Source organism: Erpetoichthys calabaricus, chromosome 11 (genome assembly GCF_900747795.2).
Source record: "Erpetoichthys calabaricus chromosome 11, fErpCal1.3, whole genome shotgun sequence".
Lineage (NCBI taxonomy): Eukaryota > Metazoa > Chordata > Cladistia > Polypteriformes > Polypteridae > Erpetoichthys > Erpetoichthys calabaricus.
The window spans coordinates 64,502,219-64,574,307 of record NC_041404.2 but is presented as its reverse complement, the minus strand read 5'-3'; the positions used below and the strand labels follow the sequence as shown (position 1 = coordinate 64,574,307).

At 40.4% G+C, this 72,089-nt stretch overlaps 1 protein-coding gene across 1 annotated transcript; it reads right to left on the bottom strand.

Annotated features, from left to right (window-relative positions):
• Nucleotides 1-19,678: 19,678 nt before the first annotated feature.
• LOC114661318 (ganglioside GM2 activator-like) lies at nt 19,679-61,992 on the bottom strand. The gene is made up of 4 exons (XM_051933622.1): nt 61,890-61,992; nt 60,785-60,937; nt 24,230-24,367; nt 19,679-19,902 (listed from the first exon to the last, which is right to left on the bottom strand). The coding sequence occupies exons 1-4, from the start codon at nt 61,980-61,982 to the stop codon at nt 19,753-19,755; spliced, it is 534 nt and encodes a 177-aa protein (XP_051789582.1). The 5' UTR covers nt 61,983-61,992; the 3' UTR covers nt 19,679-19,752.
• Between the last annotated feature and the right edge of the window lie 10,097 nt (nt 61,993-72,089).

Here is a 72,089-nt window from a genome sequence, read left to right as displayed (position 1 = left end):
AGAGAGGGAGACCAAAACAAATAAATAAAATTCTCATTTTTGCAAATAGCTCCTGTAGAAGAAAAAGGAGACTTGGGGTCACCTAGAGGTAATACAGTTATTGTGTTTGTGTATGAAGTATTTTGGTATGCTTTCCATAATGAAATGTAGCATTCATCTTAAGAAATAGCATAAAGGGTTAAGCAAGCATATTAGGAAAACCCCTGAAGGGTGTGTGAGCAACAAGGAAACAAGAATGTTCTAGGAGAAGGTTGATGTTATACACAGAATGTTCTAGTAGGATTCCGAAGTCAGCAGATGTCCTGCAGCCAACAAAGACTGGACAGTTGTCACACATACAGAAATTTCAAGGGTAAGGACTGAACCTGGCAGATGTAAGAAGAACAAGAATGTAGCATAACAAGACTTTTATTTTGGGGGTATTCAAGCTAGCTCTATGCCCAAACATCTCATGTCTTTTAATCAAGCAGAGCAAATGTGAGGATTAATTCAGCATTGTTATATAAATTCAGCTGTCTATATATTTGAACACTGCCTTTGCTACTTTGATCATTCTGTAAGAGATGACTGTGATGAATGCTCCCACTGCATCATTTGCTGTAGAGTAAGTAAAACACACATGGAACAGACTTCCTCCTACCTGGTTCCTGACTTAAAGAGATCCTAATTGCAAAATGCAAAAGTTCGCTGATGACACTGCTATCGTGGGCTGCATCAGGAATGGGCTGGAGGAGGAGTATAGGGACCTAATCAATGACTTTGTTAAATGGTGCGACTCAAACCACCTACACCTGAACACCAGCAAAACCAAGGAGCTGGTGGTGGATTTTAGGAGGCCCAGACCCCTCATAGACCCAGTGATCATCAAAGGTGACTGTGTGCAGATGGTGCAGACCTATAAATATCTGGGAGTGCAGCTGGATGATAAATTAGACTGGACTGCCAATACTGATGCGCTGTGCAAGAAAGGACAGAGCCGGTTATACTACCTTAGAAGGCTGGCGTCCTTCAACATCTGCAATAAGATGCTGCAGATGTTCTATCAGACAGTTGTGGCAAGCGCCCTCTTCTACGCAGTGGTGTGCTGGGGAGGCAGCATTAAGAGGAAAGACGCCTCACGCCTGGACAAACTGGTGAGGAAGTCAGGCTCTATTGTTGGCATGGAGCTGGACAGTTTTAACATCTGTGGCAGAGCGAAGGGCGCTCAGCAGGCTCCTATCGATTATCAAGAATCCACTGCATCCACTAAATAGTATCATCTCCAGATAGAAGAGCAGCTTCAGCGACAGACTGCTGTCAATGTCCTGCTCCACTGACAGATTGAGGAGATCATTCCTCCCCCAAACTATGCGACTCTTCAATTCCACCCGGGGGGTGGGGGGGGTAAACGTTAACATTTAACATTATACAAAGTTATTGTCTGTTTTTCACCTGCATTATTATCATTCTTTAATTTAATATTATTTATTGTATCAGTATGCTGCTGCTGAAGAATGTGAATTTCCCATTGGGATTAATAAAGTATCTATCTATCTATCTATCTATCTATCTATCTATCTATCTATCTATCTATCTATCTATCTATCTATCTATCTATCTATCTATCTATCTATCTATCTATCTATCTATCTATCTAATTGAGAACAAGATTTCTTTCTTTAATTAAATTTCCAATTTAATTTCTACCACACACCCATTTTAGTTAACGGAAGACCCCACAACTGATCAACTGGATGAAGGAGATGGCAAGGAAGGAAATGGTGAAAGGGATGTTTGATGAAGTGCCTGATTTGTAGGTATTCTGTTATAGTAAAACTCTGACTAAAAGAACAAAAGGAGGCATGATTAAACAGATCCCCCAAAGCCAACGACACTTTAAATGACCATTTTGCCTTGGGGTAAGTCAGATTTGTCAATTGCAGTCATTAATCATGTGGTGGCACCAATTACACAAGTGAAAATCACAGCCCATGTCACATTTACTGACTGAGAGTTGATCTTTCAGTACAGTTGTGCTCACCCATTTTTTTCTAAAAGGTAATTGCATGCTGCTTGACGGAGTTGGCGCTGTACCAAAGATTAACAGCTTCAGCAAGTTCAGCAGAAATCTCTGCCCTTTATTCACTTTTATCTCTCTGTTTCAGCATAGAAAACATGAAACTTCAGAAAGACAAACTATTTGTGCATTTCAAAATGAGTGTGTTCCTTGTTCCTTGTCACTACATTCTATACATTGCACTTCCATCTGTACACTCATTGGTTCTTACGCAAAGAGCCCCTCTGACTATCGAGAAAATCCAACCTGTTTAATTTTAGCCTAGCCAGTCACAGACTAATTGACCTCAGTTGTTCAACATGTCACATTCAGAAAATCATCTTCACAGGAGCACACTACAGACTCCATCCGACTGGCTAAGATTATGAAAATGAAGGCAACAACTTCAAATTGCTAGAAAAGTCATCTAATGTGACGTTGCCTTAAGACTTCTCAGAGCACTAACACTCTACATACGAAAAGCTGAGCCATAGTGTTAGGGCAGGAGAGTACAATTGTGAGTTGTAAGGTCACATATAGACATGGATTATGGCCAAATGTTTTTCTGCCTTGGTTCCATATTATTAAAGAGTTCTGCCTTACTTGAGTAGAAGTGAGCTTGAGATACTTGAGGTCCCAAAAGCAACTTGTTTAAACCACCACTAAATGACTAAGAATGAAGTTGTTTGTATCTCATAGCTAACTCAGTCCTCCAGTGGCAGAAGTTATGCGCTTCCAGAAAGAAAATTTCCCTGAGGTCCACCACCATCTACTTGGTTCTAACACTGAGCTACAGATTCTAAACTCCACTTGATCTTTATATTCCACCTGCTGTTCTCCACTTATAATTGCAGAGTTAATTAAAAACTTCTACAGGTTGCACTTCTCAGACAGAAAGTTTATTGATATAGTTATAAATAATAATAACAATGCAGAAAACAATCTTTTGACATTTTGTCAACACAAATATTTCAATGATTTTTATGGTTAGTATTGAGAATATTACACTCTTTATGTTGTGTGGCTCAGGGCTTAGTTTTGGAATAGTTTGAGACACCATTTTAGATATTCATTACAACTAATTTCCAAATCAGAAGCCAAATTTCAGCTATCTTAAAAATCTTAACCTATTTGAATATATATTCAGGTGCTTTCAGTCTGTCCTGTTGGAAACTGCCCAGTCTTGGCATTGTGATCATGAAAGGTTATCATATTGATTCCTCCTTGTTGTAGTACAGCCTGGACATACACACTTTGTAGTAAGTGAGCAAAACTTTGTATCTCTTGATGTTAGTTGCATCTCATCATATCGGGAGTTCAATCAATCAACCACTAAATGTTTGTATAGCACCATTAATAGCACACACCATCACAAGATGTTTCACAGAACAAACAAGATTTTAAAATAACCTGAGCAGTATGATGGAGGAAATACAAAAAATGAAGCACTGACAGGCTCAAGAAAGACTCACTTATAAACTGCAAGTGACAAAAGGTGGCAGTGCTACACATATTTACAGTATGCAAAACAAAGCAGTGTATTAACGAACATCTTTATAGATATTACGCTACCGTGGCTGCCCATTTGTCTGTCCAGGATTTTAAATCACCTGTAGCTTGCAAACCATGTGGCCTATTGACCTGAAATTTGGTACACATATACTATGTGACGCCTACTATCCACTTTCAGGGTGATGATTGACCCCCAAGGTTATTCCTCTTTTTATTTTTATTTTATTGTAGAATCAACTCTCGGCAGCGGCCAGCAGGGCAGTGGTGCGGCATATGCGTATGGGCACCATTCTCATCCCTACCACCTTCACTATCACATCCCCTACCTCTTCATATCTTAAATCATTTTTGAGGCAGATTGAAGACTTAAGTGACAGCTTAAATGAAAAATTAAGGAAACTGTACTAAGTAATTGCAACACAAACATTGACTTAATCAGTTTTAACGCAAAAAGACGCAGACGAAAGAAGAGAAGAAGTGGGCTGCTAGGGTAGAGAAAAGAAGAGCTGCTCAGGAAGCAGCAAGTGCATCAACCTCTGAGCAAACAAATGCTAAACGTATAGAGAAACAGTATGAAAACTATGAATGCTCAAGTCAAGTGTATTCGCCATTACTGGTATCAGGATAAACTAACAAGTTATAAACAAAGCCGACAAGAGCAATAGTGGACTCTTTTAATACACATGAATAAACAGTGGTGTATCTGCATTAAGGGCCAATAGGCACAGCCCCACCAAATATTGTGCAAAATGAGTAAAAAGCTTCCTGCAACAATTTAACTTATTATTGAAATGTTTATAACACTCTTCAGGTGTTTTTTTTTCATTTTTCTATCATGGTTTCAAAGGAATGACTTAACTAGAAGAATATTGCTTCTTGCAGTATTTGAAACTGTAGTGCTGTTGGGTGTTTCAAGCCTCTTTCTAGCTGAGGGCCTGGACCAGTTGGCTCTGCAGTGTTCTTTTTACTTCTGGTTGTGTGTACACACATGTGCAATCTAAACCTTCCAGTTTAGTGATGGAGCTTATACCCCTATAGGTGATAAGTTAATGATAGGTTGTTGCCCCTATTAAAATGTGGACTATCTGTTGTTGTTGTTGGTTTTTTAAAATCATGCATTTGCACCTCCAGTTCAAAATGTCCCAGGCCATGAAGCACATGCCAGTGAAAATGTATGAAAGGTCCAGTACCATTTCCTTCATTAAAAGAAGCCACAATATTAAAAAAAGAAAGAAAATCAATGTCATGAACCTGTCATTCACAAAACATTGATTTTTTGCCTACTGCTGAAGAGGACTGTGCTAAATTTAAAAATTTCACCAACGATACCTACATATGCTCCTTGTACTTTTGGAAAAGAAGTCAGCAGTACAAAGCTCCTTCTGTTTCACAAAACCGTAGAATCCTGGTGTGAATGAGCAAATACTGTATGAACGTGGAAAATTGTTTTTTCAATTGTTTGCTGGCCTTGTGCTGACCAGCAAACACCTGGCCACACAGTAGTTAGAGAGCTGCTATTGGACGTACAGTGTGTTATTTATGTCATGCAGTAGGTGTAGTCTGCATATTCTTTCCATGTTATAACTACTTGTCTTTTTCACCTCAAAGCCAATCAGTTCTAAACGTGTGGTGCAATTTCAATTTAGGTACACCATAGCCAATAGATTTTCTCTCTCTCTTTGCATAGCATGTATGTGTGCCCTTATGCCACCAGAATTTTCATGCCAAAGACACCACTGCAAATGAAAGGACAGCAAATAAATGGCCAGAGATAACAGATGAGTCTTCAGCCTGAATTTGAACATTGAGACAGGGTGACCTATGTGAACAGGCATAGAAAGAGTTTTCCAAGGGGCAGGTAAGCACCACAAAGTGAAATGAGTGTTTGCAGATATCTCAACTATCTAATTGATTTTTAGGATGTATAAAGTGTAGTCATCTATTCTGCTTTGCTGGGTACTGATGTGTTTTGACAATTAAAAATATCTGCCTTTAAAACAGCATGTAAGAATCTATATACAGTATATAATTCACTAAGCCGACAAAACAAGCAAGACAACCATGGGATACGCACGGCATAGCCACGCCCGGCAACTCACAGAGACCCGCCCACCAATGCTAAGACCATGGGATACGATGACAACTCACAGAACCACGCCCACCAACAATTCACTAAGCAGCCGACCATGGCACACGCCCGACAACAATTCGAGCAAGAGCGAAAGCATTTGCCAAGAATGTTTTCATTAATCAAGAACGAAAGTCGGAGGTTCGAAGACGGTCACATACTGTCGTACTTTCGACCATAAACGATGCCGACAGGCAATCTGGCGGCGTCATTCCCATGGCCAACCAGGTAACCAAAGTCTTTGGTTTCCGGGGGGGAGTATGGTTGCAAAGCTGAAACTTAAAGGAATAGACGGAAGGGCACCACCAGGTGTGGAGCCTTTCGCTTAATTTGACTCAACACGGGAAACCTCACCCAGCCCGGACACGGAGAGGATTGACAGATTGATAGCTCTTTCTCGATTCTCTGGGTGGTGGTGTATGGGCGTTCTTAATTGGTGGAGTGATTTGTCTGGTTAATTCAGAAAACGAATGAGACTCCCGCCTGCTAAATAGTTTCGCGACCCAAGAGCGGTCAGCGTCCAACTTCTTAGAGGGACAAGTGGCTTTCAGCCATGTGAGATTGAGCATTAACAGGTCTGTGATGCCCTTGGATGTCCGGTACTGTACGCACGCTACACTGAATGGATCAACGTGTGTCTACCCGGCGCCGAGAGACGTGGGTAAGCCGTTGAACCCCATTCATGCTGGAGACCGGGTCATACGCTCGCACTGATTACGTCCCTGCCCTTTGTACACACACACCCCCCACCGCGCTACTACTATGGTCGGGTGACTTGGTGGATTATATACAGAAAAGCAGCCGGAACCGCAAAGAACAATGAAAAGACAACGTGGCTCAGAGGTGCATGTGGACTGCAGCAGAGACAAAAGGGACTGAGGCGGTGTTTGGAAAATGAACAGTCAACGTGACTCACAGGTGCATGTGGACTGTACACAGACAAAACCGACTCAGGTGAGGAGTTGGGGGCAGGCACATGAGCAGGCAGTGTGTACTGAACGATGATTATATGTTGGTTCGTAGCGTGCATTGTTGCAATGTTACTTTTCTTGGTGGTTTATTAAATTACAGATTTTTCAAATGTTCATTTTTTTCCCTGTGATTAAAAATCATTAAAAAAGCGCCGTGATTATGCGGCGTCCGCGGGTTGGCTAGTAGACTATATTAAGGTTTGATTAGTTACCAGCAGATCAGGCATGTGATAATGAAAGTGACTGTTTCATTAACTTATACTCATAACATGTGATTTCAGGAAATGGTGTAAAAGTCCAGCCTTCACAGTATGAGTGGCAGCTAACTGGGAGGCAAAAAGTGTGAGTGAAGCGCAAAAGTACTTCTGGTTTGTCCAGACTCACACATTCTATGTGGTTGCCTTTGTTACTTTGCATTGCAACATGCTCTCCTATTGAAACCTCTCATCTCTCTCTATATAAAATCCAATGTTTGTCTGTCTGTCTGTGAGTATGTCTGTCCGCTTTTCACGAGAGGACTACTTAAAGGATTTAAATCAAGTTTTTTTCTATAATTTGCTTGAACATTCCAGTTGATTTTGTGACTTCTCTCATCGCACTAGGTATTATAGTTAGGTTGTGGCACCGATTTATTCGAACAAGCAAATCCAAGAGACAGGCTGCAGGCCGAGGGGAGGGGAAGGCAGAACTTCAGGAATAGGGAGATGGGTTTGGCCATCCTCACTCACACGCCAGCCTCCATTCAAGTTGCTCTACCTCTCGCCACATGTTGCAGCATACCTTGCCTCCACTTAGCTAGTGATACCTGTTAAAGAGCAACGTTTCATGTTGTTGAGAGAGAGATCACAACAATGTGTGTTTTAGAAGGTGACTGCTCACTGGCAGAGATATCACAGCCATGTGCTCTTCTCCCCATGCTGGGAATGCTCTCCCATCAGAGCTGAACATGTTCAGATACAGTGGCAGCATTTGATGTTGGAGCGTACCTACCTTCTGCTTGGCTAGAGATACCTTGCCAACTTTTTACATTTTTGGCAAAGAGATCACAGCTACCTGTGGTGGGTTGGCACCCTGCCCAGGATTGTTTCCTGCCTTGTGCCCTGTGTTGGCTGGGATTGGCTCCAGCAGACCCCCGTGACCCTGTGTTTGGATTCAGCGGGTTGGAAAATGGATGGATGGATGGATCACAGCTACATTCTCGCCCCGACAGCAAAACCAAAACATATGGTATATTAAGAGGCCCTAAGATACGAAAGCTATCAATATAAATTCTTCTCAATACAAATTATTACATTTTTTTATTCTTTTTATATGAATTAATAAGCCAAGTTTGAATAAACAACTGACTTATTTCACACATTTATTCATTTTTTAACTGTAAAGGCCATCCATCCTGTCTTTTTCTGAACTGGACAAATTAATGAATTCAGGGAACAGCATATATTTAAAGAATGAAACACTCAACATAGCTATAAAGAAATGTAGCAAAATACTGTAGATGTTACAATGTTCCTAAAACTGCAATAATACAATGCTTTGCCTATCCACCCAGAAGACTTATGGTATGCACTTTCTTTGTCTCTCAGCTAATTTAAAAAGAGGCAAGGCAGCTCATAAAATCTAGCAGCATTTTTCACAGACATGGCGGAGCCATTGCTTAGAGTCTTGCTTATTGGGGGGGTGTTGGTGGGGGGTATATTTCTGGCTACTATCTCTTCTGACATTTGATGTGTGTGTTAGAGTGAAACACACTGTGCATGACAGCCTTTCCCTACTTTTGACTGCATACTTATCTCTTCTTAGTCTTCTTCAGTGCCTTTTGCTCAATTTTGCATTTAAAATTACCACTCATACTTTTAACACTTCCAGAAACGACGGTGATGATTTTAAAGAGGTTGGGAGCCTGCGCTGATGCAGCACTCACCAACATCTGGGTGCAAGCCTGAGCGATAATCTCAACATGGTGTGATCAAGAATACAGATTTACCCAAAAATGACAGATGTACTTCTTGTTTGATTTGTAAAATGTCTCTGAGATTTGGTATTCTATAAAAGGTGCTGTATAAAATAATACCTGACTGACAATGGTGCATCTCTATTGTAAGGACAATTTAATGCTCATCTGCAAAACCTTTTGTCACACATGCGCATATGGGAGGCAGCTAAAGGGCTCAAAAGAGGGTAATTCCATGCTGGACCAGTGGATGGCAGAATGCACTTGATCCTTTCTCTTTTTTCAAGGCAGACCAACCGCGGGAAAATCTGCCTGGGCCTGATGACGTCAATTCCAGTTCCAGAGTCAATTACATCACTTCTGGTACCAGGCCCGACAACACCACTGCTGATTCCTTTTCTGGTGACATCACTTCCACTGCCAGGCTTTAAAAATATAATGTTTTGACTACTGAGTCAGTTCTGTCTTAACTAAACCTATAAAGACCTGTTTTGCCATTTTTGCTTTTTTTCCAGCCAATTTTCAAGTATACAGGGTGGCTGCCCCAAATCGTTTTGTGGTGTCATTGCATATCTTTTCACAACTTTCAGTAAGACGTGTTAGACATTGTAGTTGGCATGGCTATCAAAGAACGTGTGGTCAAAAAGAAGGTCATCTCTTCACTGTGCCTGTTATGTAATCTTTCTGTTATAAGTAACAACCTTTACATTCCCATGTTCTAGTATTAACTCAACCTGATCTCTCTATCATCTGCAGCTGCTCTGTGCTTTTAAACTGGAGGGCCAAAAAGTTACTTAAGACATCTCACACTAACTTCCTCTACCAGCAAAATACAAACTGAAGTTCTACATATCCAGCAGAGTAAAGGCAGCAAGCCTTTTCGTCAACTGAGCTAACAACATACTCACATAGTTCAAGTTTTTCTTTAAGCTACTGTGACATTACATTACAGTTAGTTTGTCACAAACACACATGATCCTTGTTACAATTGTAAAACCTCCATGCTATCTATTTTTGACTAAGGACACTGTGCAGTAACTGATACAGTCTGAGACCATATTAGCACCCTATGCAAGATTCTAAGCAACTGTATGTCCACAGCTCTATTTTTTGCTGGAACAAATCAGAAGAAAAAGGAACTGAAGTCTCATGTGTGCCTTAATATAAAATTACAGTATTCACATGTTACTTTAAAATACATTCACAATGTGTTGATTGGAATGGATTTTGTATGCTTTGTTCATAATATATTTTATCTTCCTGAACTCAAATGTCTAGTATTAAAATTTGGGTGAATTAATTTTATGCAAGTTTTTAGGGCCAAACACACATTGTCAATGGAAATGTGTCCAGATATTACAACCCCATTTCTGAAAAAGTTGAGACTCAGTGTAAAATGTAAATAAAAACAGAATGCAATGATTTGAAAATCCCATAAGCCCATATTTTATTTGCAATAGAACACAGAAAACATATCACACTAGCCAATCCTACGCCGCATAATTATGAATTGATGGGTGAACACTTCCTGAAAGACACAGTTGTCCAAATGGGGTGGGTTTGAGGATACGACTGTAAGTGAATGAAAAGATGGAACTCTGGAGAGAGCAACATTCAATTGTCCGTGACTGAAAACTGGAGGACCGCCGCCGCGCCTCCACCTCCCAGAGCGAGGGCCGAAGCTGGATGGTGGTTGGGCACGGAGGGCAGAATGGGGGGAGAGGGGAAGGACGCCCAGGGAGGACACCCTTCCCGCCCCCTCCACCTCTCCAGAGACAGGGCAGGGAAGTGGGCCCGAGAGGTTTCGGGTCCTAACTGTCCGATGATGGGTCGGCACAAACGGTAATGATCCTTCCGCAGGTTCACCTACAGAATTACGACTTTTACTTCCTCTAGATAGTCAAGTTCGATCGTCTTCTCGGCTCTCCGCCAGAGGCCGCGAGCGACTGCGGCAGGGCCGATCCGAGGACCTCACTAAACCATCCAATCGGTCCCATGGTCTTAGAGTTGGTGGGCATGGCTCTGTGAGTTGTCGTTGTATCCCATGGTCTTACAGTTGGTGGGCGGGGCTCTGTGAGTTGGCAGGTGTGGCTATGTCGTGCGTATCCCATGGTTGTCTTGCGTGCCTTGGTCGGCTGTTTAGTGAATTATATATATAGATGTTGAAAGTGAGACATTTTACTATATCATGAAAAATATTAGCTTATTTTGAATTTGATGGCAGCAACACATCTCAAAAAAGTTGGGACGGGGCAACAAGAGGCTGCAAAGCTAAGTGGTACTAAAAAGAAACAGCTGAAGGGACATTTTGTAGCTAATTAGGTTAAATGGCAACAGGTCAGCATTATATATACTTATATAAAACAGGTCAGTATAAAAAGAGCATCTTAGAGCGTAAAGTAAAGATGGGCAGAGGTTCACTTATCTGCAAAAAAATACATCTACAAATTCTGGAACAATTTCAGAAAAATGTTCAAATTAAAATTGTGAAGACTTTGAATATCTCATCATCTACAGTACATAATATTCTCAAAAGATTCCAAGAATCTGGAGAAATGTCTGCGCAAAGGACAAAGCTGAAAATCAACACTGGATTTCCATGATCTTTGGGTCCTCAGGCGGCACTGCATTAAAACCAGGCCTGATTCTGTCATGGAAATCACTGCATGGGCTCAGGAACACTTCTAGAAATCTTTGCCTGTTGAACACAGTTCACTGTGCCATCCACAAATGCAGGTTAAAACTCTTATCATGCAAAGAAGAAGCCATATGTGAGCATGATCCAGAAATGCTGCCATCTTCTCTGGGCCAAAACTCATTTAAAATGGACTGAGGTAAAGTGGAAAATTGTTCTGTGGTCACGCAAATTATAATTTTAATTTTTTTTTGGAAAATCTGGCCACCACGTTCACCAGACTAAAAAGGAGAGGGACCATCGGGCTTATTATAAGCCCTCAGTTCAAATGCCTGCATCTCTGATGGTTTGGGGATGCCTTAGTGCCCATGGAATTGGCATCTTGCACATCTGGAAAGGCACCATCAATGCTGAATGGTATATACAGGTTTTAGAGCAACATAATCTCCCATCCAGACACATCTTTTTCAGGGAAGGCCTTGCAAATTTCAGCGAGACAATGCTAAACTGTATACTGCATCGATTACAACAGTATGGCTTCGTAGTAGAAGAGTCCAGGTGCTGAATTGGCTTGCCTGCAGTCTAGAACTTTCACCAACTGAAAACATTTGGCGCATAATGAAATGAGAAATACAACAAAGAACAACCAGGACTGTTGAGCAGCTAGAATCCTATATTAGACCAAAATAGGACAACATTCCTCTCCCAAAAGTCCAGCAACTGGTCTCCTCAGTTCCAAGATATTTGCGGAGTGCTGTTAAAAGAAGGGGGGATGCTACACAGTGGTAAACATGGCCCTGTCCCAACTTTTTTGAGATGTGATGCTGCCATCAAATTTAAAATAACCTTATTCTTTTCTTGAAATGGTATGTTTTCTCATTTTAAACATTTGATAGATTTTCTGTTTTATAGTGAATAAAATATGGGTTTATGAGATTTGCAAATCATTGCATTCTGTTTTTATTTACATTTTACAGTGTCCCACCTTTTTTGGAATTGGTATTAAATTACCTGGAGAGTCTGCACATACTAGGCTAACCATATTAACAACAGTCAGTTTGCTCAGTTTCTCAAAACTGAGGAATACATAGTATCAGCTAGACTCTCCACATGTCTCAATGATATTGCAATCTGGATGAAGGATGGCCTTCTCCAGCTCAACCTGGGTAAGAACGGGCCTCTTTGTTATCCCAGTGTGTTTGCCTATTCAGAATTCTATCCTTGTTCAGCTTGGCTCATTACCACTAACACTCACCAAGACTGTTCACAACCTTGAGGTGGTGATTGATGACTGGCTGTCCTTTACCGACCATGTTCCAAAGGTCTCTTGGTCTTGCAGATTCACTCTATTCAATATCTGACATAGTATGCATCATTTGTTATGTCTGGACTATTGCAATTCTTTGTTGGAAGGAGTACTGGCATTCTGTCACAAAGCCATTGTAGATGCCAAGGCCGTCACATATCACTCCTTTTTTCAATTAGTACATAGGGGCTCCTGTAGTGGCATGTATTAAGTTAAAAGTTTTGATTCTTGCCTATAGAATAGTCAGTGGGTCAGCACCTATACTGTATTGTACACTGACTTACATGTTCAATAAACGCTCATAAACCAACAGAATGGTTTCATACATATGAAATTATATTAGTCTGTATGTGTCTATATTGGTTAATTTTCATGTGTTCTTGGTTTGTGATACTGGTTTGAGTGCATTGTATTCATACTGTATGATGTTGACATTCATTTAAATGTTAGGACTTTGTGCACCCAAGTAGACAACAGCAAAATGTCCAGCCCTACCTTTATAACTCAAGGCTCCTCACTCTTTCTGGAATGGTGAAGCCTTGAGTTGTACCACAGTAGGAACTCTATTGTCTAAGGTGTGGCCTACAATATGAGGCTTGAGTGACATTTCCAAGATGTAATCTAGTGCTGGATTATAATAACAGATGGTAGTTCACAGAGAAGTTAGACGTGTGCCACATTTAAGTCTAGCCTCACTAAAGGAAAGAGTGGTGCGCAAGCAGGATTGACCATACATATATACAAAAACTTGACTGATCACAATCTCTCGGCAGACATATTTTGTGCTACCAAAAGAGGAGCACTGTGTGAAACCTCAATATGTGAAAAGCAAAGTGAGAAAGACCAAGGAAAATACAAAACACATTCAGCAATTTGTCCTTTCACTTGTGCCAATGAATGGTTTCTTCATGGTGCCTGAAGAGTAGAGACCTGAGAAGAAAGCGATATCTCCATCCCTGGAGACAGTTAGTACCGTATAGACTTGAGTATCACTGCTTTATATTTTTGCTTCTCTGGTTAATATAGCCTGACACTTCATAGTCAGGTAAATCAAGTGAACACATTAGTTTGTGTATTTCTGGTTATTTGTGTTACCTGAATTGAAAGTAACTGTTGTGAAAGGCACTATATAGCGCCTGACCCGGCACAGACTGACGCAGAGGCACGTACTTAAACAAACAGACTTTTATTTTCTCTTCAGCCGTGGGGCACGCCTTCCCCTTGTCCCACATGCCCAACACAGTCCCAAAACACTCACAGTAATCACAACAACCCATCTTCTGGCACCACCACTCCTCCTCAGGCTTAGTCCTCCTCCTCCCGACTCTGGCTCTCGAGTGGTGGTGGCTGGCCCTTTTTATAACCCACCCAGAAGCGTACCAGGTGCTTGACCACCTGGTCCTAATTGCACTTCTGGTTGGGGCTGTAGATCCATCCAGCCAGGCTGTTGGAAGGAGACAGCCCCCCTAGCGGCCACCCCGGTCCCCAACCAAGCTGTGGAGGACTCCATCTCCCATGGAGCCCTGCGGGAGGTTGGGGAGGCTGCCACCAAGCGTCCCAGGGGAGGTATTGTGCTGTCCATGGCTGCTTCTCCGGAACATACACAGCAGGGGTGTCCCGGCTGGGCATGGGACCCGGCCATTCATCACACTGTCTAGATTTCTTGTTTTCCTTTCCTAGGATGCTTTTTTCTAAAATTTTTAAACATCAGTCTTATATTTTAGACTTGTTAAATATTTGCATTGTTATGATCTTGATGTTATCAATAACCACCCTGAGCTTTTATTGTTTACCTCTGTCACACACGTTTCCCAGTCTGGTGGTCTCAGTTGGTTGCACCAGATGTAAAGCACTGTATGCATGAAACATGGCAGTCTGAACAGTTTTGACCATCTTATATTGTCCTTATGTTATGAACAAACTGTATATTTTTTATTACAGGGAGTGTCATATTTGTTGAATAGTTCATTGCCGAGTTTGAAACAAAAAGTGAACAAATCAAAGATAGATATTAATGATAGTTTTGACCATGTCATATTATCCTTATGTTACAGACAAACTGTATAATTTTTTATTACAGGGAGTGTGTTCTTTGTTGAATAGTTTATTGCTAAGTTTTAAACACAAACAGGAAAAGTAAAACTTTATTTATGTGTACCTTTGATGGTTTCATAAAAAGGATATCTTATTGTAATTCTGCCAATCCACTTGAACGTGAGGCAGAGATACATGGCAAATAATCTGGATCTACAGAACATGTAATGAATAATGCAAATTCAAAGAAGAGACATGGATAGATATTAATGATTTACATTATCTTAAACTGCAAAAACTCAGATTAAACATGCTCACACAATCCTGATTTCATTTGACTTCTTTGTTTTTTGAGTGTTTGTGTTTTATGCTTGATATGATATCAAGCTATGATATCAATGATACTATAGCCGGACTGACATTTACAATCAGCAGGAGCTTTCCTGGTGGCCTGCTGCCTGACCTGCCCAGGCATTCAGAGCAACCAGTGAAATAAACTAAACTAAAGGTGAAATTATATAATGTTATTATACTGGAAAAGGTGTTATTGTTCTGTAGTAGGCACAAATCCTTTCGGTTTAACATTGGAAGTTGTCTTTTCTGGTTTCTATTTGGATGGTTTCTTGTTTTTGTTCAAGTCAAGTTTTGATTCTGCTTGCTTCTCGTGCTCTGACAGTTAAACAGGATCACTATAATGAGAGGTGCGAACGTCTGGTGCTTTTGTGATTAAAGTTATATATGAAGACTAGCTGATGCCCGCCGTAGCATATGGTGGTGTAAGAATAGGAACGGAAAACGGTGAGAAAGGAATTCAAAAATCAAGAAGAAATAAATACTTCTTGAAAGACGCAGTGTGCATGTAGAATTTCAGGCCAAGCAGGATTACATGTGAAAGTGATAAATAAATCAGGCTTTCCGAATTTACGTACTATGGCCATGGCATCCTGATAGTTTTGCTGCATGTATCTTGGACTTCCTGGAAATGTGGATGGTAATATGATCATTTTGCCTACACGTACGTTGTTATTTTCAGCGTTTGCTTGCAGTGCGTCTGATAGTTCCACGCGCAGATCTTGTTGATGTAATCTGAGATAGTTGAGACGCGCGCCCTCTGTTTTAACATACGCATCTACGACGTACTGTTGGAATAGTTTGCCGCTGGAGTGCAAAATACTAAATGTATTCCTCATTGCTAATCTGTATGTGTAAAATTGGCATTGAGTAAGCCTTATTCGCTTGGCGGTTCTTTTATCGGGAACATGTTGTAAATCTTTGTGCCAGCCAATGTCTCCGTAAGGAAATAAAAGTGGGTAACGCATAGGATCGCATTTCATATTGAGCGTGAAAATCTGTTTACAGGAGCTGCCTATGGGATAGATGCAAATGTCCCTTTTGGCAGGTGGTTCACCATCTTCTCCGACGAAAATCACTGCAACATCGGTGTGACATGTCGGGGCATTATATTGTCGTAAATCCTGCCTAGGGTTTTCCTTGAAAACCATTAGTACAGATGCTGTTGGATTGCACTGAGCGATTTCATGGATGTGTTTGTATGATTTAGCGAAGGGGTTGATGGTTCTGAGCATGGAATCTAGCTGGAGAAGTAAAGTTTCACTGCATGCAGAGTTTGCTTTATTTTGTAAGCGTACTTCAGTAGCTTACGCTGTGTCAAAAACATACAACTGTCCATATCCTGGAGAGGTAGAAGTGTTAGCGTATAGTGGAGAGATTTGGTGATAAATTTGCCCGTGTATTTTAAAACAGTATGGTCCGTGGCCAGGAGGTTGAGTTATCTGTGCACCCATGGGAGCAAATGCTAGAGAAGAGTTGTATTCTCGAATGTTTTCACGATAATTTTTAGCTTCTGATGTTTGCTGTGTAAGAAGCTGTTGTAAAGACACAGGTGGCTCCCGCAAAGGTGGTAAAGCTACTTCACCGTTGTGGCAGCACCTCAAGTACTTGTTGGCTGTATTACGCTCAGCAGGCCAGTATAGTGCATGACATGGAAGAGAACAAATTGGAATCGAGAAATGCCGTGTTGGCTTCGTGTGGGTGGGACCGGTTTTGAAGTGGAGCCGCAGGCAGCGTGGGGAAGGGTTTGGAAGAGGATGAATAGGAATCGAGAAATGCCATGTTGGCTGCATGTGGGCGGGACCGGTTTTGAAGTGGAAGTAGGACAAACCAGAAGAGAGATATATATAAGAGATATGTATGCTATATAGGGAGGCACACATCAAGAGGGTTGGCAGTTCATATCTTGTGTCCTCCATGTGTAAAACTTGCATTTTCTCCACATACCTGTGTGGGTTTTAGTCCGATGTTCTAGTTTCCTACCACAGTCGAAAGACAGGCTAATTTAGTATCACCAATCCACCCTATGTGTGTTCACTGCGATGGAATGGTGCCCTATCCAAGGATTGCTCTTGGCTTGCGCCCTATGCTAGTTGGGAATGGTTCCAGTGACACACTCAGGATATAGAAGGTTTGGAAAATGAATGTTTATATATTATATGATTTTTTTTTTCAAAAACTCGTGCCTCTAGACTTGACTGATTAACTCCTGAAATTATCCCTGAAATAACTCATCCACTGATAGTCAATGACTGTGGTAATGCACGGCCCTTGCATTACCAAATTTAAGTTGAAGAGGTCTTGAAAGTGAAGCAGCAGCATTTATATGGCTATAAGGAAGTGCGCTTACCGTTGGTGTGTTAAGGGCGCTGTCGCAGGAACTCGGGGCCATCTAGCGCGTGAGCGCTGTGAGGCGCGGTGTGTCTGGACACACGTGGAACCGGTATAATGGCCAGTACGGGCTCCACCGCACGTGTTCATTTGTACACGCCGGTGTCCTAGCAGCCTGCCCCGTGCAGGTGGTTTAAAGTAAGGTGCCTAAAAGAGAAAGCCGACATTTGATTGAGTCAGAGATGGGGATCCCATAAGGTTAAACAAATGATTTTACTTACTGGTGAGTCACCAACGGGCGTGCTTCAGCTCAGCATAGCCGTTGGCTGTACCGGAGGGTTTATACGCACGCGCGAGCCACAGGGGTTCAGTTTTAAATACATAGTTGCCCGGGGCGTGTTGCGGAGCGTGGCGTGAACGCGCTACCGTCTACCGGGATAGGTGCATGAGGTAGATGTGTTGGCAGATTGGCTGGACAATCTTGCCGGTTATATTTAAACAGTTACCGGCCAACAGGGGTCGTCAGAGTGAGTTGACCTAAGAGCGAGACAGGAGTAAGCACTGCTAAGCTATTGTAATTTTGGCGGCTTTTCTATATATTCTTTTGTAGATATTCTTTTTGTATATAGAGTTATACATCTTCTAGTGATTATTTTTGGTGGAGTTATATATACTTGTTTTGTGCTGGCATAGTTTTTGATTTTGGGTTTGGTGCAATTGTTTTTTTTGTATATACACACACTTGTTTTTGTGCATTTTTTCTTTTCTTCTGGAGGAACGTCTTGAGCCAGGGATAAAAGAAGACAGCCTTCATTATTGGAGTGTGTGTGTAGTTTTTGTAGGAGTGCACTGTTTTTGTAAATACACCATATTTTTCGTTTTTGTTTATTTTTATTTATTTTTGAAGAAGTGCCAGTGTTGAAGGACTGTGTCTTAAAGCCCACCTGACACTACTGCATTTTGTTTGTACAGCACTCTTGTAAATAAACTTGCACCATTCACCCTTCAATTTTTGTCTGTGTCTCATCTCTCCACTGATCCTGTTCCGTTCATGAACTATCAGATGTCCAGAGCGTAGGCTGGGGCCACTTCCCACTACACGGGATATCACACTGACATCAATAGTCACTGACCTAATCTCAAATATCTGTGGTTTTTGGGGCTACTTCTCAGGTGTTTATATGTTGTTAGTTTATCTGTCACTTTGCAGTAGTGAGAAACAGAAGTGAGAAACTTTTTTGAAAATAAAATACACAGAAAGATTCACCTACTACTTACTGTTTTTGTGCGGAGGCTCTTCATGCTTTGGTTACTCCTAAGCTTTGACATTATATACCAATTTTCTGTGGTTCCTTCAGTACAACAGTTAGGTGCAGCTCAAACAATGAATCATGCCCAATGGTCACTTCCACCTTAAGCCTGCCGCAGTTCCTATACTAGCATGCTGAAGAGCTCCCCCACTGCTAGAATTCTCTAGAGGGCTCCTGTGGGATTAAAGGTTGCCATATGTTTGTGTGGCTCCTAGCCAGTTACAATAGCTGTGCAATGTTAGAAACTGACTGTTGGAGATAAAGAGAGTGAGAGCCCAGGAGTCCAAGTATGATGGCAAATTCAAGTCTGCTGACGGTGAGCAGAAGAGACATGAGATTGTCAGTGAGGAACTGAGTGCATGAGTATCTCTAGGCAATAGGGTGTGAGGGCAGAGTGAACAGAGTCAACAAAGAGTTGCTAACATCATCGGCAGTCAAGCAATGATAGAGGGGACAGGGCACAACTCACAGACTGAAGGGCTTTGGTGTGTTGCTACAAAGATTGCTGCTGTGGTGAAAAGGACATGAGATATCTGCTTTTCCGATTGTTTTAATTGTGTTTTATTTATTTACTTATTGCACTCCTGATGACTCTTTGTTTACAAATGATCATTTGAAGTGCCTCATTTGCACTGTGACACTTATTTTTAAATAAATATGCATTTTTGGCACCTTCAACTCAGCTGTCGTTTTCTCACTTGCCATAGTCCATCCTTGGTTACAGACTACTAGAAGTCCTGACTGGAGTGGCACCCATAGCTGTGGGAGTTAGGTCATCAAAGTCGTTTTTTTAATTTGTCAGTATGTATATAAGTGTAAACAAGAGTGCCTTGTGATAGACTAGAATCCTGTTTTGAGATTCATTTGACTCTGGCTGTTGAGATGAGTTCTAGCCCTGTGATCCCAAACAATAATACCTGAATTAGGAAATAGTTGACTTGATGGGTTTAACAAAAAAAACAAGAAAATGTACTGTACAAAAACAATATACAGTATGTCACAAAATCATGACTTCAGGTCAGTTATTGGTGTGATCTCCCTGAAGTATGAAAAATGTACATTAAAAAACACTTCCATATATAGACATTTTGGTTAATGCACAAAAGCCTTTATTTAGCAGGAACATGAAACTACTAGCTTTACTGATTATCACTTTCCCAAAATCCAGACAGAGGAATTGCCCTGTTACTTTAAAGAAAATTTCATGGTCAAGCAAGTAACATGCTGCTTTCCACTCATTAACTTGATAGTAATTTTATAATCTCCAGCATACATGACGCGAGGAATGCTTGGTTTTGGTATCTTAATGGTGGCATTTTGAATGCTGACTTCACCCTGTTGAAAACAATACATTACTTTTAATTACATTACTTATCACAGCATTAATTCAGTTGAGGGTGGTGAGCGGTGAGACACAATCCTGTCATCACTGCACGAATCACAGAAAACAGCCCTGGACAGCGTACCAGCCCACAACAGTGTCCACTCATGCGTGCACCAAGGCCCATACTCACATGGAATCTTGAATTTTAAATCATGCATGTCTTTAGGGATGAGGGAGGCAAAACTGGAGCACACAGAGGAATATTCATTCAGATATTTGTAGAAGTCCATATGAACAATGATGAAGCATGGGACTTAAGCCAAGAAAGCTTGGTGCTTGTTGAAAACACAGAAATATAAATTGCATTGAGTTTCAACAGAAGCTTGGTAAAAACGTTTAAGTGTGCGAGACCTCATTTGGGTTTAGTTTATCTAATATTCTGTGGTAGTTTCTCTAAGAACCAGAACAGAATAAAATGGGCTTAAAATTTTGTTACATTATATTATGATGTGCAATTTCATTATTATGTAGGACAGCACTGGGTGCAAGGCATGAAAGAGCTCTGATCAAGTCACCAGTGTATCACAGAGCACATACTGTACATGCACACTTTAACACTGACAATTGCACAGGGCATCCCCAAAATGTAGAGTTATGGGAAATTAAATGGAATACCTGCTGGAACATTTACACAAACAAAAGAAGAGCATGCAAATTCCACATGGCAATGGAGCGAAAGCAAAAATCAAGCTGTCAAACTTATCTTTTTAAAGCAGACCACTTCAATATTATCCAAAATATTTTACACATGGCATTCAATAACTGTCAGTTTTCACAAAGACCTTCTTTAGCGTTCATTTTCATAGATTGTATCTATATTTAATTGAGCTGCAGTATATTACAGCTAATATTAAAATATGCCCGCCCTCATTAATTTATGCAGTACAGCACAACGCAGCTACTAGTCTGTAGTTAAAATCAGAATGAGCTGCTTGCAATTATTCAACAAGAAAAAGTGATAAGAAAACATTAAGTTTTGTTCTGCCATGTGCAAAAGTTCGCTGACGACACTGCTATCGTGGGCTGCATCAGGAGTTGGCAGGTGGAGGAGTATAGGAACCTCATCAAGGACTTTGTTAAATGGTGCAACTCAAACCACCTACACCTGAACACCAGCAAAACCAAGGAGCTGGTGGTGGATTTTAGGAGGCCCAGACCTCTCATGGACCCCGTGATCGTCAGAGGTGACTGTGTGCAGAGGGTGCAGACCTATAAATACCTGGGAGTGCAGCTGGATGATAAATTGGACTGGACTGCCAATACTGATGCTCTGTGTAAGAAAGGACAGAGCCGACTATACTTCCTTAGAAAACTGGTGTCCTTCAACATCTGCAATAAGATGCTGCAGATGTTCTATCAGACGGTTGTGGCAAGCGCCCTCTTCTATGCGGTGGCGTGCTGGGAAGGCAGCATTAAGAAGAAGGACGCCTCACGCCTGGACAAACTGGTGAGGAAGGCAGGCTCTATTGTAGGTATGGAGCTGGACAGTTTGACATCCATGGCAGAGCGACGGGCACTCAGCAGGCTCCTGTCAATACTGCATCCACTAAACAGTATCATCTCCAGACAGAGGAGCAGCTTCAGCAACAGACTGCTGTCACTGTCCTGCTCCACTGACAGACTGAGAAGATCGTTCCTCCTCCAAACTATGCGACTCTTCAATTCCACCCGGGGGGGTTAAACGTTAACATTATTCAATGTTAATGTCTGTTTTTACCTGCATTTTTATTACTCTTTAATTTAATATTGTATTTTGTACCAATATGCTGCTGCTGGAGTATGTGAATTTCCCCTTGGGATTAATAAAGTATCTATCTATCTATCTATCTATCTATCTATCTATCTATCTATCTATCTATCTATCTATCTATCTATCTGTCTGTCTGTCTGTCTGTCTGTCTGTCTGTCTGTCTGTCTGTCTATCTATCTATCTATCTATCTATCTGTCTGTCTGTCTGTCTGTCTGTCTGTCTGTCTGTCTGTCTTAAGAAATTTAGTGTTTTATCATGACAGTCTCACAATGGATATTGTAGGTCAACTTTACATGAGCTGCTGCCACTTTTTAGAGCTGCACAGGTGTCGGGGCTGACCATTGGTACTCTTGTGGCTTACCTATGACTGGTGCCATAGCCTTTCATGAATCTTTTGTCTATTCCATTGATTTGATCGTTGTATGTGAAGGGAAAATGCGTTTGTTAAATGTGAATATCACTAATGGAAACATTCCAGTGCTGAATCCAGAGGATAACAAAGTAGTTTCTGTAATTATGTTATATAAAAAGTCTGCACTAAATTATTCATCCATTCATTATCCAACCCGCTATATCCGAACTACAGGGTTACGGGGGTCTGCTGGAGCCAAACCCAGCCAACACAGGGTGCAAGGCAGGAAACAAACCCCGGGCAAGGCGCCAGCCCAACGCAGGGTGCACACGCACACACACACACACACACACACACACACACACACACTAGGGACAATTTAGAATCGCCAATGCACCTAACCTGCATGTTTTTGGACTGTGCGAGGAAACTCACACAGACACAGGGAGAACATGTAAACTCCACACAGGGAGGACCCGGGAAGCAAACCCGAGTCTCCTAACTGCGAGGCAGTAGCTACCACTGCGCAACTGTGCCACCCCTAAATTAATCAGAATTTTAAAAATTAATTTAGTTTTTTTTATTTTCAGAAATACGTAATCATTTCATGAATAATCTCTATATAAATATAGTATCCAACGTCTGTTTGTCAGTCTGTCTGTATGTCTGTCTGCTTTTCACGAGAGATATACTTTTTTCTTTTTTTTTTCTATAATTTGCTTCAACATTCTTGTTGATTTTGCCACTTCCCTCATTGTGCGATATATCATAGTTTGCTTGTGGTACCGATTTATTTGCGTGAATCCGAGAGAGATGTAGCGGGCCAAGCGGAGGGGGAAGCATGACATCAGGAGTGGGCAGCTGGGCAGGGCCCTACTCACTCATGCACCAGCATCTGTTTGGGTCAGTTTACTGCTGCGTTTTGGAGTGTACCTTGCCTGCACTTAGCTTGCGATACCCGTTTGTTTATTGAATTTTAAAGTTTGTCCTGTTTCACTACTACACAGGTGGAGCCGCGGGGGACTGCTAGTTTAATACTAAAGCCAAGTGAGCAACTTTTGTTATCAAAAATATCTGCAGTGGCACATTTTTGGAATTTGGCAATTACTGGCTATTATTTATCCCTAAAAAATGCCAACACATTTTATATTATGAGTAAGAAATTCAGGCACTACTAAAAAAAATATTTAATTAAAACACATAGGCTGTTTTTGAAATGGCTTCTTACATTTCTTTTGGCTTTAACAAACGTGTAAAAGTATAGCAGCAAATATAATTTTGTTAGTAAATATAAGTTAGAAAAAGCACCTGTCAAGACTGCAGCAAATGTAAAAGAGCATAAGTGATGGTCTGTGTAAGACGTCCCTAACATATTCTTATGATTCTCTGGTTGAACCTTGGAAGAATAAAGGTTGAGAAACACTGTGGTATAGCATGTGTACCTGCAAGACAGCACTGTGGCCATCAGTGAGTTAGGTGAGCACTAAATTTTTGTTAAAAGGGCAATACCTCCTAATTAAAATAAGAGAAAAGTGTAGTCAGAAGTAAAATTAATTTTAGAAATCACAACTTTATGAAAAATGTCCTGCAATAGACTATAGCTCTATCCAGGGTTGTTTTCTGCCTTGTGCCAGGATAGCATAGTTTGATGAATAAGTAAAACATTGGGGTTTTTTTTACAAAAAATAAATAAAATCTTTCTTTGGATTTTTATTATCCCAGATTTGAAATCACTAGCTGAAAAAACTTAAAATAAAATAACAGTAAGAAGATTGACATTGTTAACTTTACCAGATATTTTCTATGTATAATTGTTAAGCACACATAAAGAGATGTTTCACACATTGTCTCTCGCTCATACAGGATATGACTTCTATGAATGAGAAATTGGATTCATTTACATTTCTTAGCCAAAACATTTACTGTTTTTAGTCTTTTTCCCATGTTAAATATAAAGCCTATTAGTTGTTTGGTAAAATCTAAAGCACATTTGTACATTAAAAACCTATTATCCTTTTTCTTCTTATTGTCACCATGGGTGAACATTAACTGGAGGGATGTGAGACTGGGGAAAAGAAAGCGTACTATCTTTTCATTAGAACAAATATCTAAAACCACAAAATAAGCACAGTACACTGTGTCAACATGTATTCTGAAAACCAGCATGATGGTTACCTGTTTAAAATGACATGTCTTGGCAGTAAAATGATGAAGCTCAGCACATAAGTCGTTATAGAAGCAGCTCCCAATTTTATTCTTGCAGGGTATTGTAATCCAGAATCCAAAAACTTTTTTCATCACCTCCAGTTGACTCTAAAAGCAGAGAATTTATAAAAAAAAAGGTCTACATAAGACTATTTAATTTATTCTTTCCACTGATTGTTCTTCTAAAGTTACTGATAAGATTAAATTAAGAAAAACACTGAACAGTGCCTCCTTATAGTGATTTGCTTTTGTCTCTAAAAAGTTACATTAAGCATACATGCAATTTAAGCAACAAGCTTCAAGAGATGCCTAATTTGTATTACTGGGGATCTCACAACAACTGTAGGTGCAAAGAAATCAATGCAGTTGCTGCTTAGAAAAATATATCTTGACAATCTCAGACTACTATTATTTCAAAATGCAACAATCAGATATTTTCAACAATGTTAACTCAAATCATAGTGCAATATGTATTGTGTGAACTGTATCGGCATTTGAGTTAAATAGTAAAATATATTCCTACAAAATATTTGACCATGAGTATATCTGTCACTACAGCTGAGCTTCCCTGTTCCAGGTACTCTGAGTTCCTCCCAGGAACAGGTGGTGTGTCTGTTCGGTTTTGTTTGCAATAGAAGCAAGTGTGACCTGATACACTAGAGTCCTTTGGCTCCTGCTTTGTTCATCAAACTCACACAGAGGTTCTAGTGCACCAACACCTTACAGTGGAATAAGCAGATTCAAGAAATGGACGAATGGAAGGTTTCACTGTGACATTACCATGTAAACTGAATATAATTATATTATCAAAAGCACATTTTAATATTTTCATAAGTTTTTTTATAACCTATTTACCCACATAATCAATCTGGTCTCTGTGCACCTTTTATCTAGCTCAAGGTCACAGATATTTCTTGTAGGAATTTAAAAGGAGATTAAGGGCCATGCTTTGGAATTTTACAATGTACAGTATTTATCTATTAATCTGTTCCTTTAAAGAACCCAGTTAACCCAACTTAATTTCCACATAGAGCTGGTGCCTGTTACAGTTGTACATTGTGAATCTATCGACTTTTGATTCTCTTTTTGCACTATGTATGCTTAATTCAACAGCCAATACCTAGCATCATATTAAAAATAACCAAAATGGAGTCAGTAAACTTTTCAAATTTGCTCTCTATATGTGCACCTCACCATTGCCACATCATCATCTGCTGGCCTTCCTGACAGACTGACATTGCACACTGGCACTTATTCATAGTTGAAAGATGCACATACTATGTGATTTCTGAGAAGTCATTAGTGTGTGATCTTACCTGAATTGGGGCGTTTATTTCTTCTTTAACATGTCCCTTGAGAGAAAACGTGACAGGTCCAGGGATGGTTATCACACTTGGGAAGATGAGTTCGGTGACCACAAAGGAATCATCCGTACCACATTTTGACCAGCTTGCAGGTACTACATTAGGCTTAAGAAAATCATGTAATTAATTACATTTATTCTTAAAATTATGTTTAATTATAATTAAAATAAATCAAAGCTCCCACGATCAAATTCAGCAAAAATAAAGTATCTGAATTTAACAGCTACATAAATATATTAATAAAGGTTGAGCTCTAAATTACAAATGCTAAAATATACAGTAATTTTATTAGTCACTGTTTAAATGTTGACATGGAACAGTGTTTCTTATTTTTTATCATACAATATAAAACAAAATAATAAAGTTATACTTAGAATATTAATTGATAAAGAGAGACCAAATCTAGTAAAGTAAAGACTCAAGTAGTGATATATGTCATAAGTCTGGGTTCAGTTTGGTTATTCATTAAATGCTTCCACAAAGAAGATTTAATATATAAATATTTAATGAAATATACTGTATATACTTTCACCATTTTCGGACATTTTCAATATATAGAGAATAACCATACATCCATTTTTTAGTGAACTCATTTAATTCAGTTCATGGATGAAGGAGAGCAGAGACTATCCTGGCAGCATCTGATGCAAGTCAGAAACCAGGATGGGGTTCCAGTTTATCACTGTGCATACTCAAAGACACATTGGTCCAATTTAATTTCACGATTAACTAGTAAACATATGTTTGAATTGTTAGATGAAAATCAGATTATCTTGGTAAGACCACCCATTGAAAGGGACAATATTCAAAGTTCATAAAGACATTATCCACACCAAGAGATAAACCATAGAGCTCTGCTACAATGAGGTGGCAGAGCTAACCACCGCTCCACTATGCTACCAGTATTGAGTATATAATAATAATAATACTTTTGCTGTAAGACTATATAGCAAGAATTAGACTGGTAATTAACTGTGCGAGAGTGTCTCTTCATTTTTGTAGTTACTCCAAATTTCCTAAATTGCACTAAAATTCAAATCTCACACTGTCTACTTACCTTAGCTTTGTTGACACCATATGGTCTGCTGTTGCTCAGTTCAAGAAGGCAGCAGAACGCACAGAGAAAAGCCCAGAAGCGCAACATGACCATTGTGACCTCAAACAAGGAGATATCATTGCAGAATAAAGGCAAATCTTTTTATAGCATGCATCTGCACTTGTTCTACATAAACTGGAATGACAAATGATTCACTTGAAAAGTTTTGTGCAAATAAAACATCTTCACGGGAATTACATCAAAGGTTTACAAATATTTAAAGTTATCTGGAATTCACCCAAGTTCCAAAGAATGTTTACTAAATTGAGTCGTCTTCAGAAATAACAGAAGTATGGGCACCGAAGTCCAGAAAAGGTGAAAATGAAAATGTACAGTATAGGATGCAATGACACATACGGTACCTGACCAAAAATGTGCTGATAAGAATTTACAGTGGACATATTGTCCATAAAATATGTTCCCTAACTTATAAAGTAAAAGCAACCCAGATATTACAAATTTAAGAATCAAGGAAATTAAAGCACAACTATAGAATTACTTATTATTTGTTATTATAGATTCTGAAGTTCACTCATTCTCTTTACTTATTTGGTCATAATTAAGGTCAATGGTTTTGACTGAGGACCACTTTGTTACAGTCAGATATGTTAGAACACCTACAATTAGGGGAAAAAATGGATATTAATAATATAATATACACTGACTTACATGTTCATTCTGTTGGTTTATGAGCATTTATTGGTTTCATACATATTCAATTATATTAATCTCTATGTGTCTATCATTGGTTAATTTTCGTGTGTTCTTGGTTCGTGATAATGGCTTGAGTGCACTGTATGCATACTGTATGATTTTGACTTGCATTTAAATGTTAGGACTTTGTGCACCCAAGTAGGCAACAACAAAATGTCCAGCCCTACCTTTATAACTCAAGGCTCCTCACTCTTTCTGGAACGGTGAAGCCTTGAGTTGTACCGCAGTAGGAATTCTATTGTCTAAGGTGTGGCCTACAATATGAGGCTTAAGTGACCTTTCTACTCCAAGGTGTAATCTAGTGCTGGATTATATTAACAGATGGCAGTTCACAGAGAAGTTAGACGAGTGCCACATTTAAGTCTAGCCTCACTAAAGGAAAGAGTGGTACACATATAAAAAAACTTGACTGATCACAATCTCTCAGCAGACATATCTTGTGCTCCCAAAAGAGGAGCACTGTGTGAAACCTCAATATGTGAAAAGCAAAGTGAGAAAGACCAAGGAAAATACAAAACACATTCAGCAAGTTGTCCTTTCACTTGTGCCAATGAATGGTTTCTTCATGGTGCCTGAAGAGTAGAAACCTGAGAAGAAAGTGACATCTCCATCCCTGGAGACAGTTAGTACCGTATAGAATTGAGTATCGCTGCTTTATATTTTTTCTTCTCTGGTTAATATAGCCTGACACTTCATAGTCAGGTAAATCAAGCAAACACATTAGTTTGTGTATTTCTGGTTATTTGTGTTACCTGAATTTAAAGTAACTGTTTAGATTTCTTGTTTTCCTTTCCTAGGATGCTTTTTTCTAAAATTTTAAAACATCAGTTTATATTTTAGACTTGTTAAGTATTTGCATTGTTATCATCTTGATGTTATCAATAACCACCCTGAGCTTTTATTGTTTACCTCTGTCACACACTTTTGCCAGTCTGGTGGTCTCAGATGGTTGCACCAGATGTAAAGCACTGTATGCATGAAACATGGCAGCCTGAACAGTTTTGACCATCTTATATTGTCCTTATGTTATGAACAAACTGTATATTTTTTATTACAGGGAGTGTCATATTTGTTGAATAGTTCATTGCCGAGTTTGAAACAAAAAGTGAACAAATCAAAGATAGATATTAATGATAGTTTTGACCATGTCATATTATCCTTATGTTACAGACAAACTGTATAATTTTTTATTACAGGGAGTGTCATATTTGTTGAATGGTTCATTGCTGAGGTTGAAACACAAAGTGAACAAGTCAGAGTTTATTTGTGTGTACCTTTGTTGATTTCATAAAGTTTATATCATATTCTGGTTCTGCCTTTCCACTTAAATGTGAGGCAGGGATATCTCACATGGCAAATATTCTGGATCTACATGACATGTGATGAAAAATACAGATTCAAAGAATAGCTACTGTAAATGGATAGATTTTAATGATAGTTTTGACCATGTCATATTATCCTTATGTTATGAACAAACTGTATACTTTTTTATTACAGGGAGTGTGTTCTTTGTTGAATAGTTTATTGCTAAGTTTTAAACACAAACAGGTAAAGTAAAACTTTATTTATGTGTACCTTTGATGATTTCATAAAAATGATATCTTATCGTAGTTCTGCCAATCCACTTGAATGTGAGGCAGATATATATGGCAAATAATCTGGATCTACAGAACATGTGATGAATAATGCAAATTCAAAGAAGAGACATGGATAGATATTAATGATTTACATTATCTTAAACTGCAAAAACTCATCTTACACATGCTCACACAATCCTGATTTCATTTGATTTCTTTGTTCATTGAGTGTTTGTGTTTTATGCTTGATATGATATCAAGCTATGATGTCAGTGATGTTATAGCCGGACTGACATCTACAATCAGCAGGAGCTTTCCCGGTGGCCTGCTGCCTGACCTGCCCTGGCATTCAGAGCAACCAGTGAAATAAACTAAAGGTGAAATTATATAATATTATTATACTGGAAAAGGCGTTATTGTTCTGTAGTGGGCACAAATCCTTTTGGTTTAACATTGGAAGTTTTCTTTTCTGGATTCTATTTAGATGGTTTCTTGTTTTTGTTCAAGTCAAGTTTTGACTTTGCTTGCATCTCGCGCTCTGACAGTTAAACAGGATCGCTATGATCAGAGGAGTGAATGTCTGGTGCTTTTGTGATTACGTTAGATATGAAGGTTGTTTAAAAGTTTATAATATACTTTGAATTATATTTGGATGTTGTATGGATTTTGGTATTTGTTAATGTTTATTTATTTTATTTTTGTTTCAAATTTGAATGAAGTGTAGCGCATGATCACATTTTAAAGGTTTTTTTCCTTTTTCCCTCCGAGTGACTGAATAGGCTACACAAAATGTTTAATATTTTTTTTATTAATGAAATACGTATGTGAGTGGAATGATTTGTGTTTTTAAATGAACCTGATGTCCTTTACTTCATGATATGTTTATTAATGAACAAGTCTTGTTTTCACAGGTACTTTATTTTAATATTTTTAAAGTGCATCTCTTGCGCACTGACAGTTAAACCTTAGCGCAATGATGAGAGAGTGACTGAACAGGCTACACAAAATGTTTCACAGTTTTTTGTTTACTAAGTGCATTCCTTAGAAAATGCTTGGCAGAATTCTGTGGCACTGAGAAATTTTTTGAGTTTCATCTATTGAAGAATTTCAAAGTGGTCCTTTTTGACCAACACTTCAAATTTCGTGGAAGAGTATTTAGCATTACCATCCAGAGACTGACAGCGGCTCACAGCTGAAATTGCAGACATGCATTGTGGATTCCACTGACAACTACTTTTTGTGGTTCAATGCTTTTTGCACATTTGTTTTGATGTAGATATTATAGAACTGCATGGTTTATTTATTTATGAAGTGTTGTTCCACACTTTTTCAGAGGTTGTCTTGAGACTAATATTTAAAAGTGAAACGTATGTGTAAAAGCTGAATCTACTGTCTCCTCATTCATAAAAAATTCCAAGAAAAAATGGTGTTTGTTGGTTTTTTGAGTCTGTGCCTGTACAAGAAAACTGAGGTATATTGTGTGTCCTGGGTTAGGCTTGGGATTCCTGGTCTGAATAGGCTTGCCAGTCCGGCCCTGTTGATATCTGATTTGTCCATTGTCTTACTTCTGTTTCTCAAAGCGTTATTTCTTAAGTAGTGTATAAAATTCTTAACTTGATGATGTAATGGATTTTATTCTGTGTAAAGGGCCTAGGGATAAAGTTTGCTTTGATAAATGACTATATATACAGTATTTCTATGTAATAGGAGAGGTCCCACATGTTAACCCCAAGCATCCAGAAAAACACCAGGATATCCATCCATCCATCCATCCATTTTCCAACCCGCTGAATCCGAACACAGGGTCACGGGAGTCTGCTGGAGCCAATCCCAGCCAACACAGGGTACAAGGCAGGAACCAATCCTGGGCAGGGTGCCAACCCACCGCAGGACTCACACAAACACACCCACACACCAAGCACACACTAGGGCCAATTTAGAATCACCAGTCCACCTAACCTGCATGTAAACAAAAATTGCTTAGTTTTCTGATAAACCACTCAAGGGAGGGAAAAACACATAGAGAACTGAAACAGACAATGTAAAATAAAAAATAAACAAAACTTGCTGACCGCAATTTGTCTTGACCCTCAGTCTAAATGCTGGAGCATTGTGCACTATTGCACAATACACAAGTACATCAAAGGACTCTCTTACTCTTATTAATAATAATAATACATTTTATTTAATAGGTGCCTTTCTTACCACTCAAGGTCACCTTACAATAAAATTAAACAACATTAGTAAAATAAAAACAAGAGAATGATAAATCACAAAGCAATAATTAGCAAACAAACAAAGATAACAGGCACTAACAGTGCAAAATTCATAACTGGTATGCCAGTGTGAAAAGATAAGTTTTGATTGTAGTTTTAAAATGTGTTATTGAATCAAGCTGACATATATGAGGGAGAAGAGAATTCCAGAGTTGAGGAACACTATGAGAGAATGCTCGAGCTCCCATAGAACTGACTTTGATGTGCTGTCTCTCTCTGGCCTTTTTCTTGTTCCATTTGGGCCATTGCACAAACTATCCTGCTGATTCTACACTCAAAATTAATAGTTGTGATCAACCTGACTTCCTAGATCAGGAGCTGCACTACTCCTGCTATAAGGACACCAAGACGGTGATCAGATTAGCACCTTCTGACATCAATTAATACATGAGCCTTCAGTAGTCCTTGAACGATAGGGTTTTTCAAGCAGCTTATCGAAGTTATAGAGTTGTTCTTTCTTACATTTTGGAACTGTGGGCTGAAGGTTCATGACTGGTCTTATGCCAATTCACACTTTAAAAAAAGAGAAAGGTCCTACTTCTGTCTGTCATAAAGTCTACTAGCAATACAGTCTGGTTTCACATACTCTAAGGTAACAGCTGTCCTGCTGCCAGTATGGTCTAGAGATCTTCTATGGGACGTAAGGTTTGCCCTAAGTGGGATTTTGCAGCCTGTTATTTGACAAAATTGATTGAACTGCACTAGGTGTTCAATGTTAGCACAGCTTTACACATCAAAGTGCTTTGGTCCCTGGCTGGTCTCTATGTGCTTTCTTTGTGTCATATTATATGCATATTCTTATTTATTTGCTGTGGTGATTCAGAACATAAAGAAATATTTCTAGGGTGATTTATTAATAACTGTGTGGGTATGAACAACTGCGTCTTGTGATAGACTGGTACCTTGTTTAGGGATGAATTTGAGATGATTCTTCATTTTTGCCAGTGGCATTTGAGATGAGCTCTAGCTCCATGAGAACCTGAACAATTATATCTGGATTTGGAAGTGGATGACTTGATGGATGGAATGATAAACAATAAAAAAGTGATATACCTCATGCAAGCATGAGTGGAGGCGCGATGTCAACATGATCTCCTCCAATTATAAAAACAGTACAGATATATTTGAAAATACTTTAACAAATGGCTATTTTGATTGTCAAATGTAAATTGAAATATTTTACTTAGAGCACTAGATTACTAACTTTACTTATTATTGCTTTCCCAGAAGCCAGCCTAAGGAACCACCCCCTGTTTGCAAAATAACTGTCATAGTGAAGCAGGCAATATGCTGGTCTCCACTCAATAACATGAGTCAATGGTGATCTGGTAAGTTCCATCAGAAATGAAATCAGGAAGTTTTAGCCGTGGAAGCTCAAAGGTGGTTTCTGGAATGTTGATTTTATCCTGTTGAAAACATAACATTACATTACATTTTCAAGCCCACTTAGTGCAATTCAGGGTTATGTGGGGAAAGATTCTATCCTGGTTTCACTGCATGAAAAGCAGAAAACAGCCCTGTACAGGGTGATAGGCCATCACAGTGCCCACCCACGCATACATCCACATTTGCACTATCCTGGGGCAAATGTAAGCACACCATTTACACTAGCATGCCTCTCTTTAGAGAATTGGGCAGGAAAACTGGAGCATGCACAGGAAAACCAAAGCAGAAATGGGGGACAATATGCAAGGTCCACCTTAGTAATGTCTAGGAATCGATTTGAACCCAGGAAGTTTGATCCTTCATAAAAACATTGGGCATTGACTATAACTTTGGACATGAACTGGTTCTAGTGCTGGAGTTTGCAAGAGTAGGCCCAGCAATGGTAATCCACTAATGTCACTGCATACATGCATGGTTTTCCTCACAGATCTCCATATGTTTGGGAGTGTGGGAAGAAGACTGGAGTGTCTGCATGAAAACCAAAGCTGGCACTGGGAAAACAAGCAAAGTTTGCTTCTACAACAACCAAAAGCAGGATTTGGAACCATATATGTGGCAGCACCACTAGCCACAGTGCCACCAAAACTAATGCACTAGTATAGCTTTGGAGATGTGAGTAAGAAAATTGTCAAATATTCTATTATAAAAATAATTATTATTTTAAATTTAGCAACACAATAGGCATTGAAATTTCAGGATTCATTTTTGACAAGCTGATAATTATGTAATTAATGACAGGTGTAGTATATGGCTTAGGAAATTTAAATTATATTATTAAGTCAAAGCCTAAAAATTAGCTATTTTAATGTTCAGTGCAGTTTCTTTTAGTGTCATGAAAGAGAATAAAAATCTATAAAGAAAATATACTTTCAGAACATTTGTCTGTTACTGAAGATATTAAATTCAGAACATGTGCATTTTGTGAACTTGCTGTGAAGGAATCCCTCCAGCCATTTTTTTAGCTGCTTACCAATTACTGCCGATAATGGAATATACTCCTTTTGCATTAATTTTAATTGACTTGCTTGTTAATAATCTGACCACTTAATCATTTCTTTGATCCCTTTACTTGCAGCCAAGCAATAATGAGATGCAATATGAACCAAGAAATGAGCAGTGGTCTGTTCCTGAATGCAAGATTACTCTGAAATCCTGTTAAAGTAAATCAAGAGTCACGGATATTGGACTAGTTCTGATCCAGACAACCCAGATTTAGCCAAACCTGTGTTTCTGGAACAGATTAGGCCAAAATTATTTTATTTATAAGGCTATACTGATAATTCACTAAGCCAACTTTCTGGTACAGGCTCTCACTTTGTCAGTTCCAGAAAGAAAGATTTGACAAAATTCAGCTTATTTATGGGGAAACCAATGCTCTGAAACAAACCTACAAAAGAGCAAGTTTAATGAGAAAGATAAACATTTTGAAGCCACAATAATTAAGGAGCAGAGCATCCAGTCATAAGATCAAAAGTTGTAAATGTCCTGTCAAAAATCCTGATTGCAGCTCCACTATTTAAAATGTCGAAAAAGCTGACAAAATGTTAAAAAATGTTGTTCCCCCTCCTAAACAAACAATCGACACAGGAATGCAACTCTTTCGCCAAATTCTGACTGGATTAACATAATGGATGTTACCATTTTACATCTGAGACTTTAATATATCTGGGGATCCTTCAGAAACATGACAATTGCAGTGTATCATTCTGTGACTTCGAGCTAACATCAAGGCAATCATGGACATTTCCTCTGTTTTTTTTTTAATGGCACGAACTTCCACAACACTGCAGATTCCATATGGCACAGCAATCACAAAACTGTGCCCAGCTTTGAAGCACCATCCACAGGAACACACACGCATGTGCTGTCTTTCTGAGACAAAAGCAAGTAACCACCATAAAAAAGGAATTCCACAGAGTCACAAGAAGGGCAATCAAATGTGAACATCTGCAGCATTTCTGAGCAATAATAACTGATATTAGACTTGCCGGTGAAACGATTTACCCACGTTCATCTCTTCTACAGAGTCCCTTGCCTTTTGAAGAAACACTCTGAAGACTCCCCTCGTCCATGAATACCTATAGGCCTGCCTATCTGCTTATTAATGCAGTTTCGATTTTATTTTCTATAATGGAATAAGGCTTGTGTATTGTGTTGTAGTTAACTTGACTGATCGTAACTCTTACTCTGCTAAACTGAAGGTTGATGCCCTCTCTTTTTCAAACTTGTAGTCCATGGCTGATTGTCTGTTCAATGCTTGATTCATAAGAGCTTGTTGATGTTGCCATGAATGTGTGTAAATAAGGATTAACCTATCCAGGACTGCATGAGCTGATTCAAATCTAATGTTCTGGAACTAGCTAAATAATGCCAAATTATGCTGTAGAAATGATTTTTTTCAAGATCCAGGATAATCTAATCAGTCTTTCTGAAACAGACCCCAGCTAACTTTATTCTATTTGTGCCTGTAAATCAATTATAAATATTTCTGTCAAGAAAATATTTAAAAACTTGAAGGTCTAAGCAATAATGATTTGCACTTAATCACAAAACATTTTGACGGTCCTCTCAAAAAAAAGAAATTAGTTCTGAATCTTAAAAAGCCATTTTACAAGTAAGGCAAAAGAAGAAAAATTACACTAATGAATCACACATTTTCTTTCAAGAGGAGAGGAATGAAGGTCAGTAGGAACAAGACTGACGTAAATGAGAGGGAGATTATTGGAATGGTGAGGATGCACAGAGTAGAGTTAGCAAAGGTGGATGAATTTAAATATTTGAGATCAATAGTACAGAGTAACAGGAATTGTGGAAGAGAGCTGAATGGGTGCAATGTGTGCAGAAGAATGTCAGGAGTAATTTGTGACAGACGGGTATCAGCAAGAGTGAAAGGGAAGGTCTACAGGACGGTAGTGAGGCCAGCTATGTTGTGTGGGTTGGAGACGGTGGCACTGACCAGAAAGAAGGAGACAGAGCTGGAGGTGGCAGAGTTAAAGATGTTAAGATTTACATTGGGTGTAAGGAGGATGGATAGGATTAGAAATTAGTATATTAGAGGGTCCGCTCAGGTTCGGCAGTTGTCAGACAAAGTCAGAGAGGCGAGATTGCATTGGTTTGGACATGTGCAGAGGAGAGATGCTGGTTATTTTGGGAAAAGGATACTACGGATAGAGCTGCCAGGCAAGAGGAAGGACTGAGAGGAGGTTTATGGATGTGGTGAGAGAGAACATGCAGGTGATGGGTGTGATAGAGCAAGATGCAGAGGACAGAAAGATATGGGAAAATGGGAGCAGCCATAAGAAGAAGAAAAAGTAAAGGATATGATTGCTGCAAACAATAGATGTATCTTTAATTGACGTGAAATTGTCTTAATCTGTGATTTGCTACTCTTAGGAAAACCACGTATACTTTTAATCTTAATATAACATCTACCAAAATTTAATATAAACTTGAATAATACCACAAATCTAAACTACATTTTCACCAACGAAATGCATCATTTTAGTGTCACCATGAGTACAAGGTTAACTAGAGAGTTAAGGGGCCTAAGACAAGATGTCATCTCATCCATTCAGCATAACAAATACTGTAACTAGAACAAAAAATGAAGTACTTTATACAGTGTTAACAAGAAATCTAAAAATGTTCATGCTGCTTACCTGTCTGTCAGGACACTGACACGAAGTCAAGCCGAAGGGGCACTTCTTGCCAAAAATATGATTCAGCTGTTCACATGCATTGTTATAGCTACAGCTTACTATATGGACCACACATGGAACTTCGATCCAGAATCCCCAAACATTTTTCTTCACCTTCACTTGAATCTAAAAACAAAACATTCATTTAAAAAATTTCTGGATATAGCTATTTTAGTTACATTTAGTAATTTAATTGAACAAAATATTAAAATAGAGTGAACAATTCCTCCCTGTAGTGATTTCCTTTTGCTTTAAAATAGAAAATTACATTAATTGTTGCATTAAATTTAAATGACACGTTTTAGAATGTGCCTAATTTCTATTTTTGTGATTGTTGACTCAAAGAAATGAATGCAACCTCTGAACCTAACAAAAGATAATTCCAGAACCTCAAACTACTTTCCTAATTAAATATTGTTGAAAAGCAGCAATTGGTTGTTTTCAAAAGTATTTCCATTTTTTGTTGTTAAATAAATAAACAATGGTCCCACTTTTTGTAGCTATTTACTGCTTTCTAACATAAGAAGCAGGTATAGAGTTTTGTGCTGTCCGCTCTTTTTTCTGTGTTTTCCCTGTCTGTTACCTTTCTTGACATCGATTCCCCATTCAGGGTGTAATGCTCCCAGAATTATGCACAGGATAACCTATTCATATATTACATATATATATGTATGCTATATATGGAGACAGCAGTGGCTTAGAGGGATCGTTACTCCCTCACAACAAGAGGACTAGCAGTTCACATCTTGTGTCCTCCCTGTGTAAAGCTTACATTTTCTCCACATACCCGTATGGGTTTCACTCTGATGTTCTAGTGTCCTACCACAGTCGAAAGACAGGGTGGATTGGTGATACTAAATTGGCCTATGTGTGTTCACTCTGCGATGGAATGGTGCCCTATCCAAGGATTGCTCCTGGCTTGCACCCTATGCTAGTTGGGAATGGTTCCAGTGCCACACTCAGGATATACAGTGCATCCGGAAAGTATTCACAGCGCATCACTTTTTCCACATTTTGTTATGTTACAGCCTTATTCCAAAATTGATTAAATTCATTTTTTTCCTCAGAATACTACACACAACACCCCATGACAATGTGAAAAAAGTATACTTAAGATTTTTGCAAATTTATTAAAAATAAAAAAATTGAGAAAGCACATGTACATAAGTATTCACAGCCTTTGCCATGAAGCTCAAAATTGAGCTCAGGTTCATCCTGTTTCCCCTGATCATCCTTGAGATGTTTCTGCAGCTTAATTGGAGTCCACCTGTGGTAAATTCAGTTGATTGGACATGCTTTGGAAAGGCACACACCTGTCTATATAAGGTCTCACAGTTGACAGTTCATGTCAGAGCACAAACCAAGCATGACGTCAAAGGAAATGTCTGTAGACCTCCGAGACAGGATTGTCTCAAGGCACAAATCTGGGGAAGGTTACAGAAATATTTCTGCTGCTTTGAAGGTCCCAATGAGCACAGTGGCCCCCATCATCCGTAAGTGGAAGAAGTTCGAAACTGCCAGGACTCTTCCTAGACCTGGCCGGCCATCTAAACTGAGCGACTGGGGGAGAAGGGCCTTAGTCAGGGAGGTGACCAAGAACCCGATGGTCACTCTGTCAGAGCTCCAGAGGTACTCTGTGGAGAGAGGAGAACCTTCCAGAAGGACAACCATCTCTGCAGCAATCCACCAATCAGGCCTGTATGGTAGAGTGGCCAGACGGAAGCCACTCCTTAGTAAAAGGAATATGGCAGCCCGCCTGGAGTTTGCCAAAAGGCACCTGAAGGACACTCAGACCATGAGAAAGAAAATTCTCTGGTCTGATGAGACAAAGATTGAACTCTTTGGTGTGAATGCCAGGCGTCATGTTTGGAGGAAACAAGGCACCGCTCATCACCAGGCCAATACCATCCCAACAGTGAAGCATGGTGGTGGCAGCATCATGCTGTGGGGATGTTTTTCAGTGGCAGGGACTGGGAGACTAGTCAGGATAAAGGGAAAGATGACTGCAGCAATGTACAAAGACATCCTGAATGAAAACCTGATCCAGAGCGCTCTTGACCTCAGACTGGGGCGACGGTTAATCTTTCAGTAGGACAACGACCCTAAGCACACAGCCAAGATATCAAAGGAGTGGCTTCAGGACAACTCTGTGAATGTCCTTGGGTGGCCCAGCCAGAGCCCAGACTTGAATCCGATTGAACATCTCTGGAGAGATCTTAAAATGGCTGTGCACCGACGCTTCCCATCCAACCTGATGGAGCTTGAGAGGTGCTGCAAAGAGGAATGGGTGAAACGGGCCAAGGATAGGTGTGCCAAGCTTGTGGCATCATATTCAAAAAGACTTGAGGCTGTAATTTCTGCCAAAGGTGCATCGACAAAGTATTGAGCAAAGGCTGTGAATACTTATGTACATGTGATTTCTCAGTTTTTTTGTTTTTAATAAATTTGTAAAAACCTCAAGTAAACTTTTTTGACGTTGTCATTATGGGGTGTTGTGTGTAGAATTCTGAAGAAAAAAATGAATTTAATCCATTTTGGAATAAGGCTGTAACATAACAAAATGTGGAAAAAGTGATGCACTGTGAATACTTTCCAGATGCTCTGTAGAAGGTTTGGAAAATGGATGTTTATATATTATGTTTTTTTTTTTTCAAAAAGTCCTTCCTCTAGACTGACTGATTGAGTTCTCTTTAACTCCTGAAATAAGCCCTGAGATAACTCATCCACGGATAGTCACTGACATGACACCACTCCCAAATTTACTAATCTCCAGTGACAGAGGGTGGCTGTTGAAAAATAATTTGTTGCTACAGGACAAGCTCAATATGTGCTTTCAGAATGCAAAGAGCATGATGGTCATTGCAATTTTCTATGCTGTGATGTTCACTGTGATGTCACATGATGGTCCACTGAATCAACAAGTTAAATAAGAAGGCAAATTCAGTTACAGGATGCACTTTGAACTGCCTGGAGGTAGTAGGGAGGGATAGAATGAAAACAAAACTGACTGCCATTATGAACAATGCAGTATATCTTCTTTATGACCACAAACATGAACTCTTTCAGCCAACACATTTTTCTGCAGAAGTGTGTCAACAAATGCTACTGGGAATCTCCTGGGTAGCTCCATCATATCAACAACAGTACGCCTGCACAATGCCTCACTGTGACTCTGACTGCCAAGTCAGAGGTATTAGTTCTTGTTAGTTTTCTTTCTTTTTAGTAATTCTGGTGTATATTTGAGGGGGGTTTGCTGTTTGTCATAATATTATTTATTTATTGAGATTCTTTAAACAGCAAAACTTCCTCCTAGAGACAAAAAATAGTTCTTCGATGAAGAAGAAATTTATTTATCTTGTGATAATAAAGACAGTTGTTTAGAAATGTCCAGTGACAGCATGATCAGTTTTAATTCTAGTGATAGTGAACCCTACTGAGGTGATGATTTTGCTTAAATGGTAAATTTTGAAGCCACTTTGGTATATGTGTGGTGTTCCAAAAGTGTTGGAGAGCTTTCAAAGCTGCCATTCACTAATCTCCAGGGTGTGAGAGAGATGTATCAGATACAGATGTTCATGAATGATAGCATGTTAAATGTAATCGTGTTTGATCTAAACAGACATTACAAAACAGACTCACCCTATCCATTAATGTCAGGATGGAACCTAAATCCTTGCTTAGTGAATTGCTGTCAAACACTCTTATTCCCAGTTAAAAAGTCTCAGTTTGCCTGACTGGGTCTTCCCTTTGAATGCAGCATCTGCAGTCCTATCTTATGAGATGATCAACACCAGACCATTTAAAAGCCTGGGTCATTTCTTGTTCTGACAGGGACATTCAAATTCTGAACAAAGGACCATAAATCAAGGATGAGTAACATTGATGGACAGAACTTTGTGCCAGTGGTCAACAAATAGGATCAGTGTATGTGCACCCAAGAAGCCAATGAAAAGACCTTTATTCTTCCCTATAAAAGCCATTGTAACATCCTAACTAATTGTTCTTTTCTCTCCTGGCTGTTAACTTTGGCTGCCCATAGCTAGAACCCATAGCCGATCGGGTGTGACAGCAACAGAGGTTGAAGCAATCCCTTTACACCAGAGAAACTCTGGTGAACTGGAACAGTTGAATACTTGTCTGTATTGGAGTTTGAATAAAGTTGCCATTAGTCCAACCTTACTGAGGAGTAGCAAGTGCACAACCTAGAGAGAGAGACCCGATTCGTACCACAACAAGTCATGCCAGGGGACAACGGCAGGGTACTAACTTCTCTCTTTTTATTTCCTCAGAAAGAACGATGCACTGCCGCCGTAATACCGCCCGGATGACTCAAAGAGCCGCAACACTTCCGGGTTCCTTTCTTCCCTCTAGTCCCCAATTGATGACATCAGCCTCCCATCCACCACCACATTTTACCCAGCATCCCACGCTGTAATTTCCGGCCTGATCCTATAAACTCTCCGTCTACCTATCCTTCTGGGTCTTTTGAGTTTTTAGGAACAATTGACCTCATTTGTGTTTCAGTATACAGAGCTAAAACCCCCAACCCTTTATGCTTGTCTGTCTTGTTATTACAGTGGTGTAGCCAGCAGGATAAAGCGCGAAGATGTCGGAAGGGCAGGACCTGAATACAGTCCTCACCACGTTAGCTAACAAGCTCCAGGCCGTAAAAATGGATCAGGCGGCCAAGAAGATGGAGCTCGCCGAAACCAAGAGGCGGCAGCAGAAGTGGTAAAGCCGGAGCCCACACGGACTCCTCAACCTCTGATTGTCCCTCTCACAGAGGCAGATGGCATAGAGTCATATATTTCTATCTTTGAGAGGACGGTGACTCGGAACCAGTGGCCACGGGCTGAGTGGGCGTCCATTCTGGCTCTGTACCTGAAGGGCCCTGCGCAGTGGGCCTATCGTGATCTTCCCGAAGAGGAAGCCGGCCAATATGACCTCATGAGGGCTGAAATATACAAACGCTATGGAGTAACCTCCGGCCAGCTGGCGAGGGTATGGCGGCAGTGGAAGTTCGACCCCGAACTCCCGGCTAGAGCCCAGGCATTCGAGTTCTGGGGAAAGCTTGGGGGCTGGCTACGGCCAGATATAAACCAGGCTCGCTAGGTGGTTGAGCAGGTTGCCTGCGAGGGGTTGGTCCACGCTATGTCGGAATACCTCACCCAGCAGGTCCGGAGACATCTATTAAAGGACATGAATGGCCTTCTGGAGGTCCTGGAGCGACAACTGATGGTAACCCAACTCGGGGGGTCTGAGAAGCCAGCTCACAGGATCCAACAGGGACGTGTCACCATCCCCGAGCCCACCTGTGGCGGATGCTCCGTCTAAACCCAGAGATTGAGTGCCCGGCCTGCTGCGCTGTTTCAAGTGTGGCGAGGTGGGGCACATGCTTCCCACCTGTCCCCTCAACACAGAGCCAATGGACTGCAGCTGGGCGAAGGGAGAGAGGTACTGTGCTCTGTTGAACCCTCTGGAGGTCACAAATACAAGAGTGGTGTTGTTAAATGGGCACTCAGTAGTGGCGTTATTTGACTCCGGGAGTAACATTACTATTGTTGCTCGCCGTTATGTTCTACCATGATAATGGGTAGCTCAACAAACGAGCGTAACTTGTGTACACGGGGAGACCAGATCTTACAGGTCCGCAAAGTGCTTTATAACCTGGGAGGGGAGTCCTAAACAACTGCTCATCGCTGTATTGCCCGAGCCCCCCTTTCCACTTATCTTGGGACAAGACTGCTCAGAAAGTAAACTTGGTAGAGCTGTCACCACTCCTACACCTATGCTGGGTCTGACTATGGAGGGTCAAGGGGCCCTCCCAGCTGCTCCCGTGCCATTCTTCTTGGCAACTAATGATGACGTAGAGGGCCCAGGGGAGCTCTCTTCAAAATGGACCTCGACCAGGAAGTACATCCGGGTGGGGTTCTGGGGCAGGTGAGCGCTCCCACAGACCAGTCCCCTGATTTGCATGCCAGCATGGACTTTCAGATTCTGTCTACGCCGGCGTCATTTAAAAGAGAACAGTGGAACGATGATTCCCTGAAGTTTGCCCAAAATGCCATTGTGTCCGCAGACAACATATCGTCAATAGATTCCACACCACCAGGACGCTACTTTGTTTTGGATAATGATCTGTTGTATCGAGTTGCAGAACACGAAGGTGAGGTACAAAAGTTGTTGTTAGTTCCGCGGATCTTCCGGTGGGAGGTTTGTGAACTAGCTCATACCCACCTCTTAGGTGCCCATCTTGGGGCCGAGAAAACATTGGAGAGAGTAAAACTCCGGTTCTATTAGCTCGGGATCAATGAGGAGGTCCGGCGTTTCTGTCAGTCTTGCCCAGTCTGTCAGCTTCCCCGGAGGGACTGCGCTCCTCTAATCTCGATTCCCCTTATAGATGTTCCCTTTGAGAGGATCGGTGTCGATGTGGTAAGTCCCCTAGAACTTCCAGTACGAGGCCATAAGTACATATTAGTCATGGTTGATCATGCAACTCGATACCCGGAAGTGGTTCCCCTGCAAGCTGCAAATCCGAAGAATATCGCACAAGAATTAGTATGGCTTTTTTCCAGAGTGGGCATACCTAAAGAAGTCCTCATGGACCAAGGTACGCCCTTTACATCAGATACGTTCAGGGAGGTTGCCAAGTTGCTCCGGATTAAGCATCTCAAAGCATCCATCTATCATCCACAGACGGATGGACTGGTAGAAAGATTTAACCAGGCAATCAAACATATGCTCTGCAAGGTAGTCAGCGCGGACGGTAGGAACTGGGTCCAACTTTTACCCCTAGTGCTTTTCACCTACTAGGAGGTGCCTCAAGCCTCCACGGGTTCTTCCCCTTTTGAGCTTCTATATGGGCGCCAACCCTGGGGCATATTAGACGTAGTAAAAGAAGGTTGGGAAGGGGAGGCGCTTCCCTCCACTAACCTCTTAGAATATATTCCGCAGTTACGCGATAGATTGGATAAAATTCGGCCTCTGCTTAAAGAACACATGTCCAGGGCTCAAGCATTGCAGGCCCAGAATTACAACCAAAACTCCTCCCTGCGCAAATTCCAGCCTGTAGACCACATAATGGTGCTTCTGCCCACTTCCCACTTAAAATTGTTGGCCCATTGGCAAGGGCCTTACAAGGTTAAAGAGAGAAAAAGGCTTGTCGACTATTTGGTAAGTCAACCAAACTGTCGACCAAGCGAGAGGGTCTATCAGTTTAACCTATTGAAGCCAGGGAAAGAGAGGGAAGAGAGCCCTCTTTCCGGCTCCACCCTCTCCCTTTTCTCAGGAAAAAACCACGTTTAACCTCGACCACAATTTGACATCCCACCAGTGATGGGAGCTTGAAAGTGCGATTCTGTCTGTCCCGGAAGTGGTCAGTGAAGCCCCAGGCCGGACTGCGCTGATTAAGCACAACATCGTGACAGATCCGGGGGTGGTTGTCAGGGAACAGCCCTATCGCCTTCCGGAGGCAAAATGTGCTGAGGTGAAGCTAGAGGTTCAATGGATGTTGGACATGGACATCATTAAGGAAAGCCATAGCCCCTGGTCCAGTCCTATTGTCCTTGTGTCTAAGCCAGATGGGTCATGGAGATTCTGTAACGACTTTAGGCGTCTTAATCAGGTCTCCAAATTTGATGTCTATCCCATATCCCAAGTGGATGAACTCCTCGAAAGATTGGTGATGGCCCGTTATTTGACTACTCTTGACATGACGAAGGGCTACTGGCAAATTCCCTTAATGGCATCTGCAAGAAAGAAAACTGCATTTAGCACCCCTGGCGGACACTGGCAGTACAAGGTACTCCCCTTTGGGCTGCACGGGGCACCAGCGACTTTCCAACGTCTGGTAGACAGAGTGTTACGGCCCCACCAGTCCTACTGTGCCGCCAACCTCGATGACGTGGTCATCTTTTCCGGCACATGGGAGGAACATGTATTGTAGGTTTACGCTGTCCTCCTGATGGTAGCAAAAGCCGGGCTATGCATTAATCCCCAGGTGCCTCATGTATAAACGGTGCGTACGCACAGAAATGTTGCGTACGAATGTTTCCATGCTGAAATCGCGATGTATAAAACCTAAACTTGGCGTAAAGCCACGCACATTTCCACGGTACCTCATACCCTGGCATACGCAACTTCTCTGCTCGGTTTTGCAGACTGGCGGCACCCAGCGTCAAAGCAGTGCTACTGTTCCTGTGTGGTTACCCTTTCTTTCTTAGACCCACATTCCTGACGCAGCTTTATAAATACACTGAAATTAACTGCATATTGTTTATTAGTGTAATGCATCTGAATGTAATTAACCTGTAGCAATATAATGATCCAGGGAATAGCCATAGTATTCCAAATACCATAACTGCTTTAGCGTTGTTACGCACACGGCATCTTCTTCTTCTTTCAGCTGCTCCCGTTAAGGGTTGCCACAGCAGATCATCTTTTTCCATATTACTCTCACTGCACCACTCGGAGTATTTATATCACTGTATCTGAGTGAGGAATCACAGCAGCAGCTGATTGGAAAGAGAATTATCGGTATACAGTTTCAAGCAAACACTACCTCAGCCATGGCAAAATGCGTCAAAGCCTTTCCTGTATGGACCTCGCGTTTCAGAAACAGTTTCATCCCAAGAACTATAAACGCACTCAATCAGTCCATCAAGTGCTCCTTGTAGAACTGTTTGTACTTATAAGTACAATTACCCCACTGTAAACTTATACTACAGTTATAATATTGCACAACCTGCGCCACTTTATAAAGTGCGTATGATGACGATATCATTTTTAAGATGAAATGCAGCAAAATATGTTGCTTATAGTATACAGATAAAACTTTAACTTCATTAAAATAATTTTTATTGTTAATAATTAAACATGTGAGGACACGGTGCCGCAGTGATAGCTAGTTCACGGATAGCTCCTGCCTTGTGCTGTATTATTGCCGGTGCTGACGCAACACTGACAGGATAGATGGATAGAATAATTAAACATGGACTACGAAGATATTTCAATGTTCCTTAAAAGTTTTGAAGAATCGGCATTCTAAGCTTACAGATGGCTTAACGTCTATTACAGAGCTGATTGTGTGGCGATTGGGTATTTGGAGAAAGAAAAGTAAGGACAGGAATTGGAGGTTAGTACGTTTGAAAGAGACAGTACTTCTGTAATAAATTATTTCATCGAAGATCGCACATGGCGCAGCAAGCCTCTTGCATGAGATATGAACAATCACTGCGCCACCGTGTTCCCATGTTTAATAACATGCTTTCATTCCTATCATCATGAAAAAGATGTCACATATACATCTCAGTATTTTAATTATTCAGAGAGCTGTAATATCACAAATGTAATGGATTCTGTGTCCTGTCGGAGAAAGAGAAAGAACGGAAGCACGTAGTGATTCACACACATAGAGCACATAGAAGATCAAACACAGAACAAAGCATTTAACGTGCTACTTGAGAAACTAGTAAAATAAACGATTTTAAGTTGAAGTTTATGATGTTCTACTTTAATGACAAAATAAACTACATGATTAAAGTGGAAATTTCGAGATTAAAGTTGAGCATTTCGTGCTTTTTCCCACTGTGTGCCTATTTTTTTTCTCTGTACCCTAATAAGCTTTCATATAACACTCAGACGGTCCGCTGCGAGTCGCATTTTCACGCCGACTTTGATATGTGACAACTTCTTTTTTATTTCGGGCACTGTGCGACTTTGTGAACTTGAGCTTTCGAGTTTCTCCGACACTATGTCACTCGATCAACTTTCTTTTGTTGATTATACCACTGTTTAAACCAACAAATAGTACGTTTTTCCTTTGCCTCCACTTGGTATTCACTGAAATTCTTATATTTTCCCCCGTGCTTTTCCCATTGTCTTTTCACAGAAGGCTATTTATATCGATTTGCATATTCAAAGAGGCATAATTCTGGGAGGAGTTGGGGCGGGACACAAGGTGCGTGCACGTGCATTACTTTTCACGCTGATCAGGATTTCTGTAGTGGAAGAACGTGAAAGTTTGTATATGCACAGATTCCTGCATCTGGATTTTTCTGTGCGTACGCACATTCCTGCTTTTGTGCTTACGCCATGTTATAGTGTGAGTTCTACGCATGGCGTTATACATGAGGCCCCAGAAGTGTTTCTTCGGTTTGAATACAATACAATAGTTTATTTTTGTATAGCCCAAAATCACACAGGAAGTGCCGCAATGGACTTTAACAGGCCCTGCCTCTTAACAGCCCCCCAGCCTTGACTCTCTAAGAAGACAAGGAAAAATACCTAAAAAAAAACCTTGTAGGAAAAAAAATGGAAGAAACCTTAGGAAAGGCAGTTCAAAGAGAGACCCCTTTCCAGGTAGGTTGGGCATGCAGTGGGTGTCAAAAGAAGGGGGGTCAATACAATACAATACACAGAACAGAACAAATCCTCAATACAGTACAAAATAAAATGTTTTTTTAGAAGTAAAAAAAAAAAAAAAGTAAAAATTTTCGAAGTACTGAGCAGAATTTAACAGTAGATGATATCATATAATAAGATTTGGATATTTTTAGAGTCCTGGAGACCTCATCCATCAAGCTGCCTCCCCCATTTGTGCGGGTGAAACAGTGCTGGCCCAGCCAATCCGATGAAAGGACCCCTCTTTCCCACGATTCCTGCGATCCTCCATCAGGGATGACTTTACCTTAGGCAGGTAAAACAACTTGACAGGTGGGCCGTGGCACCAAGTGCCACATTTGAGTACCGAGAAGAGAAACAGAAAAGGTGAGGGTTAGTATCCAATTATAACTATCATGTTACTTATGTTTTAGTGCTAATGACTAACAACAGAGATGCAGTATGTACAGTTAATCAGCAGCTCTAGTCAGGATATGCTAAACTGAAGTAGTGAGTCTTCAGCCGGGATTTAAAAGCTGAGACCGAAGGGGCATCGTTTATAGTAGCAGGCAAACCATTCCACAGTTTAGGGGATTCCAACTGAGTTAAATGATGACAAAATATTGTTATGATCAGCATCATTACCTCCAACAATTAACATCTCTGTTTTATCTGTGTTTAAAGACAAGTAATTCTCATTCATCCTCTCCTTTAATTCGCTAACACAACTAATTAAAGACAACATCGGAGAAACTTCATTTGATTTAAATGAAAGGTATAAATGGGTGTCATCTGCACACGAGTGAAAATTAACATTATGTTTCCTAATGATAGATCCCAGTGGAAGCATGTAAAGTGAAAACAGTAAAGGTCCCAGTACTGAGCCCTGCGGGACACCATATTGAACTTCTGTGTATAATGATGGAGTACTGTCAGCACATTTCTGTACATATTGGAATCGATTTGATAAGTAAGAACTAAACCAAGTGAGCACGGTGCCTGTAAACCCAACATCATTTTCTAGCCTGTGCAGTAAAATAGAATGGTTGATGGTGTCAAATGCTGCACTTAAGTCCAACAACATAGTTACAGTGGAGTTTCCTTCATCGGAGGATATCAGTATGTCGTTTACAACCCGCGTTAGTGCCGTTTCTGTACTATGACCAGTGCGAAAACCAGACTGGAATTTCTCAAATAAATTGTAATGCGTAAAGTGTGTCTGAAGCTGACTGGCGACTACTTTTTCTAGTATTTTAGAGAGAAATGGTAGATTTGAAATAGGCCTATAATTATTTGGTATGTGTGGGTCTAGGTCTGACTTTTTAAGTAATGGTTTAATGACTGACACTTTTAGTGCATCAGGTACTGTGCCATGCAATAATGAACTACTGATAATGTTTAGAATAGGCGCTGCAAGAACATCCATTGCACTTTTTACTAGTTTTGTTGGCACTGGATCTAGGGAACAAGTAGTGGGCTTCATTTTAGAAATTAAAGTTAAGACTTCCTGCTCAGTTACAGGATTAAAATAACCAAAGTGCTGAATGCAATGTGAGGCAGGGTCTGCTAAGCTAGTATTTGATTTGAGAGATCTGGGATCTTATATTTTTAATTTTCTCATTGAAGAAGTTCAAAAAGTCTGTACTGCTAATATCTGTTGGTATTTTGCACTGTTGCTCTGAATTTCCATTTGTTAATTTAGCTACTGTTCTAAACAGTACCCAAGGATTTTTATTATTGCTCTCTATTAATGTAGAATAGTATTCTGAGCGAGCTTTAAAGAGGGCGTTTTTATATTTATTAACACTCTCTGTCCATGCAATTTGAAAGACATGTAGCTTTGTTGTTCTCCATCTGCACTCCAGTTTTTGACACTCTAATTTAAAAGCTCGAGTGTTTTTATTAAACCAGGGAGAGTTTTGTATGTGCTTTGATCACTTTTGTTTTAAGGGGAGCCACTGCGTCCAGAGCATCTCTCAAGGTCACATTATAATGTGATGTTAGCTGATCTAAATTGTTTTCCACATTTACATTTGATGTTAACTGATCTAAATGGTTTTCCACAATTACACTCAACTTACTCAAAGTATCTATAAATTTTGAAGCAGAATTACAATCTAGATGTCGCACTGTCTTTGTTTTAATCTGGGAGTGTGTTGGCAAGGGCAGGACTAAATCAAATATAATTAAGTAGTGATCGGAAATAACTTTATTTAATGCAGTAATATTTAAATTTTGAATTTCAACTTTGTAAGTTATAATTAAATCTAATGTGTGGTTATGATTATGAGTTGGACCTTTGACAATATGACAAAATCCTACTGAATTTAACAAATAAGTAAAACATTTGCTAAAAGTGTCAGTTTCCACATCAATGTGTACATTAAAATCCCCCATCAGTACTACGTGATCATAATTTATAGACAAATCCGATAGAAGGTTGCTAAATTCAGTCATGAACAATGAATACGGCCCTGGTGGTCTGTAGACTAGCACTATAATTGTGTTGGAATCTGTTGTAATATTTAAAATGAATGCCTCAAAGGATGTAAAGTTGCCTAAATTTTTAGAAGTGATTTGCATTTTGTTACAATGAATTATTCCATGGCCTCCTCCTCGACCAGAATCTCTAGACTTATGAAGGAACGAGTATTCATCTGGTGACGTCTCAGCTAGGGGAACAGTGTCACATTTTCAGTGAGAAGACACAGATCAGATTTTGTACTTAATATAATATCATTTACCAAAACAGCTTTAGTGCCAAATGAGCGAATGTTCAATAAGTATCATTTAAAACTGCATGCTTCTTTCTGAACTGGTGATATATTTTTTGTTTTAATTTGAAGTAAATTTCTATTATAGATGTCTCTGGTGGAGGGTCTGGTTTTATCCCTTGGTCTAATTATACACCTTATTTTTTGGTTATCAATTAATTTAAGATTTGTATCAAGACTAAATTTACTGGATGCCCCACGACAAGGATTATGGGTAACAGCTTCAGGAAAGTAACAGGTGGGGTAAACAACAGCCTGTGATTTAAGATCACATGACTGCGGCCTGGATGGTGCTCTAATCAGTCAACCAGGCAGTTTTGCTGCCATATTTTGGGATAATACATAAGATCCCCTGCAGTTAGGATGAAGACCATCTCTTCTGAAAAATCCAGGCCTTTCCCAAAAATCATCCCAATTGTTCACAAATACTATGCTTTTATTTGCACACCAGGTTTTTAGCCAACAGTGAAGGGAATACAATCTGCTATAAATCATATCCCCTCTATATAATCTTGGTAAGGGGCCAGATACAACTAAATTCCGAAATTTTCTTTTAGCTTTGATGCATAGAGAGATGAAGTTCCTCTTTAATACCTCAGATTGCTGTGAATAAATATCATTAGTGCCTACATGCAGCAATAAGGTAGATACGTCATCGTTCTGCGACAAGGTCCAATGCGGCCTCTATGTCAGAAATCTTGGCCTCTGCGAGGCATTTAACATTAACTGCTGGTTTAAATAGTTTGGAATTCTAACATTCCGCACTATGGAATCGCCAATTATGAGCACTTTCTTATTCTCAGTTTCCACAGGCGCGCTGCTGAGTGCTGAGAATCTGTTCTGAGTCCGAATTGGTGACCTGGGTGCCGGTGGTTTGCTTAATCGCTATAAGATTTCTAACGCGGTCCTCCAATTTGCGTATTTTCCCGACCAACTCTAAATTAATTAAATACTTTTGGCAGGTGAAGCTGTCTACACTGTCGGCCGTAAAACCTGAAATGTACATGCTGCAGGACACACAACATATAAATTTGCCCTCAACGGGCAGAGAGCAGATAGAACTTACGTTTAGTGTTGATGCCATCTTCTCCCTTTTTTGTAGTTACTTAAGTGCTTTCCGCTTCAGCTGAATCACTAAGAGACCGTCGGCTTTAAGTTTCCACCACCCGCTGTGCGATCGACTTTAATTTCTCACTGCTGTTTATATCTACTGGTCAGCTGCCAGCTTTACTTCAGAAGAACTTGGCTCAGGTGTTTGCGAAGGGCTATGTGGCTGTGGGAGACACTGCTGCTCTGTGCTTCCGCTCGCTCACTCCGCTCTGTGCTTCCGCTCGCTCACTCCGCTCTGAATGAAGCCAAGTATTTGGGCTACCTGGTAGGAGGAGATTTGTTGAAGCCACAATGTTCTAAAATAAAAGACATCCTGGAATGGCCTGTCCAATACTCAAGAAACAGGTGCAAGTCTTATTAGGATTAGTGAGCTACTACCACCAGTTTGTACCTCAGTTTTCTGAGAGGGCCGCTCCCTTGACAGACTTGATAAAGAAAAGGGCCCCTTTGCATGTGGTATGGAATGAAGTGACGGAACAGGCATTCAGTGACTTCAAAATGGCCCTTACAACGGCACCTGTGTTGAGAACACCTCATTTTTCGCTTCCTTTTCTCCTCCAGACCGATGCTTCCGACCCAGGTCTTGGTGCCGTACTGAACCAAAGCATCGACGGTGTCGAACACCCTGTAATTTACATGAGCTGGAAACTGTTGGACCGTGAAATGAGGTATGCCGCAGTGGAACGGGAAGCCTTGGCCATCAAGTGGGCGGTAACTCACCTGCGGTACTACCTGCTGGGTCGAGAGTTCACTCTGGTGACGGACCATGCCACCCTCCAGTGGATGGCCCTTCACAGGGACTCGAATCCTCGTGTTACCAGGTGATTTTTGGACCTGCAGCTGTATAAGTTCACCATCACTTATCGCCAAGGTAACCTCCAAGCCAACGCTGATGCTCTCTCATGGGTTCACGGCCTCTCAGTTCAAGCTGCCCGACACAATGGGTTTGGGCTGAAGGGTGGGTCATGTCACGCATGAGTGCATGGGGAGCAGCTTAAGGACCCGATTCACACCGCAACAAGTCGTGCCAGGGAGCAACCTCTCTCTTTTTATTTCCTCATAAAGAGCGAGGCGCCTCCACCATAATACGGCCCAGACGACTCAAAGAACTGCAACACTTCCGGGTTCCTTTCTTCCCTCTGGTCTCCAATTGATAAAGTCAGCTTCCCAACCACCACCATGTTTTACCCAGCATCCCACGTTCTAATTTCCAGTCTGATCCTATAAACTGTCTGTCTACCTATCCTTCTGGGTCTTTTGAGTTTTTTGGAACAATTGACCTGGTTTGTTTTTCAGTATATGGGGCTAAAAACCCCAACCCTTTATGCTTGTCTGTCTTGTTATTACACTGTGCAATGTTAGAAACTGGCTGAAGAGAATGAGAGCCCAGGAGTCAAGTCTGTTGATGGTGAGCAGAATTGCATACATGAGTATCTCTAGGCAATAGGGTGTGAGGGCAGAGTGAACAGAGTCAACAAAGAGTTGCTAACGTCATCGGCAGTCAAGCAGCGATAGAGGGGACGGGGCACAGCTGACAGTCTGAAGGGCTTTGGTGTGTTGCTACAGAGATTGCTGCTGTGGTGAAAAGGACGTGAGATATCTGCCTTTCCGTTTGTTTTAATTGTGTTTTATTTATTTACTTATTGCACTCCTGATGACTCTTTGTTTACAAATGATCAATTGAAGTGCCTCATTTGCACGGTGACACTTGTTTTTAAATAAATATGCATTTTTGGCACCTTCAACTCTGCTGTCATCTTCTCACTTGCCCTAGTCCATCCTTGGTTACAAACTACTAGAAATCCTGACTGGAGTGGCACCCATAGTTGTGGGAGTTAGGTCATCAAAATCATTCGTTTAATTTGTCAGTATGTATATAAGTGTAAGCAAGAGTGCCTTGTGATAGACTAGAATCCTGTTTTGAGATTAATTTGACTGTGGCTGTTGAGATGAGTTCTAGCCCTGTGATCCCAAACAATAATATCTGAATTAGGAAATAGTTGACTTGATGGGTTTAAAAAAAACAAGAAAATGTACTGTACAAAAACAATATATGTCACAAAATCATGACTTCATTTCAGCTGTTGGTGTGATCTCCCTGAAGTATGAAAAATGTACAGATACCTTAAAAAACACTTCCATATATAGACATTTTGGTTAATGCACAAAAGCCTTTATTTAGCAGGAACATGAAACTACTAGCTTTACTGATTATCACTTTCCCAGAATCCAGTCAGAGGAATTGCCATGTTACTTTAATGAAAATAACATGGTCAAGCAAGCAACATGCTGCTCTCCACTCACTAAGTTGATAGTAGTTTTATAATCTCCAGCATACATTTCACGAGGAATTCTTGGTTCTGGTATCATAATGGTGGCATCTTGAATGCTAACATCACCCTGTTGAAAACAATACATTACTTTCAATTACATTACTTATCACACGATTAATTCAGTTGAGGGTTGTGAGCGAAGAGACACAATCCTGTCATCACTGCACGAATCACAGAAAACAGCCCTGGACAGCGTACCAGCCCACAACAGTTTCCACTCATGCGTGCACCAAGGCCCATACTCACATGGAATCTTGAAGTTTAAATCACCAACATGCATGTCTTTAGGGATGAGGGAGGCAAAACTGGAGCACACAGAGGAATATCCATTTAGATATCTGAAGAAGTCCATATGGACAAAGATGAAGCATGGGACTTAAGTCAAGAAAGCTTGGTACTTGTTGAAAACACAGAAATATAAATTGCATTGAGTTTCGACAGAAACTTGGTAAAAACGTTTACGTGTGCGAGACCTCATTTGGGTTTATTTTATCTAATACTCTGTGGTAGTTTCTCTAAGAACCAGAACAGAATAAAACGGGCTTAAGATTTTGTTACATTATATTATGATGTGTAATTTCATTATTATGTGGGACAGCACTGGGTGCAAGGCATGAAAGAGCTCTGATCAAGTCACCAGTGTATCACAGAGCACATACTGTACATGCACACTTTAACACTGACAATTGCACAGGGCATCCCCAAGATGTAGAGTTATGGGAAATTAAATGGAATACCTGCTGGAACATTTACACAAACAAAAGGAGAGCATGCAAATTTCACGTGGCAATGGAGCGAAAGCAAAAGCTGCAACAAGGGTGTCAAACTTATGTTTTTAAAGCAAACCACTTCAATATTATGCAAAAATTTTTACATATGGCATTCAATAACTGTCATTTTTCACAAAGACCTTCTTTAGCATTCATTTTCATAGATAGTGTCTCTATTTTATTGAGCTGCAATATATTACAGCTAACATTAAAATGTGTCCGCCCTAATTAATCTATGCAGTACAGCACACCGCAGGTACTAGTTTGGAGTTAAAATCAGAATGAGCTGCTTGCAATTATTCAACAAGATAAAGTGATCTGAAAACATTAAGAAATTTAGTGTTTTATCATGACAGTCTCACAATGGATATTGTAGGTCAACTTTACATGAGCTGCTGCCACTTTTTAAAGCTGCACAGGTGTCAGGACTGACCACTGGTACTCCTGTGGCTTACCTATGACTGGTGCCATAGCCTTACATGAATCTTTTGTCTTTTCCACTGATTTGATTGTTGTATGTGAAGGGAAAATGCATTTGTTAAATGTGAATATCACTAATGGAAACATTCCAGTGCTGAATCCAGAGGATAACAAAGTAGTTTCTGTAATTATGTTATATAAAAAGTCTGCACTAAATTATTCATCTATCCATTATCCAACCCGCTATATCCTAACTACAGGGTCAAAGGGGTCTGCTGGAGCCAATCCCAGCGTGCAAGGCAGAAAACAAACCCCAGGCAGGGTGCCAGCCCACCACAGGGTGCACATACACCCACACACCAAGGACAATTTAGAATCACCAATGCACCTAATCTGCATGTCTTTGGACGGTGGAAGGAAACTCACACAGACACAGGGAGAACATGCAAACCCCATGCAGGGAGGACCCGGGAAGTGAACCCGAGTCTCCTAACTGAGAGGCAGTAGTGCTACCACTGCGCCACCATGCCACCCCTATATTATTCAGTATTTTAAAAATTAATTTTGTTTTTTTTATTTTCAGAAATACGTAACCATTTCATGATTAATCTCTCTATATATAATATCCAACATCTGTCTGTCAGTCTGTCTGTATGTCTGTCCGCTTTTCACGAGAGAATTACTTAATGGATTTAGATTGGGTTTTGTTTTCTATAATTTGCTTCAACATTCCGGTTGAGTTTGTGACTTCCCTCATTGTGCGATATATCATGGTTCGCTTGCGGTACCGATTTATTTGCATGAATCCGAGAGAGATGTAGTGGGCCAAGGGGATGGGGAAGCATGACATCAGGAGTGGGCAGCTGGGCAGGACCCTTCTCACTCATAGACCATCTTCCGTTCGAGTCAGTCTACCTCTGTGTTTTGGAGTGCACCTTGCCTGTACTTAGCTTGCGATACCCGTTTGTTTATTGAATTTTAAAGTTTGTCCTGTTTCACTACTACGTGGACAGAGCCGCGGAGGACTGCTAGTTTAATACTAAAGCCAAGTGAACAACTTTTGTTGTCAAAAATAGCTGCAGTGGCTAATTTTTGGAATTTGGCAGTTACTGGTTATCATTTATCCCTAAAAAAATGCCAACACATATTATGTTATGAGTAAGAAATTAGGTCACTACTAAAAAAAAATGTATTTCATTAAAACACATAGGCTGTTTTTGAAATGGCTTCTTACATTTCTTTTGGCTTTAAAAAAAGTGTAAAAGTATAGCAGCAAATATAATTTTGTTAGTAAATATAAGTTAGAAAAAGCATTTGTCGAGACTGCAGCAAAAGTAAAAGAGCATAAGTCATGGTCTGTGTAAGCCGTCCCTAACATATTCTTATGATTCTCATGTTAGGCCTTGAAAGAATAAAAGTTGAGAACCACTGTGGTAGAGCATGTGTACCTGCAAAAAAACACTGTGGCCATCAGTGAGTTAGGTAACTAGTAAATTTTTGTTTAAAGGGCAATACCTCCTAATTAAAATAAGAGAAAAGTGAAGTCAGAAGTAAAATTAATTTTAGAAATCACAACTTTATGAAGGATGGCACGGTGGTGCAGTGGGTAGCGCTGCTGCCTCACAGTTAAGAGACCTGGGTTCGCTTCCCAGGTCCTCCCTGCATGGAGTTTGCATGTTCTCCCCGTGTCTGCGTGGGTTTCCTCCGGGTACTCTGGTTTCCTCCCACAGTCCAAAGACATGCAGGTTAGGTGCATTGGCGATTCTGACTTGTCCCTAGTGGGTGTGTGTGTGTGCCCTGAGGTGGGCTGGTGCCCTGCCTGGAGTTTGTTTCCTGCCTTGAGCCCTGTGTGGGTTAGGATTGGCTCCAGCAGCCCCTGTGACCCTGTAGTTAGGATATAGTGGGTTGGATAATGGATGGATGGACAACTTAATGGAAAATGTCCTGCAATAGACTATAGCTCTATCCAGGGTTGTTTTCTGCCTTGTGCCAGGATAGCATATTTGATGAATAAATAAAAGTTTGATGAATAAGTAAAACGTTGGTTTTTTTTTACAAAAAATAAATAAAATCTTTCTTTGGATTTTTATTATCTCAGATTTGCAATCACTAGCTGAAAAAACTTAAAATAAAATAACAGTAACAAGATAGACATTGTTAACTTTACCAGATATTTTTTATCTATAATTGTTAAGCTAACGTATAGAGATGTTTCACACATTGTCTCTCGCTCATACAGGATATAAATTCTATGAAAGAGATATTGTATTCATTTATTTATATTTCTTAGCCAAACATTTATTGTTTTAGTCTTAGTTTAAATTTTCCCATGTTAAATATAAAGTCTATTAGTTGTTTGGTAAAATCTAAAGCACATTTGTACATTAAAAACCTATTATCCTTTTTCTTCTTATTGTCACCATGGGTGAACATTAACTGGAGGGATGTGAGACTGGGGAAAAGAAAGCGTACTATCTTTTCATTATAACAAATATCTAAAACCACAAAATAAGCACAGTACACTGTGTCAGCATGTATTCTGAAAACCAGCATGATGGTTACCTGTTTAAAATGACATGTCTTGGCATAAAAATGATGAAGCTCATCACATAAGTCGTTATAGAAGCAGCTCCCAATTTTACCCATGCAGGGTATTGTAATCCAGTCTCCAGAAACTTTTTTCATCATCGTCAGTTGACCCTATAAGCAGATAATTTATAAAAAAAAAGTTCTACATATGATTATTTAATTTATGAATTTGTATTATCTTAACTATATTCTTTCAGCTGATTGTTCTTCTGAAGTTACTGAAAAGATTAAATTAAGTAAAAGACTGAACAGTGCCTTCTTATAGTGATTTGCTTTTGTCTTTAAAACGTTACATTAACAATACATCCAATTTAAGTAACAAGCTTCAAGAGATGCCTAATTTGTATTACTGGGGATCTCACAACAACTGTAGGTGCAAAGACATCAATGCAGTTGCTTCTTAGAAAAATATATCTTGACAATCTTAGACTGCTTTACTAATGAAATATTATTTCAAAATGCAACAATCAGATATTTTCAACAATGTTAAATCAAATCATAGTGCAATATGTATTGAATGAATTGTATTGGCATTGGCATTAAATATATAGTAAAGTATATTCCTACAAAATATTTGACCATGAGTATATCTGTCCTGGGTATGACGTTAAACTGCATCCAGCCCTGCAAGTGGTCCTCCAATTTGCAGGGAAATCATGGGGGTTGGTGGCAGGATTAGCACTCCGGCCACCGTAAAAAAAAAAAAAAAAAAAAAAAAAACTTCACAAAGCTCCAAGACTACAGAAAGGACTCCTTCTTGCTCTCCGCGGGAGTAGCTCTGCTGCAGCCACCCATAGGAAGGCTGTTCGCATCATGAAGGGGATGGGGGAAAGCCCTCGGGAGCCCCATCCCCAGAAGAGTCGAAACCGTTGGAGAGCCAGTAGGGTCAGGTCTGTTGGGGATCGGAACTGGTGTGGTGCTGAGGCGTCGCCTACTGCACGGCAGCACTCGGGTCCCAATCTGAGGCGGTGGTGGGCACATGGAATGTTTTGTTTTTCCGGAAAGATGATCATCTTCCTCTGCTGTTGGAGGAGCTGCGCAAACTTTGCATTTCAGTGGCGGCACTCTCTGAGGTGCGCAGACCGGGGACTGGCCAGATCTCTGTAGGTGAATACACCTTTTATTGGTCTGGTTGGTCTGATGGCTGTCATACTCGGGGAGAAGCTGTTGCTGTAGCGGATTGGCTTCTTCCAATGGTGTCCGATGTCACTCCTTTCAATGAGCGTATTATAGGCCTCAGATTACGGCACTCCCTGGGAGCCTTGTCTGTTGTCTCAGTACATGCTCCGACCGCAGTGAGTGATGTCTCAGTGAGGGAGACATTTTATTCGCAGTCGCTCGGTGGTTGATGGGTGCCCACGGAGTGACACTCCTCTGGTCATGGGCAACTTCAATGCAGCCACTGGTACTGACAGGGCTGGCTATGAGGATTGTCTCGGTCCCCATGTGTCTGATGACCGTGGTGATAGTGGCACCATGTTCCTTGACTTTGCAAAAGGTCAGGGGCTGTGAATCGCTGGATCCTGGTTCCAGCGCCCTGAACCACGTCGTTGGGCTTGGTACTCTAGTACTGGTGGTGCGGTGAAGGAGAATGATCACATTCTCGTGGGCAGATGCTGGAGGTTCTTGCAAAACTGCAGTGTCTACAGAAGTGTCCAGTTTGTGAATTCTGACCATAGACTTGTTGTTGCTACTCTTAGGATCCAGCTTAGGTCCAGTAGGTTACCACTTGCCAGGAAAATGAGCCTGGACTTGGACATACTCCAAGACCAGGCTGTTTCTAATGAGTTTGCACGCAGTTTGTGTGAGGAACTTTCAGATTTGGGTATGACTGCCGATCCTAATGTGATGTGGGAGAGTTTCTGTAACAAGACCCTGAAGGTGTTCCCAGAAGGAGGTGTTTCATCTCACAGGGCACCCTGGATATTATCGAGAGGAGTTGCAGCGCACAGCTCAATGGCAACTCCGGTCTGTACTGGGAACTGAGAAGGACAGCTGAGAGGGCTCTGAGGGCAGATAAAGAGGCGTTTGCTAGAGGAATTTGTGAGCAAATGACATGCAAACGTGAATATCGGCAGGGTTTCTTTGCAGCCTTTGTCGATTTTTGCAAAGTGTTCGACCCAGGTGATCGAGGTGCCCTGTGGGACATTCTAAGGGTTTGCGGGATCCCCTCGAGGTTGCTGGATATTATGGCTGGCCTGTACACTAGTACTGTGAGTGCTGTGCAGAGTGGTGGCAGGACCCCTGCGTTTTTCCCAGTTGATTCTGGGGTTCGTCAGGGGTGTGTTCTTGCTCCTATTCTGTTCAATGCGTGTATGGACTGGGTGTTGGGTAAGGTCGTGGGGTACAGCAGCTGTGGGGCATCTGTTGGTGAAGAAAGATTCACGGATCTTGACTTTGCTGACGATGCTGTGATGTTCACGGAGTCAATGGAGGCTCTGATTGGGGCGCTTGCGAGACTGAGTGAGGAGTCTGAGTGTCTGGGCTTGCGAGTGTCCTGGATAAAAACCAAGATCCAGGCCTTTAATGACCTCTTGGGCACAGCCATCAGTAGTGTGTCTGTTTGTGGAGAGAGTGTTTACCTTGTTGAGAGGTTTACTTACCTTGGCAGTGACATTCATGTCTCTTGTGACTCTTTCTGTGAAGTCATTAGACGGATTTGGAGAGCATGGGGGGGTCATGAGGTCGCTGGAAAGGGGTGAAGGTCTATCTATGCAAAAGGATGACGGTCCAAGTCTTTAGAGTCCTGGTGCTTCCTGTCTTACTCTATGGTTGTGAGACATGGACGCTATCCAGTGACCTGAGACAAAGACTGGACTCCTTTGGTACTGTCTCTCCGGAAAATCCTTGGGTACTGTTGGTTTGACTTTGTGTCGAATGAGCGGTTGCTCTTGGAGTCTCGAATGAGGCACATTACCTGCATTGTGAGGGAGCATCAGTTACGGCACTATGGCCATGTGGCGCGTTTCCCTGAGGGTGATCCGGCTCATAAGATCCTCATTGTTGGGGACCCAAGTGGCTGGACCAGGCCAAGGGGTCGCCCACATAACACCTGGCTGCGGCAGATAGAAGGTCATTTCCGGAGGGTAGGACTGGACCGCATGTCTGCCTGGGGGGTTGCCAACCAGGATCACGAGCTGTTTCGACATGTAGTGGGTGCGGCAATGCACTGTACCAGTGCATGCCCCCCATCTTGACTTGTATATCTGTCACTACAGCTGAGCTTCCCTGTTCAAGGTAGTCTGAGTTCCTCCCAGGAACAGGTGGTGTGTCTGTTCGGTTTTGTTTGCAGTAGAAGCAAGTGTGACCTAATAGACTAGAGTCCTTTGGCTCCTGCTTTGTTCATCAAACTCACACAGTTCTAGTGCACCAACACCTTACAGTGGAATAAGCAGATTCAAGAAATGGATGAATGGAAGGTTTCACTGTGACATTACCATGTAAGCTGAATATAATTATATTATCAAAAGCACATTTTGATATTTTCATAAGTTTGTTTCTGTACAGTATATAAGCTATTTACCCACATAATCAATCTGGTCTCTGTGTACCTTTTATCTAGTTCAGGGTCACAGATATTTCCTGTAGGAATTTAAAAGTAGATTAAGGCCATGCTTTGGAATTTTACAATGTATTTATCTATTCATCCATTCCTTTAATGAACCCAGTTAACCCAACTTCATTGCCACATGGAGCTGGTGCCTATTACAGTTGTACATTTGGAAACTATCGACTTTTGGTTCTCTTTTTGCACTCTGTATGCTTAATTCAACAGCCAATACCTAGCATCATATTAAAAATAACCAAAATGGAGTCAGTAAACTTTTCAAATTTGCTCTCTATATGTGCACCTCACCATTGCCACATCATCATCTGCTGGCCTTCCTGACAGACTGACATTGCACACTGGCACTTATTCATAGTTGAAAGATGCACATACTATGTGATTTCTGAGAAGTCATTAGTGTGTGATCTTACCTGAATTGGGGCGTTTATTTCTTCTTTAACATGTCCCTTGAGAGAAAACGTGACAGGTCCAGGGATGTTTATCACACTTGGTAAGATGAGTTCGGTGACCACAAAGGAATCATCCGTACCACATTTTGACCAGCTTGCAGGTACTTCATTACGCTTAAGAAAATCATGTAATTAATGACATTTATTCTTAAAATTATGTTTAATTATAATTAAAATAAATCAAAGCTCCCAAGATTAAATTCAGCAAAAATAAAGTATCTCAATTTAACAGCTGCATAAGTATATTAATAAAGGTTAAGCTCTAAATTACAAATGCTAAAATATACAGTAATTTTATTAGTCACTGTTTAAATGTTGACATGGAACAGTGTTTCTTATTTTTTTATCATACAATATAAAACAAAATAATAAAGTTATACTTAGAATATCAATTGATAAAGAGAGACCAAACCTAGTAAAGTAAAGACTCAAGTAGTGATACATGTCATAAGTCTGGGTTCAGTTTGGTTATTCATTAAATGCTTCCACAAAGAAGATTTAATATATAAATATTTAATGAAATAGCTATACTTTCACCATATTCAGACATTTTCAATATATAGAGAATAACCATACATCCATCTTTTAGTGAACTCATTTAATTCAGTTCATGGATGAAGGAGAGCAGAGACTATCCTGGCAGCATCTGATGCAAGTCAGAAACCAGGATGGGGTTCCAGTTTATCACTGTGCATACTCAAAGACACATTGGTCCAATTTAATTTCACAATTAACTAGTAAACATATGTTTGAATTGTTAGATGAAAATCAGATTATCTTGGTAAGACCACCCATTGAAAGGGACAATATTCAAAGTTCATAAAGACATTATCCAAACCAAGAGATAAACCATAGAGCTCTGCTGCAATGAGGTGGCAGAGCTAACCACCGCTCCACTATGCTACCAGTATTGAGTATATAATAATAATAATACTTTTGCTGTAAGACTATATAGCAAGAATTAGACAGGTAATTAACAGGTGTGCGAGAGTGTCTCTTCATTTTTTGTAGTTACCTCAAATTTCCTAAATTGTGCTAAAATTCAAATCTCACACTGTCTACTTACCTTAACTCTGTTGACACCATATGGTCTGCTGTTGCTCAGTTCAAGAAGGCAGCAGAACCCACAGACAAAAGCCCATAAGCGCAACATGACCATTGTGACCTCAAACAAGGAGATATCATTGCAGAATAAAGGCAAATCTTTTTATAGCATGCATCTGCACTTGTTCTACATAAACTGGAATGACAAATGATTCACTTGAAAAGTTTTGTGCAAATAAAACATCTTCACGTGAATTACATCAAAGGTTTACAAATATTTAAAGTTATCTGGAATTCACCCAAGTTCCAAAGAATGTTTACTAAATTGAATCGTCTTCAAAAATAACAGAAGTATGGGCACTGAAGTCCAGAAAAGGTGAAAATGAAAATGTACAGTATAGGATGCAATGACACATACGGTACCTGACCAAAAATGTTCTGAAAAGTATTTACAGTGGACATATTGTTCATAAAGTATGTTCCCTAACTTATAAAGTAAAAACAACCCAGATATTACAAATTTAAGAATCAAGGAAAGTAAAGCACAGCTATAGAATTACTTATTATTTGTTATTATAAATTCTGAATTTCATTCATACTCTTTACTTATTTGGTCATAATTAAGGTCAACGGTTTTGACTGAGGACCACTTTGTTACAGTCAGATATGTTAGAACACCTACAATTAGGGGAAAAAAATGGATATTAATAATATAATATACACTGACTTACATGTTCATTCTATTGGTTTATGAGTGTTTTCTATTTTTTCTGCACATATAAAATATTTGTTTCATACTTATAAATTATATTGGTCTGAGTGTGTCTATCATTGTTTGTATGTTATTGGTTTGTCCATAAGCCATACTGGCTTGAGTGCATTGCGTGCATACAGTATCAGGTTCACACAGATAAAACATATTTATGACTAAAGGAAATTAGAGCACAGCTATAGAATTACTTATTTTTGTTATTGTTAATTTCTGCAGTTTAATCATTCTTTTTACTTATTTGGTCACAGTTAAGGCCAAGGATGTTGTCTGAGGACCACTTTGTTACAGTCAGATATGAAGCAGAACACCCACAATTAATGGAAAAAAAACAGGATATAAATCACATATTATACACTGACTTACATGTTCATTCTGTTGGTTTATGAGCGTTTATTGGTTTGATACATATTAAATTATATTAGTCTGAATGTGTCTATCATTGGTTAATTTTCGTGTGTTCTTGGTTTGTGATACTGGCTTGAGTGTATTGCATGCATACTGTATGATTTTGACTTGCATTTAAATGTTAGGACTTTGTGCACCCAAGTAGGCAACAACAAAATGTCCAGCCCTACCTTTATAACTCAAGGCTCCTCACTCTTTCTGGAACAGTGAAGCCTTGAGTTGTACCACAGTAGGAATTCTATTGTCTAAGGTGTAGCCTATAATATGAGGCTTGAGTGGCCTTTCTACTCCAAGGTGTAATCTAGTGCTGGATTATATTAACAGATGGCAGTTCACAGAGAAGTTAGACGAGTGCCACATTTAAGTCTAGCCTCACTAAAGGAAAGAGTGGTACACATATAAAAAAACTTGACTGATCACAATCTCTCAGCAGACATATCTTGTGCTCCCAAAAGAGGAGCACTGTGTGAAACCTCAATATGTGAAAAGCAAAGTGAGAAAGACCAAGGAAAGTACAAAACACATTCAGCAATTTGTCCTTTCACTTGTGCCAATGAATGGTTTCTTCATGGTGCCTGAAGAGTAGAGACCTGAGAAGAAAGTGACATCTCCATCTCTAGAGACAGTGAGTACTGTATAGAATTGAGTATCGCTGCTTTATATTTTTGCGTCTCTGGTTAATATAGCCTGACACTTCATAGTCAGGTAAATCAAGCAAACACATTAGTTTGTGTATTTCTGGTTATTTGTGTTACCTGAATTTAAAGTAACTGTTTAGATTTCGTGTTTTCCTTTCCTAGGATGCTTTTTTCTAAAACATTTAAAACATCAGTTTTATATTTTAGACTTGTTAAATATTTGCATTGTTATCATTTTGATGTTATCAATAACCACTCTGAGCTTTTATTGTTTACCTCTGTCACACACTTTTGCCAGTCTGGTGGTCTCAGTTGGTTGCACCAGATGTAAAGCACTGTATGAATAAAACATGGCAGCCTGCATAGTTTTGACCATCTTATATTGTCCTTATGTTATGAACAAACTGTATATTTTTTATTACAGGGAGTATCATATTTGTTGAATAGTTCATTGCTGAGGTTGAAACACAAAGTGAACAAGTCAGAGTTTATTTGTGTGTACCTTTGTTGATTTCATAAAGTTTATATCATACTCTGGTTCTGCCTTTCCATTTAAATGTGAGGCAGAGATATCTCACATGGCAATTATTCTGGATCTACATGACATGTGATGAAAAATACAGATTCAAAGAACAGCTACTGTAAATGGATAGATTTTAATGATAGTTTTGACCATGTCATATTATCCTTATGTTATGGACAAACTGTATAATTTTTTATTACAGGGAGTGTGTTCTTTGTTGAAAAGTTTATTGCTAAGTTTTAAACACAAACAGGAAAAATAAAACTTTATTTATGTGTACCTTTGATGATTTCATAAAAATTATATCTTATCATAGTTCTGCCAATCCACTTGAATATGAGGCAGATATATATGGCAAATAATCTGGATCTACAGAACATGTGATGAATAATGCAAATTCAAAGAAGAGACATGGATAGATATTAATGATTTACATTATCTTAAACTGCAAAAACTCAGATTAAACATGCTCACACAATCCTGATTTCATTTGATTTCTTTGTTTATTGAGTGTTTGTGTTTTATGCTTGACTAGACAAAGAGCCCGTTTCGACAATGTAACATGAAACGGGCACGAGTGGAATAGTATAAGCACCACAAATCTGATATAGGTGTATTGAATGAATGCGTAATTAGGCCTCGAGCTGTAGTCGAAATCGCCTTTCAGGCCTCTAGAGCTTTATGATATCAAGCTATGATATAAATGATGTTATATCCGGACTGACAGTAACAATCAGCAGGAGCTTTCCCGGTGGCCTGCTGCCTGACCTGCCTTGGCATTCAGAGCAACCAGTGAAATAAATTAAACTAAAGGTGAAATTATATAATGTTATTATACTGGAAAAGGCGTTATTGTTCTGTAGTGGGCACAATTCCTTTTGGTTTACATTGGAAGTTTTCTTTTCTGGTTTCTATTTGGATGGTTTCTTGTTTTTGTTCAAGTCAAGTTTTGACTTTGTTTGTGTCTTGCGCTCTGACAGTTAAACATGATCGCTATGATCAGAGGAGTGAATGTCTGGTGCTTTTGTGATTAAGTTATAAATGAAGGTTGTTTAAAAGTTTATAATATACTTTGAATTATATTTGGATGTTGTATGGATTTTGGTATTTGTTAGTGTTTATTTACTTTATTTTATTTTTGTTTCAAATTTGAATGAAGTGTAGCGCATGATCACATTTTAAACATTTTTTTTCCTTTTTCCCTGAGTGACTGAATAGGCTACACAAAATGTTTAATATTTTTTTTTTATTAATGAAACAGGTATGTGAGTGGAATGATTTGTGTTTTTAAATGATCCTTTTGTCCTATATTTCATGATATGTTTATTAATGAACGAGTCTTGTTTTTACAGGTACTTTATTTTAATATTTTTAAAGTGCGTCTCTTGCGCACTGACAGTTAAACCTCAGCGCTATGATGAGAGAGTGACTGAATAGGCTACACAAAATGTTTCATAGTTTTTTGTTTATTAAGTGTACTAGCCAACCCGCGGCGTACCATACGCCGCATAATCAGGCCGCTTTTTTTAATGATTTTTAAGCACAGGGAGAAAAATTAACATTTGAAAAATCGGTAATGTAATAAATCGCCAAGAAAAGTAAAATTTCATGTGCCCACCCCCAACTCGTCACCTGAGTCGTTTTGCTCTTTGCACAGTCCACATGCACTTGTGAGTCACGTAGACTTTTCATTGTTGTTTGCGGTTTTGGCTGCTTTTCTATATATAATCCACCAAGTCACCCGACCATGGTAGTACCGGAGGGTGGGTGTACAAAGGGCAGGGACGTAATTAGTGCGAGCGTATGACCCGCTAGCCATGTTTTTGAAAGTTTGGCCCTGTGCCTTATTAATTGTCATCACAAAGGCAAATCTAACAGGAAATTGTCTTCGTCTTAAAGTAAAAGGCAAATTATCCGCGACAAACAAACTGTTTTACACACTGCATACCAACTCGCGGCGTAGTATACGCCGCCTAATCACGACACTTTTTTAATGTTTTTTAAGCAGAGGGAAAAAATGAACATTTGCAAAATCCGTAACGCTGCTTTCAGTAAGTACAATGCACACGCGTTTAATTTGTCGGCCACTTTTTGCCAGCCGTCTTTTCTGGTTTGGACCGCTTTTACAGTGTTACCGCTTGTGTATATTAAATCTTGAAATCCTTCGAGTAACTAATTAACTAACTAACACCCACCCACCCAGCTTGTGTGAAAAAAATGTGCCCGTTCTTTCATCATTTTGTTGCAGCCTATCAAAGACTTTCTGATCATGTTTTCTAGACTCAATATATATTGGCTTTTCACTCAGCGCGAGGGCGCGCATTCATCTCGGATTATTACATCTTGCTAGACTAATCTGCTACACGGCTGCGTTTGAAAAACCGACTTATCCCAGATGAGTTTCACTGTCATTAATGATTAGGAATCTGGTTGGAACAAAACCCTGCAGCCACAAGGGTTCACCAGGACCGAGTTTGGGAAACACTGCTGAACAGAGACGAAACCGACTCAGGTGAGGAGTGGGGGCGGGCAAAGTAGTTGCAGCTATTGATTATTCAGTGTTGTTTGCCTGGGTGTCTGATCTGTGTTGACTGGCATGGCTATTTTCTGCGTATCCCATGGTTGTCTTCCGGCAGTGTGAATGCCTCGAGAGACAGGGCGTCCTTGTGTGGTGAGTTGTTGCAGTTTGTGACCACCTCGCCGACGTTATCTCAATGTTGGCAAACAAAGCCAACAGCCATGTTGCGAAGTTTGAGAGCAACAGTTTCGTCAATGACATTTTTCCAAAAAAACCCGACTGATAGAAACAAACAGTTACCTGATGCAGGAATTTCTATGACATTGAAAGAAGTGTTGTTTCCATGAAATACATTTGAAGCCGTAGCCATGGAGGGCAAAAGAACAGTCAACGTGGCTCACAGCTGGATTTGGACAGCAGCACAGACCAAAGCGAGTATGTGTTTAATGAGCTGTTCGAGTTGGCGGAGGGGTAGAGTTTCTGGGCGGGTCTTCGTTGTTCGTTTCCCATGGTTTTCGATGGTGGACGTGGTCGGGTGTTGTAACCGAAACGAATAATGAATAGTCAACGTGGCTCAGAGGTGCATGTGGACTCCTAGCACAGACGAAAGGGACTAACTGGGTGGTCTGTGAGTTTTTGCGTCCGGGCACATGAGCAGGCAGTGTGAATGCCTAGAGAGCGAGGGTAGACACGGGCCGGGGAAAACGGAGTGTTGGTGGGCGGGGAAACGTCTTCCGTGTTCCTGCAGCACCATCTAAGAAGACGCATGTTTGTCGCGGGTGCGAATTGCTGTATGTAGCGTGTAAAACAGTTTGCTATGGTGCACTCGGTCGTGCGTCGTAACCGAAAAGTCAACGTGGCTCAGCGGTGCATGTGTACTGTAGGACAGACGAACATAAATGACGGCGTGTTTTCCGAGGCGTCGCGTCCGAGTTGGTGACCGTGGCTCTGCGAGTTGTCGTCGTATCCAATGGTCTTGTCGGCGGCTTAGTGAATCCACGCCCCTTCCAGCGTGCTTTCCATTGGTGGCTACTTGTCTTCTGGCTTAGTGAATTATATACATAGATTCTTTAAAAAATGCTTGGCAGAATTCTGTGGCACTGAGACATTTTTTGAGTTTCATCTATTGAAGAAATTCAAATTGGTCCTTTTTGAGCAACACTTCAAACTTCGTGGAAGAGTATTTAGCATTACCATCCAGAGACTGACAACGGCTGTGTAGATTCCAGACTCACAGCTGAAATTGCAGACATGCATTGTGGATTCCACTGACAACTACTTTTTGTGGTTCAATGCTTTTTGCACATTAGTTTTGATATAGATATTATAGAACTGCATGGTTTATTTATTTATGAAGTGTTGAATTATGAAATTCCAAGAAAAAATGGTGTTTGTTGGTTTTTTGAGTCTGTGTCTGTACAAGAAAACTGAGGCATATTGTGTGTCCTGGGTTAGGCTTGGGATTCCTGGTCTGAATAAGCTTGCCAGTCCGGCCCTGTTGATATCTGATTTGTCCATTGTCTTACTTCTGTTTCTCAAAGCGTTATTTCTTAAGTAGTGTGTAAAATTCTTAACTTGATGATGTAATGGATTTTATTCTGTGTAAAGGGCCTAGGGATAAAGTTTGCTTTGATAAATGACTACATATACAGTATTTCTATGTAATAGGAGAGGTCCCACGTGTTAACCACAAGCATCCAGAAAAACACCAGGATATGTAAACAAAAATTGCTTAGTTTTCTGATAAACCACTCAAGGGAGGGAAAAACACATAGAGAACTGAAACAGACAATGTAAAGTAAAAAATAAACAAAACTTGCTGACCGCAGTTTGTCTTGACCCTCAGTCTAAATGCTGGAGCATTGTGCACTATTGCACAATACACAAGTACATCAAAGGACTCTCTTACTCTTAATAATAATAATAATACATTTTATTTAATAGGTGCCTTTCTTACCACTCAAGGTCACCTTACAATAAAATTAAACAACATTAGTAAAATAAAAACAAGAGAATGATAAATCACAAAGCAATAATTAGCAAACAAACAAAGATAACAGGCAGTAACAGTGCAAAATTCACAATTGGTATGCCAGTTTGAAAAGATAAGTTTTGAGGGTAGTTTTAAAATGTGTTATTGAATCAAGCTGACGTATATGAGAGGGAAGAGAATTCCAGAGTTGAGGAGCACTATGAGAGAATGCTCGAGCTCCCATAGAACTGACTTTGATGTGCTGTCTCTCTCTGGCCTTTTTCTTGTTCCATTTGGGCCGTTGCACAAACTATCCTGCTGATTCTACACTCAAAATTAATAGTTGTGATCAACCTGACTTCCTAGATCAGGAGCTGCACTACTCCTGCTATAAGGACACCAAGATGGTGATCAGATTAGCACCTTCTGACATCAATAAATATATGAGCCTTCAGTAGTCCTTGAACGATAGGGTTTTTCAAGCAGCTTATCGAAGTTATAGAGTTGTTCTTCCTTACATTTTGGAACTGTGGGCTGAAGGTTCATGACTGGTCTTATGCCAGTTCACACTTTAAAAAAAGAGAAAGGTCCTACTTCTGTCTGTCATAAAGTCTACTAGCAATACAGTCTGGTTTCACATACTCTAAGGTAACAGCTGTCCTGCTGCCAGTATGGTCTAGAGATCTTCTATGGGACTTAAGGTTTGCCCTAAGTGGGATTTTGCAGCCTGTTATTTGACAAAATTGATTGAACTTGCAGTAGGTGTTCAATGTTTACACATCAAAGTGCTTTGGTCCCTGGCTGGCCTCTATGTGCTTTCTTTGTGTCATATTATATGTATATTCTTATTTATTTGCTGTGGTGATTCAGAACATAAAGAAATATTTCTAGGGTGATTTATTAATAACTGTGTGGGTATGAACAACTGTGCCTTGTGATAGACTGGTACCTTGTTTAGGGATGAATTTGAGATGATTCTTCGTTTTTGCCAGTGGCATTTGAGATGAGCTCTAGCTCCATGAGAACCTGAACAATTATATATGGATTTGGAAGTGGATGACTTGATGGATGGAATGATAAACAATAAAAAAGTGATATACCTCATGCAAGCATGAGTGGAGCTGCGATATCGACATGATCTCCTCCAATTATAAAAACAGTACAGATATATTTGAAAATACTTTAACAAATGGCTAGGGCGCAGCGGCTACTCCGGATTCAAAAAAAGGTGCATTTTAGCTGTTTTTAACTATTTATTTTGTTATTTTGTTCGCACAGTCAATAAATCATGTGTATGAAAGACACACAAAGACTTTCATACAACCGCATCACACTTCTGGAAATCAATTCAAGATTTAACACCAACAACTTACCAGAAGACGCTCTAACAAAAGAGCTCCGTGAGCTAGGCCTGCTCCGTGAACCCGCCCCCGAATCACCTACAGGTATCATCCCAGCAAGGAGACGCCACGAGCGGTGTGAGCGTACCCGAAAGCGCGGTAAACAAGGAGGTGTCCGAGCTAAGCTAAAGGCTAATCCAACCAGACCGGCTGTTCCGTCCATCATTCTAGCAAATGTTCGTTCATTGGACAATAAACCTGACCATATCCGACTTCTAAGAGCAAAACGTCGCGAAGTAAGAGACTGCTGTGTTTTTATCTTCACGGAAACCTGGCTGAATGATAAATTCTCCGATGTGGCTATACAGCTAACAGGGCTACATGCTATCCGTGTGGATAGAGACGCCAGCAGATCCGGAAAAACTCGCGGCGGCGGCCTGTGTGTATACATCAACTCAGAATGGTGTGGAAACACGGGTATGATCACGAAGCACTGCTCATCGCTGGTGGAATTTGTGGCAGTTAAGTGCAGACCTTATTATTTGCCGCGAGAATTCAGTGTTATTGTTATTGTGGCAGTGTATATTCCTCCCGATGCAAATGCTAAGGAGGCGCTATGCGAGCTGTATGAGGCCATCGGTGACCTGCAATCTCGCCACCCTGAGGGATTTTTTATTATCGCTGGGGACTTCAATCAAGCGAATTTAAAGACTGTTCTGCCTAAACTCCACCAGCATGTTAAATTTCCGACAAGAGGAGACAATATATTGGACTTGGTATACACTAACACCAGGTCTGCATATAGAGCAACTCCCCACCCTCACATTGGACTGTCTGATCACATTACAGTAATGATTACTCCGGCATATATGCCATTGCTGAAGAGAACAAAGCCAGTAATAAAGCAGGTCAGAACATGGCCAGATGGAGCTACTGAAGCCACGCAGGACTGTTTTGAGAGCACAGAATGGAGTGTCTTTAGAGAAGCGGCGACCATTGATCATCACATTGACATTAATGAGTATGCCGAAGCAGTGACAGGATACATTGACAAATGCATTGGAGATGTCACCGTCATCAAATCTGTCTCAACACGCGCTAACCAGAAGCCATGGTTCACAGCAGAAGTTCACGAGCTGCTGAAAATAAGAGATGCTGCCTACAAAGCCAACGACGAAGTGGCACTCAGAGCAACTAGAACCAACTTGTCCCGAGGCATTAAGTTAGCAAAGTGAGAGTATTCAAAGCAAATTAGTGATCACTTCGCCTGCTCAAGAGATTCTCGTCGAATGTGGCAGGGCATCCAAACCATCACGGATTATAAGGCCCCGTCGCATATGTATGTTAACGACACCTCTCTTCCAGACGCTCTTAACACCTTCTATGCCAGGTTTGAGACACAGAACAATAAACCAGCATGGAAGACCATCCCCTCATCAGACAATCAAGTTCTGTCCCTGTCTGCAGCTAGTGTGAGAAGGACTCTCATCAGGGTCAACCCACATAAAGCTGCTGGACCAAATAACATACCTGGACGTGTGCTCAGAGCTTGTGCTGACCATCTGACTGATGTCCTAGTGGACATCTTCAACATCTCCCTGAGCCAAGCTGTTGTGCCACAATGTCCCAAAAACAGCTACAGCCTCGGAACTCAATGACTACCGCCCAGTGGCACTCACTCCAATCATTATGAAGTGCTTTGAGCGGTTAGTTTTGAGTCACATAAAGAATCAGCTGCCCCCCAAACTGGACCCTCTACAGTTTGCATATCAATCAAATCAATCAACTGACGATGCAATTTCAATGGTATTCCATCTGATCCTGTCACATCTGGATCACCGCAATGCACATGTAAGAATGCTGTTCATTGATTTCAGCTCAGCATTCAATACTATCATTCCCAGGCAGCTGATCAGTAAACTGGATCTGCTCGGACTCAACACCTCCACCTGCACCTGGATTCTGGACTTTCTCACTGAAAGACCTTAAACAGTACAGATTGGGAATATAAAATCTAACACCATCACACTGAGCACAGGTGCCCCCCAGGGTTG

What these genes read in the sequence shown, in the direction of transcription:
- LOC114661318 (XM_051933622.1), bottom strand. Translation starts at nt 61,982, where the DNA reads ATGGTCATGTTGCGCTTATGGGCTTTTGTCTGTGGGTTCTGCTGCCTT. An exon ending in AAATAAACGCCCCAATTCAG is followed by an intron (nt 24,368 to 60,784) that starts GTAAGATCACAC and finishes CTCTGCTTTTAG; the next exon opens with AGTCAACTGGAGGTGATGAA. An exon ending in AGACATGTCATTTTAAACAG is followed by an intron (nt 19,903 to 24,229) that starts GTAACCATCATG and finishes TGTTTTCAACAG; the next exon opens with GGTGAAGTCAGCATTCAAAA.